At 37.9% G+C, this 72,089-nt stretch overlaps 1 protein-coding gene and 1 pseudogene across 1 annotated transcript; both read right to left on the minus strand.

Moving 5' to 3' along the window:
* Positions 1 to 9,722: 9,722 nt before the first annotated feature.
* On the minus strand, positions 9,723 to 43,632 carry LOC139360665 (olfactory receptor 13H1-like; annotated as a pseudogene).
* A 12,626-nt stretch (positions 43,633 to 56,258) lies between these two features.
* LOC105481437 (olfactory receptor 13H1) lies at positions 56,259 to 57,185 on the minus strand. The gene is given in 3 exon segments (XM_011741052.3): positions 56,259 to 56,560; positions 56,563 to 56,779; positions 56,781 to 57,185. Coding segments are annotated over 3 exon segments (924 nt in total).
* Positions 57,186 to 72,089: the final 14,904 nt, after the last annotated feature.

Here is a 72,089-nt window from a genome sequence, read left to right on the forward strand (position 1 = left end):
TAGTGGGAGGTGATTGGATCATGGAGGCAGTTTCCCCCATGTGTTCTTATGGTAGTGAGGGAGTTCTCACAAGATCTCATGGTTTATAAGTGGCAGTTTCCCCTGCACACTCTCTCTCTTCTGCCACCTTGTGAAGAAGGTGCTTGCTTCTCTACCTTCCACCATGATTGTAAGTTTCCTGAGGCTTCCTTAGCTATGCAGAACTGTGAGTCAATTACAACTCTTTTCTTTATAAATTACCCAGTCTCAGGTAGTTCCTTATAGCAGTGTGAAAACAGATGAATATATACCCAAAGGAAAATAAATTGTTCTATCAAAAGGACATATGCACCTGTATGCTTCTTGCAGCACTATTCACAATAACAAAGACAAAGAATCAACCCAGGTATTCATCAATGGTAGGTTGGATAAAGAAAAACACAATGGAATACTATGCAGCCATAAAAAACATGAAATCATGTTCTTTGCAGCAACATAGATGCAGCTGGAGGCCATTATCCTAAGTGAATTGACACAGGAAAAAAAAACAGATACTGCATGTTCTCACTTGTAAGTGGGAGCTAAACATTGGATACACATGGACATAAAGATGGGAACAATAGACACTGGGGGCTATTAGAGGTGGAAGAGAAGAATGGGGGCAAGGGCTGAAAAAAGTACCTGTTGGGTACTATGCTCACTACCTGGGTGATGGGTTCAGTCAAACCCCAAATATCAGCATCATGCAATATGCCTTTATAACAAATCTACACATGTACCCCCAAACCAAAATAAAAGTTGTAAAAGAAAAAATGTTGTTGATTAACAAAACGAAGAGGCATCCTACAGAATGGGAGAAGATATTAATAAGACATGTATCCGAAAGGGGTTAATATTGAAACTATATAAGGAACTCATACAACTCAATAGCAAGGAAACAACCCAATTTAAAAATGGACAAAAGATCTGAATAGAAAGTTTTCCAAAGAAGATATACAAATGGACAAGAAGTATATGAAAAGGTGCTCAAAATCACTAATTATCAAAGAAATACAATTCAAAATCACAATGAGATATCACCTGACATCTGCTAGGATAGCTATTACAAAAAAGCCAATAGATAGCAAGTATTGGCAAGGATGTGGAGAAAAGGGAACCCTTGTACACAGTTAATGAGAATGTAAATTGGCACAGCCATTATGGAAAATAGCATGGAGGTTCCTTAAAAAATTCAAAATAGAACTACTATATGATCCAGCAATTCCACTACTTAGTATATATCCAAAGGAAATAAAATAATTATCTGAAGAATTATCTACATTCCCAAGCATATTGCAGCACTATTCACAGTAGTCAAGATATAGAAATAACCTAAGTGTCCATAAACAGATGAACAGAAAAAGAAAATGTGGTGTTTGTGTGTATATGTATACATATATGTACACACACACACATACATACACAGAGATATATATGTCTGTACATACATGCATATATATACACATATATGTATATATATCTTTACACAAGGGACTATTATTCAACCTTCAAAAAGGAGGAAATCCTGCCATTTGTGACAATATGGATGGGCTTGAAGGACATTATGCTAAGTGAATTAAGCCAGACACAGAAAGACAAATACTGCATGATCTCACTTATATGCGCCATCTTGAAAATAGTGGAAGTGATAGAAACGGAGAGTAGAATGGTGGTTACCAGGAGCTAAGGGGTGGGGAAAAGGGGAGTTGTTGGTCAAAGGGTATAAACCTTCAGTTGTGAAATGAATAATTTTGGGGGATCTAATGTACACCATGGTAACTATAGTTAATAACACTGTATTGTATACTTAAAGTTTGCCAAGGGAGTAGATCTGAAGTGCTCTCACCACAAAAAAAGGTAACCATATAAGGTGATGGATATGTTAATTAGCTTGTTGTGGTAACCATTTCAGAGTATACACATATATCACAACATCACATTGTACACCCTAATATGTATATTTTTATTTGTCAGTTATACCTCAATAAACCTGGGTGGGAAAAGACATATAAAAAAAGAAAATCCTACTTCCTTAAAAATAAAAAGAAAGTAAACTATCTTAACTCAGGCTGTTATAAAAAATATCTTATACTATGTGTCTTAAACGACAGAAATTTATTTCTTGCAGTGCTGGAAGCTGGAAGTTCAAGATGTAAGTGCCAGCATGATTGTGTTCCGGTGAAGGCCTTATTCCTGGTTGTGTCTTCACTTGGCCTTCCTTGGTGGATGCACACACACAGAGGGAAATCTCATGTCTCTTTCTCTTTGCTTAAGGTCATTAATCCCATAATGGAGCCCTCACCCACATGACCTCATCTAAACCTAATTACCTTCCAAGGCTTCACCTCCAAATACCATCCTATTGGAGATTAGGGCTTTAACATGAATTTGGCAGGGACAGAATCTGTTCTTAGCATTCTACTTCAGGAAATGAATCAAGTTGTGTCCAGCAGGGAGGTCCAGCAGCAGGTAGAAGGGCCCCCATCACAGTTTCCCATTTCAGGGATAGGATGCTAATCCATGGGTGGTGGTGATGGCGAAGGACATTGAGTGACAAAAGTATAGCAAGGTCTGATTCTTTGAGGGAGTGGGCTACTAAGCAGGTGTGTAAAGCAGAGACACTGGTTCAGAACTGGGACACAAGGTCAGAGGGGAAGAGCAATGAGACAGACAGGTTGTTGAATTCCAGAGAAGGGACCTTAAAGCAGTGGTTCCAACATTTTGGATTTTACATATGTGTATCTATTTTTTTTAAGTGAGTTTGTCAATTGACATAGTTTGGCTGTGTTCCTACCCAAATCTCATCTTGAATTGCAGCTCTCATAATTTCCATGTGTTGTGGGAGGGACCCAGTGGGAGGCAACTGAGTAATGGGGGTGGGTTTTTCCCATGCTGTTCTCATGATAGTGAATAAGTCTCATGAGATCTAATGGTTTTATGAAGAGGAGTTCCCCTGTACATGCCCTCTTTGCCTGCCACCATGTAAGACATGTCTTTTCTCCTCCTTCGCCTTTTGCCATGATTGTGAGGTCTCCCCAGCCACATGGAATTTTGAGTCAATTAAATCTCTTTCTTTTATAAATTACCCTGTCTTGGGTATGTATTTATTAGCAGCATGAGAGCAGACTAATACACCAACTTTTCATTTTGCTACGTAAACATATACAGAAATAAAAATAAAATGACAAACTATCTACAATGTATTAACACTACGATTTCATTTAAAATACTATTTTAAGGCAAAAATTAGGCAACAAATTAGAAGCGAAGTACAATTCCTAATCAAAATTCAAAATGTACAAACCTAAAAAGAATAGTTAGAAGAGAGGACTTGAAATATTCCCAACACATAGTAATGATAAATATTCAAGGTGATGGATATCCTAAATACCTTGACTTGACCATTACATATTCTATGTATGTACAAAATATCACATGTACTCCATAAATAAGTGCAAATATTATGTATCAATAAAAACAAAAAAAGAATTGACAATAAAAAGGCTCCCTCTTACCCTGCCCCTTCAACACCCAGTTTCCCTTTCTGTAGGCAGCCACTGTTATTTGTTCCTTGGGCATTCTTCCAGAGATATTCTATGTATAAATAAGCAAAAAAGTATGTCTGTGTGGAGGGGTGTGTGCATGTGTGTAGCATTCTGTTCACATTTTTTCCAAAAAGGTTATCTTGGAAAGCATTTCATGTCAGTGCATGAAGAGCTTTTTAAATCTTTTTACAGCTGTATAGTAGTTTGTTGTACGGATATATCAAATTTGCTTAAACAGTCACTTATTAATAGGCATTTCCATTATTTCCAACCTTTTGATACTACAAATAGTGCTTTATTTAATTATCTTAGAATACTCTTTGTGATTGAATTAGACTATGAGCAGTTCATTACTTTACCTTCATTTCTCTTCATTTCAACATGAACTAGTAAAAACTTTACCAGCACCAGCTTATATAGTTGTCTTTGCAAAACTCTTTTTTACAGTTCTCCACATCCTGGAAGTCATTCAGGCTTATAAAATGGGCTATTTATTTTTGGTTGCCAGGTACTTCCTTGATAAAAAAGGGATATACATCCAAAAAGGTGGGTCTACCTCAGTATGCAGGGCCTGAGTTTCTTGTTCCAACTTGCTTTTTTTCATACTGCTTTTCCCCTCTGTTGAAATATTTTTCCATATGTTTTTTCTTATTGTCATTTGTAACCAGCCATCCCCATGACATATGGGCTCATTAAATATGTCAGATAGAAGCAATAAAAGGAAAAGACAGAATACCTAGACATTTGGGTGGATCTGGCACGAGGACTAAAGACCATCTTCAGGTGCTGGAATGTATTAGGTATCTGTTTGCACATCTCAGCTTTACCTATGTGCTAATTCAATGGTCATTACGGCAATTGGCTATGTGGGTTTCAACATACTTTGTGTAAGGATACCCTGATAATACCTCACCATATGCCCTAATTGTATGCCTCTCAGCTCCTGGGATGGGATTGCTGGTGAGCTTAACTGAAGGAGCACACTTAATACTGATACAATGCCTATAATGTAAAACCTGGAATCACGAATCACTGGGTGAACGCATGAAACTTTGTCCATTGGGAGATAAGCGATGGTGGCTGAATTCATCCTCCTTGTTTCCACTCACAAATGAAATTGAGCTGATCCAACTTCTTAAACAATTCAATGAGATTAAGCAATCAGTCTCAGCTGAGATCAGCTCAATAATGCATCCTCAAATTGTCTTTCCCTATTTCCTTGATTCATTACCCATGTCCCTCATTCTTATCCCTTGGAATTGTATTCTCAATACAACAACTGCATTTAATTGCTGTTCCTCAAATTCAGACTATGATATGAGATAAACCCTGGTAGAAAAGGCATAATTTGGGCAAACACAATCAAAACAAACAAATAAAGGATGCAGACCAGCAGTCAGAATTGGGGATTTAGTAAAACCGAAAGCTTATCCAGACATATTGATGGGGCATAGTGATAAAAAAATCCAGCGTGTATTGGATGCAGTACTCAGCAGTCCGGGCAGTCAGTCATAATTCAGGAGTTTTGACAGCAGAAAGCTGTACTACATGTCAGGTAGGATTCTAATCTCTGGAAAGATGGTGAGAATGCTGTTGGCAATACTAAGGTTGCTTCTGAGTACAAGAGGTCCTGGACTGGGCAGTTGACCAGGACCCAAAGAACTAATTGGAAAAAAGATAATGGAGGTCAGTTGGGACACAGGGTCAAATATGGGATAGAAGTTGAATGTGCCGATATTGGAATCACAGAGGTACATAGAGTTTTCTATATATCCCTTGCCCAAGTTCATGACTGGAATTGAGGTGGAGTTTAGTATGAAGACAGGTAGGCAAAGTAATTCCTGCCATGGAGAGAAAAGTGTTTCAAAGACCAAAGACTGGAAATGACACAGAAATTGACAACAAAGGCAGTATTCCCATACTTGATGACCACCTGGTAGATGGGGTGAAACAAGTAATACACTTCTCACGCAGCTCCTAGGTTTTATGGTATAGTATGAAACTCCTTGACCAATATAAATTTCTTCACTTGTTTGATGAGAATGCTTGAACACACCAGCAAAAGGAATGACAATCAAGAGTTTACCTTACAACAATTTACTTTAAGACAAAATCTTAGATGTATGATGGAAATGACACTGAATTTAATCATGACACCCAGCTGTAAGTTGTGCCCTTTAGTGAATGAGTCATTTGATGTCCCTGAGTCTTTTTATCTCTTCTGAAAATGAGGCTAATATTTGGCCTACCTACCTTATCGTTTGTTGTAAGTACGAAATGTGATAACGCACATGAAAACAATTTGTAAATTGCTATGTTTTATGCAAATATTAGTTATTACTATAAGAAAAAGTGTTTAGTTGAAGAAAACAGAGCTTCTTATATGATTCAAAAATAGTAATGTTGGCTTCAGGAGTGAACAAATTTTTCTAGATTTATGATATTAAGTTACTGGGCCACTGCTTTGTCCTTTCTAGCCTAATGCCAAAAATATGGCTTTTGAGTCCCTGTCTATGTAGCAAATGCCTCACTATCCTCTGGGAAAGTCCAGTGTAGATGTCATTTAGTAAATAACATCATTAAAGATTAAGAAAAGTAACGTTGAGTCATTGTCATATATGCTACAGTGTCTTGAATAATGTCCAGGGTGGAAATGCGTTCTCTGTGAAAAACTTTATTCTCAGTGTTATAGAAAAGTATTTGACTTATAAAATAAAATGTCTAAATGCGTACTTGTGTGTGATCTTATGTGTGTAAACTTTTCTCTCCCCTATCACCATTAAAGTATTCATTGAATAAAGTCTTGATGTCCACATTACCATATTAGTGTTTTCTAGATAGGATTGTCCATACTCTTGATACTTGAAAGCATGGCCCACATACTAGTGGCATTGGAGTCATCTGGGAACATGCTAGGAATGCAGAATCTCAGCTTCCCCACACAGCCTCTTTAATCAGATTCTGCATTTTATCAAGATTCTCTAAGTGATTTGTAAAGTTTGGAAACCAGGTGTCTCCAATAACCTGCCCTTTTAAGTCAACCCACTTCACACTTCTTAACTCCATAGCCTCTGTTCCTGTGCCCTGATCCACTATGCTTTGGAGACCCTTACATCAATCCCTATCTCTAGAACTTTGGACTTGCCATTTCCTTGTATGTATATGTATTCCCCCATATATTTGAAATTCCACCTTTCCTTGTGAATGTTGCTTTGACGCACCAACTTGGTGTCCTTGTTGCTTTTGATATATAAATATATACTGTATATATTATAGCTCTATCTTCTTAGAACCCAATGCCATACCCCTACTTATTTAATTCAGCTAGCAGTGGGTAGGTCAGGTCAACTTCCTAGGAAGGAGGGGAATTGAAGAAAGCTAATTTGGCAGTAGCATAGAAGCTGTCTAGATTAGGTGGCTTATGTGCATTTGAGTCTTACTAAATTTATTATTCTCTTCGTCTTAGTTTTTCAGGACTCATCCGGTCCTTTTCAGAGTATAAGCTCCTGAAAGACAAAAAGCTCTCCCTTTACTTTCTGGACTTTTATTTCTCTAAGCAGATAGGGAGGTACTAGCATAGGCAAAACAAAGCAATATCTGGTTCAAAAGTCATTCTGATCTGGCTCTAGGATATGAAATCAGAAACTTGTTGAGCAGATATAGCAAGAATAAATGGTATACTGGGGAAGATGTGGAGAGTATGCCTTCCTGCCATATCTTTCTTCTTCCTTTAGGCAAACACCATGGCTGCTTAGCTGCTTCAGAGCTAGTGTGTGACCCATCACCTAGGTAGTAAGCCTAGCATTAATTAGCTATTTTTCCTGATGCTCTCTCTCCCCTCACTCCCCCACCAACAGGCCCCAGTGTGTGTTACTCCCCTCCCTGTGTCCATGTGTTCTTATTGTTCAGCTCCTGCTTATAAGTGAGAATATGCAGTGTTTGTTTTTCTGTTTCTGTGTTAGTTGGCTGAAGATAATGGCTTCCAGCCTCATCCATGTCCCTGCAAAGGACATAATCTCATTCATTTTTATGGTTGCATGGTATTCCGTCGTGTTTATATACCATAGTTTCTTTATCCAGTCTATTTTTGATGGGCATTTGGGATGAACCTATACATAAAAGCCCCATAGTCTCAACCCAAAAGCTTCTTAAACTGATAAGCAACTTCAGCAAAGTCTCAGGATACAAAATCAATGTGCAAAAATCACAAGCCTTCCTATACACCAACAGACAAGCAGAAAGCCAAATCATGAATGAACTTCCATTCACAATTGCTACAAAGAGAATAAAATACCTAGGAATACAGCTAACGAGAGATATGAAGGACCTCTTCAAGGAAAACTACAAACCACTGCTCAAGGAAATCAGAGATGACACAAACAAATGGAAAAAAAAATTCCATGCTTCTGGATAGGAAGAATGAGTGTCACGAAAATGGCTATACTGTCCAAAGTAATTTATAGATTCAATGCTATTCCCATTAAACTTCTTGGAGAAGAGAAGTTTAAAGCAGAAGTTATAAGCAAGAGCTAGGCATGTTGAGGTATACTGTTTACTCTATGTATAAGAGACCAATTCTCTTTTTTATGTGGCACCAGAGAGGCTGGACTGTCTATTCCTCTAACACTCATCTCTGTTTCTCTTTTAGGACTATGCAGAGTATGAATACCTCAAAGGGTAATGGATTAAAGGCCTAGGGATATAAAATGTTTGTGTGTGTCTGTGTGTATGTGCCTCTGTCTCTGTGTGTATTTGTAGATCATTTTATTATCTGTAAGTTCTACCCCAAGATCTAGCACCTGCTTCTCCTCAGTTATTATTACAATCATTGAGGAATAAATTCATTTACTGGATAACTATTTTCCAGATCCATGCCTGGATGAAGCTGTCATGGAGAAATTCTTTTGAAGACAACTGACCCCTACTTGATGGGGTCTGAGATAGGTTCATCTTTTATTCAATTCTGCTTTGTAGAAAACTGTAAGAGATGAAAAGACTGGTGATTCATTGAAAAAGATGCTGGGCAAGCCACCTAAGCTCATCACACCTGTAGGCTTCCTTTGACCACCTTCATTAGGGCATCTTTCACATCCTTGTTCCTTGCAGTGTAAATAAGTGGGTTCAGCATGGATGATACTGCTCCATACAACACTGAAATGATCTTATCCTCATCTTGAAAAGATTGGGAGTGTGGATGCATGTACGTGAAGATTGCTGTCCCGTAGTAAATGATGACCACACTCAATTGGGAGCCACAGGTGGAAAAGGTCTTGAGTCTGGCCTCTGCAGAGTAGATCTTCAGAACAGTCACAGCCATATGGAAATAGGAGAGTACAATGAGCCTAAAAGGCAGGAATAGTACTAATACACCACTGGCAAGCATCAGGATCTCTTTGACCAGTACAGGAGAGCAAGTGAGTTTGAAAATTACTTGGAGCTCACATGTAAAAGGTTGACTACATTGTGGCCACAGAATTGGATTGGTGCTACCAGGAAGGACCCAAACTCCTGCCACCATCCAGATGCAAACATTGCTATTCATAATGAATGGGTAACACAAGGGTTTTGAGATGGCAACAAACATGTCATAGGCCATAACAGCAATAAGAAAACACTCGGCTGGGCATGGTGGCTCACACCTGTAATCCCAGCACTTTGGGAGGCTAAGGCAGGCAGATCATGAGGTCAGGAGATCGAGACCAGCGTGACCAATATGGTGAAATCCCATCTCTACTAAAAGTACAAAAATTAGGTGGCGGGCACCTGTAATCCCAGCTACTCGGGAGGCTGAGGTAGGTGAATTGTTTGAACCCGGGAGGTGGAGGTTGCAGGGAGCCAAGATTGTGCTATTACACTCCAGCCTGAGTGACAGAGTGAGACTCTGACTCAAAAAACAAAACAAAACAAAACACACTCCATCACCCCTAAGTAAAGAGAGATAGTCATTTAGAATAAGCAGCCACTATAGAATACACTTGCAAAGTCCTTCTAGCAGTTCACCAGAAACATGGGTGTGGAGCTTGTAGAGTAGCAGATATCTAAGAAGGATACTTGGATGAGAAAGAAGTATGTGGGGGTTTGAAGATGGGAATCAATCTGGATAATAACAATGATGAGAATATTACCAACTAGGGTGACAGAGTAGATGAACAATATTGCCTAAAAGAAGAGTAGCTGAGATGCAGGCTGTCTGGAGAGTTCCACCAGAATGAATTTCATCATATTTGTATCATTTTCTTCATCTGAGGCAATCGTCATCCTTTCTATAAAGAGAAAAGGAAAGGTATGACAAATGTGATGTAATCCTAAGATGGGACTGGAGAAAGTTCGGGGCTGAATGATAAGGGGGAACTTCACCAGGGCAGGAAAGGAAGATATGTTTTATGCTAGTCTAACTGTATTCCTTTGAATCTTCTCATAGTTGTGGTTAGGGAAAACTTTATTGTCAAAGAGACCTTATTTTTAGCTCCTTCTCTCACTCATAATAGTCATGCTTGAAAAGGTAGGACCATACTCTACTATAGACTCTTTGTATTAAAAAGGGCATTTTAAAATCGAGATTTGTTTGCGTGGCTATACCTGATTCCATATTGACAATAAGGGATTCAGGTGAGGTAGAGCTCTTCAAAGGAATTTCTACACTTGCCAAGGCATATACTTGGCCCAGAATGATGTTATAAGCTATTAGATACAAGGGCAAGTAACTCATATTCTAAAGAGATCATTTCCCTTGTCTTTGCCTAGGTAACATAATCAAAATTATGTTGCTTCCAGTTGGACTTCAGGTCTTGAGCATCTGCTGTTTTTAGAGAACAGTTTCTTTGGCACAAGAAGGTGAGAGATACAGCAGAAACTAAAGATCTATTCATAGAACTCAAGGAACTTCGAAAGGGATGTGACCATGAAGAGGAGTCAGGGATGTGCCAAGGGTAGCTCTGTGCCACCTAAGGGTCTTGCTCTCTGTGGAATCGCATGCAATCCTTGCCAAGCATAACTATACTATCATGTAACTGAATTATTATTCAAAGAACCAGTGTGAATCATACGCATGAGTACTGAGTAAGGACAATTTAGTTTTGGATTAATCATTTAGTTGTCATGTGGTCCAAGGAAGCATCAGTTTCGTAATCTACAGAATAAGGAAAACTACCTGCCTTTCTAACTTCTTAGGATTGTGAAATTCCAACAAGATAATGGTTGGGGAAATGCTGTGAAAATTATAAAGATATGCAAACAGAAGACTGTTGTTTCTGGAAGAAGGAATACAACCAAGATTTCACCGAAGTCAAGCTTGTTGCCTCTCTTTAAGGTGTAAGGGAGCCTAGGAATTCAGTAGTTGCATTTTTACACCTTTCCTTACTCTCTAAAGCTGGGTAAAATATTCAGTCAGAGTATTGCTTTATAAACAGTTGTTTTAAGCGTTGGAACTTATTTCCCACCATCTCTATGTTCTTGACAATAAGCCCTCATAAGAGCACCGGAATAGCCTATTCAAGCTAAGGATTCAGTGTTGGACAGAAATACAGAGGAGAGTTTAAGAGAGTGCACGGTTGAGTGATGTCCACCAAGCTCCTTTACTTTCTCAATTGAGCCATATGGATGTATCTTTCTAGAAATTATCTAAATTACGTATAAGAAGTTTATACTCCCACATATAAGTCAGTGGACGTATACAAGTAAAAAAATAACGTTAACAACTTTGTTTTGTTTGTGAAGAAAAGAACATGATGATTTTAAAATAATCAAACTCTTTCCTTGTAAACTTAAAAATTCTTCTTTTTTCAAAACAAGAAGGCTAGCACTTCTTTATATGACTCACTTGCACACACACACACACACAAAGAGAATAGTTTAAAATACACTTTAATGTAAGTTGTTTGCAATGTTACAAATTTAGTGTTCTGCATAAAGGTGCATCTATATATCTATATCTAAATTATGTATTTTTAAAGAAGTAAGCCCATTTATTCAACCACTTGATGAAACTGAGGCTATTAATAAGAAAATTAATATTTTCTTTACAGTTGAGGGTCATCACTGAGACAATGGAAAGATGAGGATAGGGAATGGGCAAAGAGAAAAGAGAGCATGAGTATCAAGTACAAGGTATAAAGGAGAGTAATATTTACATTTCTGGTGTGGTATAGGGAGGGTAGAATTAGGACTGGGAAAAAGTTAAAGGGAGGCAGAGTTCAGCTGAGTAGGAGACAAGTTTTCTGTCTAGATAGCACGATTTATCTGACAATTATGGGATAGGCAGTTCCATGAATTAGTGAGCTCACTCCTTCAGTGATGCAACATTTAATTTCAGTCTGATCAGCAGTAAAATAGAGGGGTCTCCTGTATTGGACCACAGGCTGAACTAGGCCCACTCTGTTCAGCTGTGAGAGTTATCATGCCATCATAGGGAAGAAGAGGCAGACAGACACAGGGGCATAGAGAAGGCAGGAGAGAGAACAGGCAGATCTAGAAGAAGAAGAGAACCAGGAGAACATGGAGGAAGCAGAGTAAGCAAAAAGAAAGAGAAAGAAGAAACCATGCTTATCCAAAGGAAGGCAGGACATTGCTTAAGGAATTTTCTCTCTTTATCAAGTTTCCAAAAATGATTATCTTCATTAATTAGCTCCATTTACACACTCCCTGTTAACTTCTCAACCACTTGCTTCTGTTTCTGTCACACAACTGAACTTATTAGAAAGTAACCCAATGTACTACTAATGACCAAATCCAATGTTCTTTTTCGGTCTTTGATTCATTTCACCTAACACTATTTACTACCTTCACTTCATGAATTTTTTTCTTCTTTTGTCTTCTAAGATTCATTTTCGTTTTATGTACTTCTCATCTCTGCTTATTCTTTTATTGTAAATTGTATACTTTACTGAACACCAAGGTTCAGTGACTTTTGCTACTGCGCTCTCTCTTCAGTATGGTTCTTCTGCTCCATTCCCATGAAAGAGTCCCTTGTCAGTTCCCTCTTTCTTCTAACTTCTAAATGTATGTATTTCTAAGTTTTTGGTGGCATTCAAGATAAGCTAGCTTACCGTATAGCAACAAATAGCCCCTAAACGTTGAGTGGCTTGAAACAACAAAGATTTAATTCTTGCTCATGCTACATATTAATCAGACATTCATCTCCGCTCATTGAAGTGATCTAAGGACCCAGACTGATTGGGGGATTCTTCTTGACACCTGCTTTAATGATTGCTGAAGCGGGATAAAAGAAGCACGGTGAATTCTGTATGGCTTCTTCAAGCTTTTGCCTGGATGTGAATAAGTCATTTTTACTGACATTTAGTTGACAATAGCAATCACATGGCAATGCTGTTATGTATCTGGAAGGAGGTGAGAACTGGAGTACCTGTAACAAGCTCTAGTGGCCACCATATATTTCTTACTAATTTCTGTTTTTTACTCTTTCCATAGACGGTCATATCTGACCTCTCATATATAATTAGACTTACATCTGAGTCTAATTCTTATACTTATGTCTCCCAAAGCTTATAACTAGAGGTCAGACATCTTCTTTAGCTCATGAGTCACATGTTTATTTGGCTTCCCAACCCCAGATTGTTGGAAACTAAATTAAAATAAACTTGTCACCATTCCATTTAAAACTATCATTATTACTCCCCTATTCCTGCTAATGGCACCTCAATTTTCCCAATAAACCATGTTGGAAAACATTGTCATCATCCCTCCTATCTATAGTTTCCCGTATCAGTCACTAAAGTTCAGTGATTTTTGCCACTGCACTGTCTCTTCAATATGGCTCCTCTGCTCCATTCCCATTATAATTTTCCTTGTCAAAGTCTTCTGTGTGTCTTTTCTTAGGATTTTCAAAATAGGCTCCAAACTAGTTTTTTACCCCTTTCATCTGCCCTGGAATTTTTGCCAGAGTAATCTTATGTTTTCATTATGCTACTCCCCTATCTAAAACCTCTGTTTCATTGTCAACTGCCTGTCAAAACAAGTCATGACTTTTTAACTTGACATTTGGTACTCATCATGTCCTCTCTTCAACCTAATTTTCTATCGGTTGCCTTCACTGACCCTTGGTTTTCCCTTCCTTTTTTTACTCCCTATATTGCATATGCCCAATGTCCCATGCATATTTAGGGTGACCAATCATCCCTGTTTGCACAGGACTGAGAAGTTTTCCAGGATGCAGCACTTTCAGTGCTAAAACCTGGGAAATCCCTGGCAAACTAGGATGCATTGTTCTCCCTACATATTCCATTCCCACCATTTCTCAAACATGCCACATTTTACGACTTTTCTCAAATCCCTCTGACAAGAATGACTGCCTATCTTTATTCTATAAAAATTCTAGCCATTCTTTGTCTTTGCTCAATCTCCTCAAGATGCCCTTCTCCTGAGTCAGAATTAATATCTTTCGCCAATGTTCTTTCACAGTATTTTGTTTTTCTTTTCCCCTCTGTTAGAGCACATGCCACTTTCATCATTTAATTGTAGTTAATTCCATATAAAAAGTACATATTTATCTGCCTCTCTGGATTGTTAGTTCTTTGAGGGCAGGAACCCTGTATCATTTATCTCCTTATATGGTACAATGTTCTGTTCATAGGAGGCACTAATAAATACTTGTTGGATGGAAATTATGATGCAAAGAGAAGGATCAGGGCAATAAAGGAAAGAAACATGAGCACAGAGCAGGTACAGCGGGAGGCAGAGAGCGGAGATAAAAAGATCACATGCATGTCCAGTTCTTTTTTCCTGCAGTGATTCCAGATCTTTTCTTTTCCCATTGGTACCTCTTCCAGACACTTTTTTCCTAATAACTATTCAAAACAACCCCTAATCTATTTCCTTAACTGGTATTCATCAACTGCTCACTGATGACTTATTCCTGTTTGCTGTTTACTTGTGCTGGCAACACCAGTTATTTACTTACTATTTCCAGCCAGCCAGCATTATACAACTGTCTATTCCCTGTTTTCAGAGGCTTTTAGCTGCATATATCTTCTAGCTTGTCAGTTTTCATCTACGCATGGTAAACATCCCCTACCCACACCCTCTCTAACTGAAACTTTAACCAGTATTAAACAGGAAAGTTTGGGTTCCATCACTTCTATCAGTGTTGTCAGTTCCAACCCACTTAAAACTTATTTCTGGGACATATGATAATACAATATTACACTCGCAGAGGGAAATCCTGGAGTAAGAACATTTAAGGATAGAAAATTGGGTTCTGCCTTTTAATAGCCAGAATACTCTGTGTATGCTGGTCTTAATTAGGGGAATTAAGTGTGAGACATAAAGGAATTTGAACTGAGAGATAGTTGGTTTTAGATACTTGTTGTGGCCTTGATCTATCACATAGGTCATAGTTCTCCTCTATTGAGCTAAGCTCTTCTTCTCTTTGAGTAAATTAAATTGGACAAATGGATATTAAGCACCTGCAATGTGCATGACATTGTGCTATTTGCTATGGTCTTACAACACTCTGTGCATACTTTTATTGGATATTAGAGCACTCTTTATTAAATTGCAGCTATTGGTTTAGAGATCTGTTTTGCCACCAGACTGAGTCAGAGACTGTGTTTTTTCATGTGTATCCAGTGCTCAGTACAGTATTAAGAACAATAAGGGTGCACAATAAATGTTGGAAAGAGAAATGTATAGATACTTGAAAGGAAACAGAGATAAATGAAAGACATACTTCCTGGCCTAGAAGAGGACACCATCTAACAAGCAGAAGGGGACACGAGCTCTGAAGACAAAGAACTTTAAACAAGCCAGACAAATAATTCTTGCTACTCTCTGTTACAGAATCCAGTGAACAATAGAGATGCATTTTGACCAGGGGATCTTCAGTCTATTTAAATTGAAACTCAGTGGAACTTTTGGGGCTAGCTTGTTTTATTTATTTAGTTATTTATTTTTAGAGACAGGGTGTCGCTCTGTTGCCCAGGCTGGAGTGCAGTGCTCAGAGCTCACTGCAGCCTGGAGCTCCTGGTCTCAAGAGATCTTCCCACCTCAGCCTCCCAAGTAGCTGATATTATAAATGCACGTCACCATACCCAGCTGCAGCTTACTTATTAAGGTTATTGCAGGTTTATCTTTCGTTCTTAATTTCCTGTTTTCTTTCAAGACAGGCTTTTATTTTGTCTCTGAATTTCGTGATTTGATGACCAGGTTTATGTTTCTGCTAACCAACATTTTTTTTTTTTCTCACCATGGAATACAGGGCTAGTATTAAAAATAAAAGTAGATTTGTTGCTATTGGTGGGAGAGGAAGGGGTTAAATAAGAAGGAAGAAGCATGGTAACTAAATTTTCTGAATCCAACACTGATATGGGTATTCTGACAAGTATGAGTCAACTTTTAGAAACAACACGATGGAACATTAGACAAAGTTTTCCCAGATATTTGAGTTATGAGGAACAATGTGGTGTTTAAAAGTGTGGGCTCTGCAGACAGACCTGGGTTTGAATCTTGGTCCTGCCACTTCCATGTAGACTTAGTCAAAATGTCTAACATTTCAGAGTTTTAGTTTTCTTATCTGCAAAATAATTTCTGCTTCAGATTGATATTATGAATACTAAATGAGTTTATGTATAAAATATCATCTCTGGCATCCAGTAAGCACTCAAGTTTATTTCTACTCTATCATTATTCCAGGAGCCTAAATGTGCTGTTCAAGTGACGCAGACACTGACTGGAAGTTGGACAAGATGACCTTTTAGGTTATTCTGGGCCTAATACTCTGAGTTTATAATTCTTTAGCTAGGGGAAAAAACAAACTTTACTCACCAATGCCTCTGCTGATCAGATAACCCCAAAACCCAGACACACTGCATACTTCTCTGACAGCAATAACTCAGCGGGCAGTTCCCAGGCAGAGATGTGGGAGAAAGTCCAATATCCGGGCAGTGCTAGGATCTACAACTTCCTGTGGTCTGTCTAGTGAAATTTGACCAGATAAGAACAGTTAATAAGAAGCGCTCCAGATAGAAAAGTTTCTTTTATCTCTGAATGTGAATATATTGATGTTAAATACCTGAATAGATGAGGTTAATTAGAATAGTCTTCTATTATTGCAACAAATATGGAAAAGTGCTCAGGAAAACTTGAAAAATTCTTCTTCACAAATGTCATACAAACCGAAAGAAGTATCTTATTCTGAGAAAACAATGGCTCCACTGTCTACTTGAGAACAGAAGCATCAGCTTTTAAGAGCTGGACCCAGAGGTACCTCAGTGTATTGCCTAAGAAGAAATAAAGTCTTGTATCCTGGTCCTGCTTTCTGTAACACTTTGTAAGGCATGCCACATTCCCATCAAGGCTTTACCTTGAGATCCCAAATATTTCCAACTGGAGTTAGTCACTTGAATAAGAAAGCAAACATTGGAATGAAAACATTTAATGGCTATAAATTCAATTGCCAAGGAGTTCTTGTCTTTTTGGATGCTCAAGGGATGGAGTCCCTGGGCAATAAATTATTTCCCTTGCCTGCTCTATAATGATTATGAGACTATTCAGGTAAATATTTTGATAACTAGATTCTCCTTGTGATTCTCTACTTTTTCTTTCCTTGAAACAACTTCCTAAGTGTGATCTTGTGCCACCCTTTTTCCTCCCGTCATAGTCAATAAAATGTCAAGGGTTGTATTCATGGCTCAAACTATTTTTGTAGGCAAAGTCAAGCTATGGGCATGATAAAGATTTAGCTAGAAAGCAGCATGGCTTAGTGTTTGAGTGAGAGTGCCGCTGTCAGGCAATCAGTTGAAATCTCAGCTCTGACACTTGTTAATTGTGTGACTTCTAACTTCTCTGTATCTCAGTTTTTTCATCTGGCAGTGGATATGATTATAGTAATGCTTATGTAATAAGTTTATTGTGGGAGGATCAAATAAAACGACACAGAGCAATGTTTGATTCAAGTGTTTAACAAATGGTAGCTGCTATTATTAAGAAGCAGATTTTTTCAGCAAGTTCACAAGCAGGGAGGATGTAGCTGAAGTGGTAATTGTGTTTGCAAGCACTTTATGACGTTTGAAGTAATACTGAGAATATACCATCAATCATTCTGTAGAGTTTGCATATTCTAGGATTTGAGGTATTTGTCGGGGGCTGCAGCTGTATTGCCTTAATTCCCTTAGGACCCCTTCAACTTCTTGGACTACAGCTATATCAGGGGATGCTTGGATAGTAGCAATTTAGGACACCAAAACCCTTGGTAATTAAAGCAAAGCAAGTGAAAACTAGCCTTTAGTTATGTTACAACATGACAGGCTAAGCACTGGGGTACAATATCTTGTGCCTGTCTTAGTGTTTTGGTTCTCCAGCCAAAGCTTGACAGTTCCCTATTTGGCCTTTCCTTCAAATGTTATAAACCCAATGCGGTGGTTGAAATGCATTTATAATTCTTGCCATTGGGAATATGGCCTGTATAAGTTAGAGAGCAAAGTCGAACTGTTTTATGAAGAACTCACATCCTATTCATACTTGAAAATACATTTGAGATCTACAGCTGAAGAAAGAAGAAGAGAAACTGGAAGATACAGTGAGTTGGTCTTTCATACATTTGATACTGAACTTGAAGTGCTAAGAGTTTGGAATTGTTCATTTTTATTTTTGGAGTATTAGTTATCTAGTATAAAGGTGTTCGTTGAGGCAGTGAAATCTAGGTCTCAAGGCACCTGCATGGATTTAAAATACAACTGTGAGGAATCCATTTTGCCTCCCTGAGATTATATTTTCTTTCGTTTTAATATTGAAGTGAAATTTATATATCGTAAAATATACACATCTTAAGTGTAAAATATATGAATTTTGAAAAATGTGTATAACTATATAACCACAACCTCAGTAAAGATATGGAACATGTATACTATTCTGAAAAGTTATCTTGTGTTTTCTCCCGGTCAATCTCTACACCCATCTGCAACCACTGTTCTGTTCGCTATTCCCCCAGATTAATTTTGCCAGTTCCTGCACTTCATATGCGTGGAAGCATACACCAAGCATTTTTGTGTCTATCTTTTTTTTTACTTAACATAAGATTTTTGAGATTTATCTGTGTCATTGTATATATTAGTTATTTATTGTTTCTTATTACTAACATTTCATTGTATGAATATGTCACAATTGGTTATTTTTGATTTGGGGCTATGTTGAATATTGTTGCTATGAACATTTATGTGCAAGTCATTTTTTGGACAAACGTTTTTAGTTCTTAGTGGGGAATATCTAGGAAACTAGCAGCTGGGTCAGATAGTAGGCATAGGCTTAATTTTTAAGAAGTTTTCAAAAGTTTTTTATTATTATTATACTTTAAGTTCTAAGGTACATGTGCACAACATGCAGGTTTGTTACATATGTATACATGTGCCATGTTGGTGTGCTGCACCCATTAACTCATCATTTACATTAGGTATATCACCTAATGCTATCCCTCCCCCGTGCCCCCTCCCCACAATAGGACCCGGTGTATGATGTTCCCCTTCCTGTGTCCAAGTGATCTCGTTGTTCAATTCCTACCTATGAGTGAGAACATGCGGTATTTGGTTTTCTGTTCTTGCGATACTTTGCTGAGAATGATGGCTTCCAGCTGCATCAATGTCCCTACAAAGGACACGAACTCATCCTTTTTTATGGCTGCATAGTATTTCATGGTGTATATGTGCCACATTTTCTTAATCCAGTCGGTCACTGATGGACATTTGGGTTGATTCCAAGTCTTTGCTATTGTGAATAGTGCTGCAATAAACATACGTGTGCATGTGTCTTTATAGCAGCACGACTTATAATCCTTTAGGTATATCCCAAGTAATGGGATGGCTGGGTCAAATGGTATTTCTAGTTTTAGATCCTTGAGGAATCACCACACTGTTTTCCATAATGGTTGAACTAGTTTACAGTCCCACCAACAGTGTAAAAGTGTTTGTATTTCTCCACATCCTCTCCAGCACCTGTTGTTTCCTGATTTTTTAATGACTGCCATTCTAACTGGTGTGAGATGGTATCTCATTGTGGTTTTGATTTGCATTTCTCTGATGGTGAGTGATGATGAGCATTTTTTCATGTGTCTGTTGGCTGTATGAATGTCTTCTTTTGAGAAGTGTCTGTTCATATCCTTTGCCCACTTTTTGATGGGATTTTTTTTTCCTTGTAAATTTGTTTGAGTTCTTTATAGGTTCTGGATATTAGCCCTTTGTCAGATGAGTAGATTGCAAAAATTTCCTCCCATTCTGTAGGTTACCTGTTCACTCTGATGGTAGTTTCTTTTGCTGTGCAGAAGCCCTTTAGTTTAATTAGATCCCATTTGTCCATCTCGGCTTTTGTTGCCATTGCTTTTGGTGTTTTAGACATGAAGTCCTTACCCATGCCTATGTCCTGAATGGTATTACCTAGGTTTTCTTCTAGGGTTTTGATGGTTTTAGGTCTAACATTTAAGTCTCTAATCCATCTTAAATTAATTTTCGTATAAGGAGTAAGGAAAGGATCCAGTTTCAGTTTTCTACTCATGGCTAGCCAATTTTCCCAGCACCATTTATTAAATAGGGAATCCTTTCCCCATTTCTTGTTTCTCTCAGGTTTGTCAAAGCTCAGATGGCTGTAGATGTGTGGTATTATTTCTGAGGGCTCTGTTCTGTTCCATTGGTCTATATCTCTGTTTTGGTACCAGTACCATGCTGTTTTGGTTACTGTAGCCTTGTAGTATAGTTTGAAGTCAGGTAGCGTGATGCCTCCAGCTTTGTTCTTTTGACTTAGGATTGTCTTGGAGATGCGGGCTCTTTTTTGGTTCCATATGAACTTTAAAGCAGTTTTTTCCAATTCTGTGAAGAAAATCATTGGTAGCTTAATGGGGATGGCATTGAATCTATAAATTATCTTGGGCAGTATGGCCATTTGCACAATATTGATTCTTCCTATCCATGAGCATGGTATGTTCTTCCATTTGTTTGTGTCCTCTTTTATTTCACTGAGCAGTGGTTTGTAGTTCTCCTTGAAGAGGTCCTTTACATCCCTTGTGAGTTGGATCCCTAGGTATTGTATTCTCTTTGAAGCTATTGTGAATGGGAGTTCATTCATGATTTGGCTCTCTGTTTGTCTGTTACTGGTGTATAAGAATGCTTGTGATTTTTGCACATAGATTTTGTGTTCTGAGACTTTACTGAAGTTTCTTATCAGCTTAAGGAGATTTTGGGCTGAGACAATGGGGTTTTCTAAATATACAATCATGTCCTCTGCAAACAGGGACAATTTGACTTCTTCTTTTCCTAACTGAATACCCTTGATTTCTTTCTCTTGCCTGATTGCCCTAGCCAGAACTTCCAACACTATGTTGAATAGGAGTGGTGAGAGAGGGCATCCCTGTCTTGTGCCAGTTTTCAAAGGGAATGCTTCCAGTTTTTGCCCATTCAGTATGATATTGGCTGTGGGTTTGTCATAAATTGCTCTTATTATTTTGAGATACGTTCCATCAATACTGAATTTATTGAGAGCTTTTAGCATGAAGGGCTGTTGAATTTTGTCAAAGGCCTTTTCTGCATCTATTGAGATAATCATGTGGTTTTTGTCTTTGGTTCTGTTTATATGCTGCATTACATTTATTGATTTGTGTATGTCGAACCAGCCTTGCCTCCCAGGGATGAAGCCCACTTGATCGTGGTGGATAAGCTTTTTGAAGTGCTGCTGGATTTGGTTTGCCAGTATTTTATTGAGGATTTTTGCATCGATGTTCATCAGGGATATTGGTCTAAAATTCTCTTTTTTTTTTGTATCTCCATCAGGCTTTGGTATCAGGATGATGTCGGCCTCATAAAATGAATTAGGGAGGATTCCCCTTTTTTCTATTGATTGGAATATTTTCAGAAGGAATGGTACCAACTCCTCCTTGTGCCTCTGGTAGAATTCGGCTGTGAATCCGTCTGGTCCTGGAGTTTTTTTGGTTGGTAGGATTAATTATTGCCTCAATGTCAGAGCCTGCTATCGGTCTATTCAGGGATTCAACTTCTTCCTGGTTTAGTCTTGGGAGAGTGTAAGTGTCCAGGAAATTATCCATTTCTTCTAGGTTTTCTAGTGTATTTGTGTAGAGGTGTTTATAGTATTCTCTGATGGTAGTTTGTATTTCTGTGGGGTCGGTGGTGATATCCCCTTTATCATTTTTTATTGCGTCTGTTTGATTCTTCTCTCTTTTCTTCTTTATTAGTCTTGCTAGCGGTTTATCAATTTTGTTGATCTTTTCAAAAAAGCAGCTCCTGGATTCACTGATTTTTTGGAGGGTTTTTTGTGTCTCTATCTCCTTCAGTTCTGCTCTGATCTTAGTTATTTCCTGCCTTCTGCTAGCTTTTGAATGTGTTTGCTCTTGCTTCTCTAGTTCTTTTAATTGTGATGTTAGGGTGTCAATTTTAAAACTTTCCCACTTTCTCTTGTGGGCATTTGGTGCTATAAATTTCCCTCTACACACTGCTTTAAATGTGTCCCAGAGATTCTGGTATGTTGTATCTTTGTTCTCATTGGTTTCAAAGAACATCTTGATTTCTGCCTTCATTTCATTATGTACCCAGTAGTCATTCAGGAGCCGTTTGTTCAGTTTCCATGTAGTTGAGCGGTTTTGATTGAGTTTCTTAGTCCTGACTTCTAGTTTGATTGCACTGTGGTCTGAGAGACAGTTTGCTATAATTTCTGTTCTTTTACATTTGCTGAGGAGTACTTTACTTCCGACTATGTGGTCAATTTTGGAATAAGTACGATGTCGTGCTGAGAAGAATGCATATTCTGTTGATTTGGGGTGGAGAGTTGTGTAGATGTCTATTAGTTCTGCCTGGTGCAGAGTTGAGTTCCATTCCTGGATATCCTTGTTAACTTTCTGTCTCGTTGATCTGTCTAATGTTGACAGTGGGGTGTTAAAATCTCCCATTATTATTGTATGGGAGTCTAAGTCTCTTTGTAAGTCTCTAAGGACTTGCTTTATGAATCTTGGTGCTCCTGTATTGGGTGCATATATATTTAGGATAGTTAGCTCTTCCTGATGAATTGATCCCTTTACCATTATGAAATGGCCTTCTTTGTCTCTTTTGATCTTTGATGGTTTAAAGTCTGTTTTATCAGAGGCTAGGATTGCAACCCATGCTTTTTATTTTGTTTTCCATTTGCTTGGTCGATCTTCCTCCATCCCTTTATTTTGAGCCTATGTGTGTCTCTGCATGTGAGATGGGTCTTCTGAATACAGCAAACTGATGGGTCTTGACTCTTTATCCAATTTGCCAGTCTGTGTCTTTTAATTGGACCATTTAGTCCATTTACATTTAACGTTAATATTGTTATGTGTGAACTTGATCCTGTCATTATGATATTAGCTGGTTATTTTGCTCGCTAGTTGATGTAGTTTCTTCCTAACATCGACAGACTTTACATTTTGACATGTTTTTGCAATGGCTGGTACCTGTTGTTCCTTTCCATGTTTAGTGCTTCCTTCAGGATCTCTTGTAGGGCAGGCCTGGTGGTGACAAAATCTCCAAGCATTTGTTGTCTGTAAAGGATTTTATTTCTCCTTCACTTATGAAACTTATTTTGGCTGGATATGAAATTCTGGGTTGAAGATTCTTTTCTTTGAGAATGTTGAGTATTGGTCCCCACTCTCTTCTGGCTAGGAGAGTTTCTGCCAAGAGATCTGCTGTTAGTCAAATGGGCTTCCCTTTGTGTGTAACCCGACCTTTCTCTCTGGCTGCCCTTAACACTTTTTCCTTCATTTCAACTTTGTTGAATCTGACAATTATGTGTCTTGGAGTTCCTCTTCTTGAGGAGTGTCTTTGTGGCATTTTCTGTATTTCCTGAATTTGGATGTTGGCCTGCCTTACTAGGTTGGGGAAGTTCTCCTGGATGACATCCTGTTGAGTGTTTTCCATCTTGGTTCCATTTTCCCTTGTCACTTGCAGGCACACCAATCAGACATAGATTTGGTCTTTTCACATAATCCCATACTTCCTGGAGTCTTTGTTCATTTCTTTTTATTCTTTTTTCTCCACACTTCTCTTCTCGCTTCATTTCATTCATTTGATCTTCTATCGCTGATACTCTTTTTTCCAGTTGATCAAATCGGTTACTGAAGCTTGTGCATTTGTCACGTAGTTCTCATGTTATGGTTTTCATCTTTATCAGTTCTTTTAAGGTTTTCTCTGCATTGATTATTCTAGTTATCCATTCATCCATTCTGTTTTCAAGGTTTTTAGTTTCTCTTCGCTGGTTACGTAGTTCCCCCTTTAGCTCTGAGAAGTTTGATCAACCAAAGCCTTCTTCTCTCAGCTCATCAAAGTCATTCTCCATCCAGCTTTGTTCCATTGCTGGTGATGAGCTGCGTTCCTTTGGAGGGGGAGATGCGCTCTGATTTTTTGAATTTCCAGCTTTTCTGCCCTGCTTTTTCCCCATCTTTGTGGTTTTATCTGCCTTTGGTCTTTGATGATGGTGACGTACTGATGGGGTTTTGGTGTGGGTGTCCTTTCTGTTTGTTAGTTTTCCTTCTAACAGTCAGGACCCTCAGCTGTAGGTCTGCTGGAGTTTGGTTGAGGTCCACTCCAGACCCTGTTTGCCTGGGTATCAGCAGCAGAGGCTGCAGAAGATAGAATATTGCTGAACAGTGAGTGTTGCTGTCTGATTTTTGCTCTGGAAGCTTTGTCTCAGGGGTGTACCCCACCATGTGAGGTGTGAGGTGTCAGTCTGCACCTAGTGGGGGATATCTCCCAGTTAGGCTACTCAGGGGTCAGGGACCCACTTGAGCAGGCAGTCTGTCCGTTCTCAGATCTCAGCCTCCATGCTGGGAGATCCACTGCTCTCTTCATAGCTGTCAGACAGGGGCATTTACCTCTGCCGAGGTTTCTGCTGCTTTTTGTTTAGCTATGCCCTGTACCCAGAGGAGGATTCTATAGAGGCAGGCCGGCCTCCTTGAGCTGCAGTGGGCTCCACCCAATTCAGGCTTCCTGGCGGCTTTTTTTACCCACTTAAGCCTCAGCAATGGCGGGCGCCCCTCCCCCAGCCTCGCTGCCGCCTTGCAGTTAGATCTCAGACTGCTGTGCTAGCAATGAGGTAGGCTCTGTGGGCATAGGACCCTCTGGGCCAGGTGTGGGATATAATCTCCTGGTGTGCCGTTTGCTAAGAGCCTTGGTAAAGTGAAGTATTAGGGTGGGATTTAACCGATTTTCCAAGTGTTGTGTGTCTCAGTTTCCCTTGGCTGGGAAAAGGGATTCCCTTCCCCCTTGAGCTTCCCAGGTGAGGCAATGCCTCACCCTGCTTCAGCTCTGTCTGGTCGGGCTGCACCAGCTGACCATCACTGATTGTCCGGCACTCCCCAGTGAGGTGAACCCGGTACCTCATTTGAAAATGCAGAAATCACCCGTCTTCTGTGTCACTCACGCTGGGAGCTGGAGGCTGGAGCTGTTCCTATTCGGCCATCTTGGGCACACCCCCTCAAGTTTTCAAATGTTTTCTGAAGTGGTTTTTACAATTTTACAAGCCCACCTGTGACATAGGAAAGTTGAGCTCCATTTGCTTCATGTCCTTGCCAATATTTGGTGTTGTTGGTATTTTTTCTTTCAGTATTCTGGTGAGTATATGGTAGAATCTAATTTTTAAGAACTATTTTGAAATAACTTTAGATTTAGCTAAATATTTTAAAGAGAGTTCCCATACACTTTTCATCTTAAGATCACCACGTTGCAGCCTGGGCCACAGAGAGAGAACTTGTTTCTATGAGAATTAAAAAAAAAAAAAAAATTAGGTGTTCATGGTGGGATGTGCCTGTAGGCCTAGCTACCCAGGAGGCTGAGGTGGGAGTATGGCTTGAGCCCAGGAGTTTGAGGTTACAGTTGGCTATGATCCCCTCACTGCACTCCAGCCTGGGTGACAGAGCAAGACCCTATCTCAAAACAAACAAACAAACAAACAACCCTCCTAATGTGGTTTTACTTTGCTCTTCCCTGATGACAAATAATGCTGAGTACAAGTGTATAGTGGCAATTCATATTTCTTCCTCTGTGGAGTATATGCTCATCTTTGCCTATTTTTATTGGATTGTGTTTTTTGTTATTGATTTTTAAGAGTTTTTATATATTCAAATATAATATTCTGTCAAATATAAAAATTGTGAATTTTTTTTTCCAGTCAGCCATTTGTCTTTTCATTTCCTGAATGGTGTTTTTGACGGGCATTTTTAAATTTCATAAAGTTTAGTTTATCCATATTTAAGTGGTTAGTGCATTTTGTGTTCCATCCAGGAAATCTTTGCCATTGCCAGTGTCATAAAGATTTTCTCCTATATTTTCTTCTAGAAGCTTTGTAGTTTTAGAGTATACTTTTGCTTTATGATCTATGTTAATTTAATTTTTGAGTATCATGTGAGGTAATGGTAAAGTGTTATTTTGGTTTTCCATATGGGTATCTGCCAGGGGTTAGCAAACTCTGGCCCATAGGCCAAATCTATCTTGCACCCAGTTTTGTAGAATTCTTGTTCATACATTTTTAAAGGATTATAAACACAAAAACAACGAACATGTGACAGGGATACCATGTGACTTGCAAAGCCTAAAATATTTATTATCTAGTCCCTTATACAATAAGTTTTCCTATCCCTGCTTTATACTATTATTGTTACATTTATTACACCTAAATGTGATATTAATCCCATTAGACAATGCTATACTTTTTACTTTAGCAATCGCATGAATTACAAAGAAATTACAGTGAAAAGAGCAAAAAATGTTTTGATATTTATTCAGATATGTATAATATTCAATACTTGTTATTCCATTCTGAAAATCTCAGTTTTCATCTGTCAAAATTTCCTTTCAGCATGAAGAACTAATTTGATCATTTCTTATAATGACGTTCTGCAAGTGACAAATTTTGTAGCTTCTATTTCATTTTACTTGAAATGTCATTATTTTTCTTTAATTCTTAAAGAATATTTTCACTGCATGTGGAAGTCTGGGTTAATGTTTTGCTTTATTCTTTCAGTACTTTAAAGATATTGTTCTACTCAATTTTTGCCCCTATATTTTCTGATGAGAATTAATATAATTATTTCACATACATATATATTCACAGACATATATATACACACACACACAGACATATACACACACACACACACACACACACACACACACACACATACATATAATGTTGCTTTTCTCTTACTGCTCTTGAGATTTGGTCTTTAGCCTTGGATGACAATAATTTGACTATGATTTGCCTTGGAATGGCCTTTTTCATGCTTATTTTACTTGGTGATTTGGATATCTTAAATTTGTAAAATTTATGCTTTTGTTTCAATTTGGGAAATTTCAGCCACTTTGTCTTCAGCTATTTTTCTCTCCCATTTTCTATCTTTTATTATTTTGGGATTACAGTTACACTTATGTTAGACTATTGTGTATTCTCTAACTGGTCACTGAGGCTTTGTATATTCTTTAACCAGTGATTTTTTTTTCTGTGTTGTTTCCATTGGTCAGTCATCAAGTTAAATTAACCTTTCCTCTGTTATCTCCATTCTGCTTTTAAGTAAGTCCAGTGTATTTAATTTCAGAGATTGTATTTTCAGTTATATAATTCCATTTTGGCTTTTTTTTTCTTTATTTCTTTTTTTTTTTTTCTTGGGTGAGATTTTCTGTGTTTACATTCATTTCAAGTATAGTCCTATGCCATTTTTGATGGAGATACATTCTGAGAAATGTGTTGTCAGGCCATTTCCTTGTTGTGCAAACATCATAGAGTGTACCTACACAAACCTAGATGGTATAGCCTACCCCATTATATAGCTCCATTATAATCTTATGGGACCACCATTATGTATGTAGTTTTTTTTGTTTTCTGAAACATCGTTATGTGATGCATGACAGTATTTTTTTTTTTTACTTCACTAAGAATAGCTAGAAAAATGCTTTAAAAAATACATGTCTGCCAATTCTGTCATTTGTGTCAGCTAGTGACGAGTCTTAGTTGATTTTCTTTTGTATTGAGAACGTATAATATTTTCCTGTTTTTTTATATGTTGAACGATTTTCGTTTGCATCACAGACGTTATAAATGTTAAAGAGTAGAAGATATAAATTCTGTTACTTTTTTCTGATGGATGTTTCTTTTGTTTTAACTGGCAATTAGATCAGTTATATTCAACTGCAAACTCTGCTTTTTGGGTGGAAGCTTCAATCTTATTTCATATCTTTTGTATTTAACTGAGCTTCTTTAAATCTGCTGGGAGGTTCAGGGGTCACCCAAACATATGGTCAGACAGAATTTAGGCATTCATTCCCTTGGTATTTTCCTTGTGGGATATTCCCTCTTTCTACAGCACTGTTGTTTCTCTAGATTCAGTTTTCTGTATCCCCAGAAGAGAAAGACTGCCTTCCCCCAACCACTACCACTCTGCCCACCGTGCTACCTACACATAGCCTTAAGCTAAAACCCATGAAAATGGGAACTCATTTTCTGCAACTCCTCTCTTCCAAGGATAGCCTCTTCATCAGATTCTGTCCTTTCCTATTTTCTCCCCAGTGTCTCCAAGTGGCTGTATTTTGTATTATGTCTGGAATTTGTAGCTGTTACTTGCAGGAGTGTTGGTCTAGTAAGATCTTACTCAGCTATTACCAAAAGTGAAAGTCATCTCTTTCTCTATTTTTCCCCTAACCAGATTTACTAGTGGTTTAACCATTTGGTAAATATATTAAAATAATACACTTTTAGCTTTACTCATTTTCTGTTTTCTTGTTTATATGTATCTGTTCTTATTTCTATTATTTTTTCCCTTCTCTTCACATTGGGTTTAATCTGCTTGTCTTTTCTTACTTTTCTACAGTTTAAATGTAGATAATTGATTTTAAACCTTTCTTCTTTTTAAAGATGAGCATTTAAAGCAATAAATTTTCTTTGAGGCACTGTTTTAGCTGTATCCTATGAATTTTTATATTGTATTTTCATTTTCATTGTTTGAAGTATACTCTAATCTTTCTTGTGATTTCTTCATGTGTTACTCATTAGTATGTGATTTAAATTCCAAATATGTGGGGTTTTTTTTAGGTGTTCTACTGCTGTTCATTTCTAAGTTTATTTCTTTTGTGGCCAGAAAACATATTATTTAGATTTCAATATTTGAAATTTTTAAAACATATTTTATGACCCAGTAGTGTTTTACAAATGTGAATTCAGTCAATGGGGTTGATTAGGTTGTAAAAAATCTTTACTTTTTTCCCATATAGGATAATTTGTATCACTCTATCTCCCAAGTTTGTTACCATTTTTTTTTCCGTTATCTGCCAGCCAGTAAATTTTCATGTTAAATGTCATAGGTTGTAGTCCTAGAATTTCCATTTGGTCTTTTTCTATAATTTTGATTTCTGTGTTGGTATACCCATTTGTCCACCTGTTTTGACCACCTTATCTTTTTAAAGTTCTTGAACATATTTATAATAGCTTTTAAAATGTCATCTGCTAATTTAACATCTGGATTATTACAGATTCATTGTATTAACTTTTTTCTTATGATTTTATGTTTTTAAAAATTCATCTCTTGTGATATTTGGTCGCATAGTGGAAACTACTGATAATATTTTGTAAAGATTATTGATTCTTATATTTTCTCCTAAGAGTATTTTGATTTTCACTCCAGCTGACTTTTAAATTGCAGGCTGATTATCTTGAACTTTTGGAGACTTCATTTTATACTTTGTTAGTCTGGATCTGACTAGTTTTGCTTAGAGTGGATCCTTAACCTTTGGGCATAGTGCTTATTCTTAAGGTATGGTCTTTACAGAATTTTAATAGAAAGCCTAAGATATTTATAGACTGGGTGCAGTGGCTTATGCCTGTAATCCCTGCACTTTGGGAGGCAAAGGCAGGACGATCCCTTTGGTCCAGGAGTTGGAGACCAACCTGGGTAACATGGCAAAATCCCATCTCTACAAAAAATACAAAAATTAGTCGGGCATGCTGGCACTTGCCTGTGGTCCCAGTTACTCAGGAGGCTGAGGTGGGAGGATCACTTGAGCCTGGAAGTTTGAGACTGCAGTGAGCTCTGACTACACCACTGCACTCCAGACTGGGTGACAGAGTGAGACCCTGTTTTTATCAAGGTCTCCTAAATTAATGGAATTCAGCCACTAAGCTCTGTCTGCCTATGATGAGCAAACACTGAAGTATCTGTTCCAGTTTTTTTTTTTTTTGCCTTATTTCTGTTGCTTTCTGTAAGCTTTCTTATTGTTTTTTTCTGTATATATTTGTGTGAGGGTATTTTACATAAAAATTAGAATTCACTTCTCTGTGACGCTCCCCTTTCTGGGATTTTCCTCTTCAATTTTTAGCTGCTCTGGCAAGCCCCAACCCCATTTTCTAATACCTCAAACCAATATGACTTGAGATTTCTCCTTGCATTCTAGCTACCTCACATCAAATTTCCTGGGTAGTGCCCTTAGGAGAAAACTACACAGATATGGACTTCACTCAGTGTGGTTTCTTTCTATTTGCAGTTGAATGCAGTCCAATTTCTGCCTGCTTTCAGGTACTCTCCAGTACCTTCAAATACAATCATAGGTTACTTAACATTGGAGGTATATTCTGAGAAATGCATCATTAGGTGATTTTTTTGTTGTGCCAACATCATAGAGTGTACTTACACAAACCTAGATGGTATAGCCTACTACACACCTAGGCTATGTGATGCTGCCTATTGTTCCTAAGCTACAAACCTGTATAGGATGTTACTGTACTGAATACTGTAGACAACTGTAACACAATGGTAATCATACGAACATATCTAAACATAGACGTGGTACAGTAAAATATGGCATAAAAGTTTAAAAATGGTATTTGTATTTGTACAGGGCACTTAATGGAACTTGTAGGACTGGAAATTGCTCTAGGTGAGTATGTGACTGAGTGTTGAGTGAATGTGAAGGCCTAGGATATTACTGTTTACTACTGTAGATTTTATAGACACTGCACACTTAGAGAATACTAAATTTATTTAAAATTTATTTCTTCAATAGTAAATCAAAGTTAATTTGGTGTAACTTTTTTACTTTATAAACCTTTCAAATGTTTTAGACTTTTTGACTCATAGCACAGTTTAAAATACAAACACTTTGAACAACTGTACAAAATATTTTCTTTATATTTTTATTTTATGAGACTTTTCTACTTAATTAAAAAAAACTCTTAAACTTTGTTGTTAAAAAATAAGATACAAACAAACACTCATTAGTTTAGGCCTATACAGGGTTAGGATAATCAATATCATCATCTTCACTTCCACATCTTGTCCCACTGGACCACTGGAAGATCTTCAGGGGCAATACCATGCATGGAGTTGTCATGTCTTATGAAAATAATGTCTTCTGGAATACCTCCTGAAAGATCTGCCTAAGGCTGTTTTACAGTTAACTTACAAAGATAAGTAGAAGGAGTACACTGTAAAATAATGATAAATATAGTATAGTAAGCACATAAATCAGTAACATAGTCATTTATTATTATTAACAAGTGTTATGTACTACACATAATTGTATGTGCTCGACTTTTATATGACTGGTAGTGCAGAAGGTTTGTTTATACATCACCATGACTATGTGAGTAATCTGTTGCACTACATCATGACAACTCTGATATCACTGACATTTTTCAGTGTCATTATAATCTTATAGGACAACGATTATATATTCAGTCAGGTTTACCGAAACATTGGTATGCAGCACTTGACTGTAGCTCATTTTTAATATTTTGTACAGAGTTTTGTAAATCTGTGAGATGATTGTACAAAACAAGCCACTCTGCCATTGCCAGACCTCAAATTGGTTCTCTTTTAAAAAAAAATCAAAAAAGAAAAAAAATAAACTTTTCATGACACATCTCACAGAATAAAATGTGCAGATGTATTTACAAGCAAAAATAGAAGATGTCAAAGTTATCCGTAGCTCCTCACATATTATATAACTCTATCTCAGGATGGAGGACAGCCATGTAATCTCACTTAGCTTCTCAGTAACCTGTTAAAAAAATGCAATATGATGTTTATGCCTATCTTGCTTCATAGGAAATGCTAGCTTATATGGTCAACTGTCTGTTCTTCCCTTACTTGGCCTAATGGCAGAATTTGAGAGATTTGATCACTCTTCTTTCATACCCTTTGTTTTGCAGAACAATACACTTTCCTGATTTACCTACTAGCTAACTAGCCCCTCCATTTCAGTATTCTTTGAACGTTGTTTTTTCTCCATACCTCCTAAGATTGGAATTCCTCAGGCCTCAGTTCTTGGACTTTTTGTCTTTTCTAGCTCCTTATCCCTTAATGATCTCATCCAGTCCTGTGGCTTTAAATATACTCTATATGTTGACAATTTTCATATTCATATTTCCGATTCACATCTCTCCCCTGAACTGAAGACTCAAATAATGAAATCTTAACTGACATTGCCTCTTTTTTGGTTTAATGAGTATCTCAAAATTAACATGAAAAATTTAACTCTCACTCTGTCTTCGTACCTCCTCTCTCCAAAATATTTTCTGATAGCCCCACCTTCATTATGTCCATTCTCTATTCCAGTTATTTAGAACACAAACATTTGAGTCATCTTTGATCCTTTTTTTCACAACCCTGATCCAATCCATCATTAAATCTAGTGATTCTTCCTTCACATTATTTTCAAAATCCTGTCACTTCCCACCACTTTTTATTACCACCTTGTTCTAGGCCACCATCAACTTTCATTTAAGTTGTTGCAATATTCTTCTAAGTAGTCTCTATGCTTCTGCTCTTGATCCATTAAAGTTGATTCTTCATACAGTCAGAGTAACCCTTTTAAAATGTAAGTTGAATCAGGATACTCCACTTCTCAAATACCTTTAAAGACCTACCATTTCCTTCAAAGCAAAAGTTAAAGTCCTTGAGAAGAACCTCCAAAATAGTGATGTAAGTAATTCCAAAACTCTCCTTCTCTATAAAAGTAATAGAAACACTGACAACAGTTGTCAAAGCAAACTTTTTTAGAACTCTGGAAATTAATAAAAAATTTACAATAATCTAGGAAGCATTTACTCAAGAAAGAAAACATCATCTTAATGAGAAGTGGCCTTCGTGGTGTTTTAATTCACCCGAATCCCATTTGTTCTGTCTAAATTCACGAGAGCTTTGAAAATCAACAGCCTCACAATGATAGCAGCCATGAAAACCAGAAGCTTAGCCACCATGGGAAAGGGTATAACAGGTTTGAATTTTCCCCCAAACCACATCCCCACAGAATTGCCACTATTTGACTTGTCTAATAGATTGTTGAAAAACACATTCTCTGGGGTTCTTTTTATTTGGGCTGACTAATAAGTCACTCGGTAAATAACCCTTTTCCCAGGACATTTGCCAAAAGAATCAGTGGAAGTTGTTTAGCAGTGCAGCTATTTGAGGTGGTGTTACCAGTTGTTACTAACAAAAGACTGACTAAAATACTTAAAAAGAAAAACAGGTGGATGAGATGGCCATAAGGAGCTTTGAAAAGTTTTAGCACACTCATAGGATCTAGAAGGCCACACATGGATACACGTAGACTATGTGAATGTCCAGGAAAGCCCTGAGAAGATCCTGTTTCTTGCCTGTGGTTCACTTGGAAGCTCTGTGCAAGCAGGGTGTAAGGGTTAAGCCCGAGTTGTAAACTGCCTGAGAGAGCATTGAATGTGTGTCACAATATACAAACAGAGCTCCTCTGTCACTGCTAGGAGACTTATTAGTTCAAGACATTTAATTAAATCTCTGTCCAATCATTAGCTGACTACCAAGCTAACCAGGCAGACAATTCAGTAGTTGAACAGCACAAAGAATACAGACTTTAAATAATCCATGAAAGTCACTAATAATAAAATAGCTACAACAACAAAAGCAATAGACAGCAGTAACAAATCCTGGTGAATGAGAGGAATTTGAATTCCAGAGTTTTACATTATATCACTTAAAATGTACATATTTCAACAAAAAATTATGAGCCCCCCAAAAAGAAAGTGTGTTCTGTACACACAGACAAAAGCAATCAACAGGAAGTGTTCCAAAGGAAGCCCGGATGTTAGACTCATCAGATAATACTACAAATTAACTATTGCAAATATGTTCAAAGAAATAAAAAAAAGTCTAAAGAATTAAGAAAAATGTAAGAACAATAATTAGTTATCTAGAATAACTAGAATAAAATGGAAAATTTATCAGAGAGACTCAATAGCACATCTGAGAAAGCAGGTGACAGAATAAGTGAACTTGAATATATGTTAATTGAGAGTATACTGTCCGGGAAACAGGAAGAAATAACAAGAAAAAAATTAACAGAAACTCAGAGACCTGTGAGACATCATCAGGCATACCAATATATGCATAATGGAAGTTCCAGAAGAAGAGATAAAAGAAAAAAATATATTTGAAGAAATAATGGCTGAAAACTCTCCAGATAAGACCAAACACATTAATCTATACATCTAACAAGCTCAACATTTCCTAAGTAGGATAAATTCAAAGAGATCCACACTTAGATAAATCATAATCAACATGTCAAAAGCCAAAGCAAAGAGAGAATTTTAATAGCAGCAAGAGGAAGAGTGACTCATCATGCACAAAAGTTTCTCAGTAAGATTAACAAGTGAATTCCCATCAGGAACCATGTAGCCCAGAAGGCAGTGGATTTACGTATTTAAAATATACAGAAGAGATGCTGTCAATGAAGAATTCTATATCTAGCAAAGCTATCCTTTGCTAGGTGGAAAATGAAGGAGAAAATAAAAAATTTTCCGGATAACCAGAAACTCACAGAATTTGTTGCCAGCAACCCTGACTTACAAGAAATATTAAAAGGAGTCTTTCATGCTGAAATAAAAGAACACTAGACAGTAACTTAAATCCATGGGAAGAAATAAAAAACACTGTTAAAATGACTACAAAAATAAATATAGAATAAAAAGGTATAAATGATTTTTTAACTCTTTTGTTCTCCTTCCTGATTTAAAAGACAATTTCCTAATGAAATCATTACAAATTTGTGTTAATGCGCTTATAAAATCCATCTGACAACATTATGACAAAGGAATGAGCAAGAAACTGAGTTATATAAAAGCTAAGTTTATATATAACTATTGGAATTTAAGTGTTACTTATTCAAAGTAGATTGTGATACGTTAGGATGTTAATTGTAATCTCTAATGCAACCACTGAGTATATAGCTCAAAAATATCATAAAATAAACAATAATGGAATTAAAATGAGATACTAGAAAATGTCTCTTTAACACAAAAGAAAATAGTAATGGAGAAATACAGGAAAAAGTGGAATATAAAGCATACAAAAAAAGAGGACAAAATGGCATATTTAAATCCTATCGTTAATAATTACATAAAAGGACAGAAATTGACCAAAGGTATTAAAAAATATTAAAACATGATCCAACTATATGCTATCTACAAGAAGCTCACTTTAGATTCACACACCTGAATAGATTGAAAATAAAAGTACAGACAAATATGTAGTATGTAGAAAGTGCCCATAATAGAGCTGGTGGACCTAAACTAATATTAGATGGAATAGACTTTAAGATAAACAATTTTATTATAGACAAACCCACAGCTAACATCAACTTAGTGGTGAAAGACTGAAAACTTTCCCTCTAGATCAAGAAGACTAGCATTTCTACTTTTGCCACGTTCTTTTGACATTGTACTACAATTTTTGCCAGAGCAATTAGGCAAGAAAAAGAAATAAAACATCCAGATTTGAAGGGAAGAAGTACAATTATGTCTACTCACAGATGTCATGATCCTGTATATAGAATATCCTAAAGAGTGCACAGAAGCTATTAGAATTAATAAATTCAACAAGGTTGTGGGACACAAGATCAATATACATAATCAATGTTATTTCTATACACTAGCAATAAACAACCAGAAAGTGAAACTAAGAAAACAATTTCATTTATAATCATGTCAAAAAGGATAAAATACTTAGGAATAAAATTAACACATAAAGTGAAAGATACATACAATGAAAACTACAAAAATTGTTGAAAGAAGGTGGAGACCTAAGTAAATGGAAAAACTTTCCATTTTCATGGCTTGGAAGACTTAATATTGTTAAGATAGCAATACTTACCAAATTGATCTCCAGACTCAACACAATCCCTGTCTATTTCCCTGCTGGAATTTTACAGAACCCATAAAATTCATATAGAAATGCAAGAAACCAAAAATTGATATAAAATGCAAGGGATCTAAAGCAGCCAAAACTATCTTGAAAAATAAGAATAAAGTTGGAGGAGTCACAGTCTCCCATTCCAAACTTAGTAAAAGAATATGATAATCAAAACTGTGTAATACCGGCCTAAAGACAGACACATTGGTGAGTGAAGTAGAGTTGAACTTCCAAAAATAAATATGCACATATGGTATGACAAGGTGCCAGAACAAGTAGATGGGGGAAATAATAGTTTTTTTCAACAGATGATACTGGGAGAACTGCATCATTCCCTCATGCAAAGGGATGAGGTTTGAACCTTACCTCACATTATATACAAAAGTGAATTCAAAATGGATCAAAGGCCTAACTCTAATAGCTAAAATTTTGTAATTCTTAAAAGAAAATATAGAGATAAATATTTGTGACATCAGACTAGGCAATGTTTTTTAGATATGACAACGTAATTATAAGCCACAAAAGGAAGTGGTAGACAAACTGGACATCATCAAATTTTAAAACTTTGTGCTTTAAAGGACATTACCAAAAAATTGGAAGGACAACCCATGAAGTGGAACCAAATGTTTGCAAATCATATATCCCATAAGGGATTTGTATTTGGAAGATGTAAATAGCTCTTACGACTCAATAATAAAAAGAAAAATAATCCAATTAAATATGGGCAAATGATATACAAAGACATTTCTCCAAAAAAGATGTACAAATGGCAAATAAGCACACGACAATATATGCAACACCACTAGTGTTTAGGAAAATGCTCATCGAAACTACAATGAGATACCACTTTTCACTCACTAAGATGGCTCTAATAAACTTGACAAACAATAATAAGCATTGGCTAGGATGTGAAGAAATTGGAAACTTCATATATTGCTGTGGCATGAATTCCTCTATTTTTCTAGTTTTGCAAACACTAGAAAAATAGAGGAATTCATGCCACAGCATGTGTGTTTGTGTTTAGTTGTTATTTTTGTTGAATGGATGAATGAAGGAATGGATGACATACAACCTACCCACTCCCTTGCTCACGTAACTTACACTTACTTGTCTTCTTCCTGTTCCTTAAACATGCTCAGTTCTTTCTTTCTTTCAGGCCTTTACATTTTTTTCCCCTTCATTCTGGTACACTCATCTCCTCACTCTTCAAAATTTGTACTAAGCATTTAATGTGAATCCTTCAGTCTCAGTTTAAATATAATTTATTTTGAGAGCTCTTACCTGAAAATTCTATCAAAAAGAAGTCTCACTCATTGCTCTTTGCTCTAGCTTTCTGTTTGTTTCCTTCAGAGTGCTTCTTATGCTCTTAAATTGTTTTGTTTATAAATGTGATAGCCTGCTTAATGTCTTTATTTTAAAACATTTAGTCCTTACTAACAAATAGCAAGAAATTTGTCTTTTTTTCCTGTAGATCCCCAGTGCTAGCAAATCACCTAACACATAGAATATATTCAATAAATATTGGTTGAATAAGTGAAGTAAGGTGCAAAAAGGGGCAAAGTGTGAAACATCCTTTAACACTTACATCCTGACACACACACACATGCCTGTGTATGCTCTCCATAATTCCCTGTATGAGCTTTAGTCAAGAAAAGTGTGATAACCTTGCTACACACAGAATAAATTAGGCCTTTCAATATAAGGGCATCTCTGGTACTAGAGTTATATAATACTAATGATGATCACCATAAGAACAGCTGTTATGGAAAAACAGCATAAAGTTTTCTTAGAAAACTAGAAATGGAATTACTGTATGAGCCAACAATCTCACTTCTGGGTATATACCTGAAGGGAATAAAATCACCACATCATAAAGATATCCACACTCCTATGGTTTTTCGAAGCAATATTTACAACAGCCAAAGTGTGGAATCAACCTAAGTGTCCATCAAAATATGAATGGATAAATAAAATGTGTCATAGATACACAATGGAATACTATTTAGCCATAAAAAGAACAAAATTCTGTAACTCACAACAACATGGATGAGTTTAGAGGGCATTATGCAAAAAGCACAGAAGAATAAATACCACATGTCCTCACTCATATGTGGATGCAAAAAAGTTGATCTCATAGGAGTAGAAACTAGAATTGTGGTTTACTAGAGATGGGGAAAGGTTTGAGGAACGGAGGATAGCCAAAGTTTGGTCAACAGGTACAAAGGTACAGCTAGATAAGAGGAATAAGTTCTAGTGTTCTGTAGCACTACAGAGGAACTGAAATCAACAATATTTATTGTATATTTTCAAATATCTGGAAGAGCAGATTTTGAATGTTTTCAACACAAAGAAATGATAAATGTTTGAAGTGATGAATGTGTAAATTAATCTTATTTGATTATCACATACTCACTGTATCCCATAAATATATATAATTATTATATGTCAATTAAAAGTAATAAAAATGGGAAGGGAATAGTAAAAATAATAAAGAATTTTAAGGTGCTTACTATTTGCCAAGTACTGTACTAAGTGTTTTACACTGTTTATCTTATTCTCATAAGCAACACTGTGAAGTAGAGGTTATTATATTCTATACTACATAGCTGATAACGAGAATTTCAGAGGGGTTAAAATATATTGTTCAAGTTCAGGTCTTTCTGACAATAAAGCCTGTGTGTATATGTCCATGTATATATGTGGACAAGCAGATATGGGCATACAGGACCGTGACTCAAATGCATTGGTGAAAAACTTTATTTGATGATTATTTTAATTGAGCCAACGACCACAAAAAACTGCAGGAACAAATGAGCACTTTTCTATGTACTCCTTTCTATATGATGAAAATGGTAGATTGACTAGTTCTGCTTTCATGACTTGTTAAAACCAAAGGACCATTCTGTAGGTAATTAATTTTATTTTCTTACTACTTAGTCCTGGCGTTGTTGACAAATTGACTAAAAGTTCAATGATTTCTTCTTAATCTTTTTCAAATTTTTAAATTTATTTCTGTGAAATACTTCCTGGAAAAGTTGTGGTTATGGTTCTCAAGTGCATTTTGTTTGCTCTGCTGCTGCCAGTACACAGCACGAAGCTCTTTTCTCAGCGATGTTGATTTTCTAAGGGGTCAGTTCAACCTTCTAAGATGTTGTTTTGTGATTTTGGCACACCTTATGAGGAGACGGTGTGCAGAGACACAGAGTTGCCCATTATCAGCTACGAGTCATAACTGCTGTTTGGCAGAGGTAAGAAATTTAAACAAATTTCCCAAGGCTTAGGGTGGTTCTAAAGTATTGCTTATTTATTATGACTCAGACTTGTTTATTTCGTAATACAAGGAAGATTTGAAGAAGGCAAATTTCACGGTAAACTTTTAATATAAAGGCACCTGACTCATGCAACTATAACTGAACAGTTGTTTTTTTAATTTCTTACACTTTCTACTCATCCAGAGTCTTGACTTCATGTTAGAAACCTTCCTGTAGCTTGTTCTCCACTTCCAGATGTAACACATTTCTCTCTAGAGAGAGTCTTGTCTAACTTCTCCCTGAAGTAATCAAAAGGAAAGAAATTAGTTTACCTGTCTACTTTTCTCTCACAGCTAAAAAGGTCCCTGCCTCTCCCCAATAAATTTCTCTCTGTCAGCACAAGGCACATCTCATTTCTTGTTCTTCTCTACCTCCTCTTAGTTCCTAATGAAAATGATCAAACTCTAATAAGTATTAGGCTTGCAGTTTTCCTCCCATTTTTCCCCTTCCATCTGAGGAATCATATTTGTTTCTATCCTCTAGTGTTTGACTTCATCTGCTCACTGTGTCTTCTTGTTAGTTAATAGTACCTTCCTTCTAGTTTCAGGGTTGCCTTAGGTTAAATGAGAAGGATTAGAAAATATCAGAAATTAAACTTACATGATAATTTTTTCAGGATTAAATTGATAATGTTACAACAAAATTTGTGTAACACCCTAGATTCCTTTTCCAAAGAGTTCTTTATTGGGGTTCCCATGCTTTTCTCATTTTCATTTGCACTTAAAATAGTCTTCAGTCAGCTTCTGTTGCTGACCAATAAAGTGTTAATTCCAGGAGTGCTTACCAGAGTGAAATAGAATAGATCCAACTAGCGGTGTACCTACCAGGATGTATCCAGAAGCAATGGTGGAGTCAATTAGATTGAAACAAGTTTGGAAGCTTTTATTAGTCATATGTTAATGAGTTCAGTATTTTCTTTTTTCCAAAGTTGGGCTGACTCATTGACATTTTGACCCAACCTCAAAGATAATAAGATAATAAACACAAATTTTCAGTCTGTCATATTGTCATGGAATATTTTTATATGATACAGTCATTATTGGTATAGACATAGGCAAATGACCACTCATACAATGGGTGTGGATTTTAAAAAGCAAATTGACAGGTATTTTTTTGGCTGACACATATTCAATGTCCACCATATGCTAGACATTGTGATAGAAATGTGACTTGTATTATCATATTTAATTTTCAAAACCACTTTTGTGAGGTAGGCACTCTTATAATCCCCATTTTATAGATGAGAAAACTGAGGTGTATAGATGGAAAGTGATGAGCTAAATCTGAAATAATTGTGCATAGCAGACTTAAATACATGCGTACCTGAACCCCAAACTGATGCAAGCCTCATTGAGTGTTGGGATTATAGGTGATTTTTAAATTTATTCTCTACCCTTTTGTCTACTTTTAAATAATTAACATTATAATTTTAAAATACTGTATATATTTGCTTTTTAAAAGACATTCCTCCTGAGTTAAATTTGCTGTGTTTGTAAGGTCAACACCTTTAGATCATCTTTGGAAGTTGGAAGGAATAGTGCACACTGTAGCCCTATCTACTGATCAAAACATGTAATTGCATTTTCCATAGTGTCTATTAGTTCCAGTTCTTAGTAGGATCACAGTCTTGTAGGCCTCCTTGCTTTAGCAGAGGACCTTCTATGCAGACTCTTTTTTTTTTTTTTTTTTTTTTTGAGGCAGAGTCTCGCTCTGTCGCCCAGGCTGGAGTGCAGTGGCCGGATCTCAGCTCACTGCAAGCTCCGCCTCCCGGGTTTACGCCATTCTCCTGCCTCGGCCTCCGGAGTAGCTGGGACTACAGGCGCCCGCCACCTCGCCCGGCTAGTTTTTTGTATTTTTTAGTAGAGACGGGGTTTCACTGTGTTAGCCAGGATGGTCTCGATCTCCTGACCTCGTGATCCGCCCGTCTCGGCCTCCCAAAGTGCTGGGATTACAGGCTTGAGCCACCGCGCCCGGCTCTATGCAGACTCTTATATAATAGTTAAGTAATTTTTTTCTCTCTACTCACCTCCATCACTTCAAAGTGTGGGTTATGACACATTTTACACCAAGAGCATTGAGATAAGAATTGTAGATTTTGCAACTTTGCTCTTTTTCACCTAAAAAAGGGGATCTCAGCATATTACTATTATAATAGAATATTTCCAATTTAGTAAAATAAAATCAAACTGTTCAGGATTAAAATGTGCTAATTATTATTTTATTTTAAAACTTTCCTTCAAGGCTGCCCTGTGTACTACTTAAATGGGTGGTACTATAAAAGTTTAACATTTTTTTTTTTCTGAGTGGAAACATTTTACATGCCTGTTGGAAATAGAGAAAACACTTTAATTATCTTATAAAATGTTGTTTAGTATTTCTACCTTGTTAGTTTTACAAGTCAATATCAAACTGTTGGTTAGATGAGCCTCCATGCGATATTCACACTCTTTTAGGGCTGTTTCTTCCTAATTATTTTTCTTACAACATTTTTCACATCTTGTCCCTCAAGGTGTAAATGAGGGGGTTCAACATAGGGGTCACAACACCATAAAATACAGATATGCTATCATTTTGATGCTGCTCCTCTGGCATGTATATACCTACGTAACAAAACTACACGTTCTGCACAAGTACCCCAGAACTTAAAGTATAATGAAAAAACGCTTTCAAAAAAATACAGAGATGACTTTACCCTTGTCTTGGGATTCCCTTGACTGAGGTTTCAAGTGCATGTAGGTGACTGTCCCATAAAATATGATGATCACAGTCAGATGGGATCCACAGGTGGAGAAAGCTTTGAGTCTGGCCTCTGCAGAGTTGATCCTCAGCACAGCAACCACAATGTGAGCATAGGAGAAGAGGATGAAGGTAAAGGGCAGGGGCAAGGTGAATATGCCGATGACTAGACCGAGGATGAGTCTGCCTGGGGTGTCCGAACAGACAAGCTTCAACAATTCCTGCACCTCACAGGTAAAATGGTTGATGACACTGTGTCCACAAAAGGGCAGGAATTGCAATGATTGGTATCAATGACATAAGGAAGGCACTGGCCCAGGTCAGCATGGCCAACTGTATGCAGACTTTATTGTTCATAATGATGATGTAGCACAGGGGATTGGAGATTGCAACAAATCTATCATAGCCATGACAGCAAGGAGAAGACACCCTGTCATCCCCAGAAAAATAGCACTGGTCATCTGGACATAACAGCTATTATAGGAAATGGTGGGGTGGTCTCTTAAACCATTGAACAACAAAAAAGGTACTGAATTGCTGGAGTAGCAGATATCAAGGAAGGACAGGTTGCTTAGGAAAAACTACATAGGAGTGTGAAGCCGCCCATCAACTTTAACCACAACAATAATGAGACTGTTACTAACCAATGTGATCAGGTAGACCACTACCATGGTGCAACAAAAGACAATCTGATATTTTGGATGGTTGGACAAAACCACCAGGATGAACTCTGTCACTTCACTGCCATTATCAATAACCAGAATATCCATTTTGTTCTATCTGCCAAAAAAGAAGAAGGAATTCAATTCATTTTAATTTGAGAGGCAATTATTGAGTATTTGCTATATCCTCAGTCTCTATATTGGGTGCTATTATGAAGAGATGTCTACAAAACAAGTAATGTCATTTGGATCTTTATGTTTTAATTTGGGAGATAAAACATTCATGTACAGCATAAGATTAATTTGCTAAGTTGCACAATCCATTGTGAGTCTTAATTTCTTCATCTTTAAAATGAGGGAAGTTGGACTTCACTTTTGAACATTCCTCTTAAAGAAAATGTGCTATCTTATTGTTCAAATGTAATCAGATTCCTGAATCACAGAATTGCTAATTATCCTTTCCCCACTACGGATATTTGTCTCTAGCTGTTTCACATCCATGACATAAAATGTGTGCCCAGTTCACTCTCACTTCTTCCTTACCCTGAATACCCAATCAATCACCAAGTCCTATCGGCTCTTCCTCCTACATATATTTCAAATCTACCTATAATGCTTATGTAGTCAGAGCCACCATTGTCTCTCATCTGTACTAATACATGAGTTGCCTAATAGGTCTCCCTACTTCCATTCGTGCCTCTCTATAGTCTATTTTCCACAGAGCAGCCAGAATCAACTTTAACAAATATACACAATTATGACCATATCCTGTCTATGCTTAAAACCCACTTGAGGGCTTCTAATTGTACTTAGAATAAAATCTAACTTATTACCAAAACCTACAAGACTCTAAACGATCTGACCCCAACCTTATCTTGCACTGTCTTTTCTTGGGCTCATCGTGTTCCAGCCATATTGTCTTCATGAGGTACTCCAAGCTTGTTCACATTTCAGGACTTTTGCACATTGTGTTCTCTGTGCTGGAAATATTCTTCCTACTATTTTCTTGCTTTGTGAACTCTTAATAATCCTTGATATTATATCTCAGCTTAAAAGGAGCTTTTTTTTTTTTTTTTTTTTTTTTTAAACTTTAAGTTCCGGGATACATGTGCAGAACGCGCAGGTTTGTTACATAGGTATACGTCTGCACTTACCAATCCGTCATGGTTTGATAGGATTTTAAGCCCCACACTCATTAGCTGTTTGTCCTGATGCTCTCCCTCCCCTCACTCCCCACACCCCGACAGGCCCCAGTGTGTGTTATTCCCCTCCCTGTGTCCATGTGTTCTCATTGTTCAACTCCCACTTATGAGTGAGAACATGCAGCGTGTGGTTTTCTGTTGAAAATGAACTTTTTCTTTTGCTGTGCAGAAGCTCTTTAGTTTAATGAGATCCCATTTGTCAATTTTGGCTTTTGCTGCCGTTGCTTTTGGTGTTTTAGACTTGAAGTCTTTGCCCATGCCTATGTCCTGAATGGTACTACCTGGGTTTTCCTCTAGGGTTTTTATGGTATTAGGTCTAACATTTAAGTCTCTAATCCATCTTGAATTAATTTTCGTATAAGGAGTAAGGAAAGGATCCAGTTTCAGCTTTCTACTTATGGCTAGCCAATTTTCCCAGCACCATTTATTAAATAGGGAATCCTTTCCCCATTTCTTGTTTCTCTCAGGTTTGTGAAAGATCAGATGGCTGTAGATGTGTGGTATTATTTCTGAGGACTCTGTTCTGTTCCATTGGTCTATATCTCTGTTTTGGTACCAGTACCATGCTGTTTTGGTTACTGTAGGCTCGTAGTATAGTTTGAAGTCAGGTAGCGTGATGCCTCCAGCTTTGTTCTTTTGACTTAGGATTGTCTTGGAGATGCAGGCTCTTTTTTGGTTCCATATGAACTTTAAAGCAGTTTTTTCCAATTCTGTGAAGAAACTCATTGGTAGCTTGATGGGGATGGCATTGAATCTATAACAGGCAACCTACAGAATGGGAGAAAATTTTTGCAATCTACTCATCTGACAAAGGGCTAATATCCAGAACCTACAAAGAACTCAAACAAATTTACAAGAAAAAAACAAACAACCCCATCAAAAAGTGGGCAAAGGATATGAACAGACATTTCTCAAAAGAAGACATTCATACAGCCAACAGACACATGAAAAAATGCTCATCATCACTCGCCATCAGAGAAATGCAAATCAAAACCACTATTATACCATCTCACACCAGTTAGAATGGCAATCATTAAAAAATCAGGAAACAACAGGTGCTGGAGAGGGTGTGGAGAAATAGGAACACGTTTACACTGTTGGTGGGATTGTAAACTAGTTCAACCATTATGGAAAACAGTGTGGCGATTCCTCAAGGATCTAGAACTAGATGTACCATATGACCCAGCCATCCCATTACTGGGTATATACCCAAAGGATTCTAAATCATGCTGCTATAAAGACACATGCACACGTATGTTTATTGCGGCACTATTCACAATAGCAAAGACTTGGAATCAACCCAAATGTCCATCAGTGACAGACTGGATTAAGAAAGCGTGGCACATATATACCATGGAATACTATGCAGCCATAAAAAAGGATGAGTTTGTGTCCTTTGTGGGGACATGGATGCAGCTGGAAACCATCATTCTTAGCAAACTATCACAAGAACAGAAAACCAAACACCGCATGTTCTCACTCATAGGTGGGAACTGAACAATGAGATCACTTGGACTCGGGAAGGGGTACATCACACACCGGGGCCTATCATGGGGAGGGGGGAGGGGGGAGGGATTGCATTGGGAGTTATACCTGATGTAAATGACGAGTTGATGGGTGCTGACGAGTTGATGGGTGCAGCACAGCAACATGGCACAAGTATACATATGTAACAAACCTGCACGTTATGCACATGTACCCTAGAACTTAAAGTATAATAATAATAATAAAAAAAAAGAAAATGAACTTTTTAAGAAAAGTCTGCTTTAACACCACCCCTTCTTCCAAATCAAAATCAGATCTTTTTGTTACAATTGTTCATCGCACCTTGAACTTTTCCTGCATGGCTCTTATCACTGTTTGTATTTATGTATTGGTGTGACATTTAATTTCTGTCTTCTTACTAAATTATAAACTTTGGGACAGAAGAGGCCCTGACTGTCCTGTGCACTGGCTTATTTTCATCACCTCACACAGTGCCTGGCACAAAATATGGGCTTAATACACATTTGTTGAATGAATCAGTGCCAGTTATTTGGCTCTTCTATCTTACCTAATGTCAAGAAATTGATTTGACTGAAAGTGCATTAAATTGGCTGGAGAAAATAAATGTTTGAGGGGGAAAAGCCTATGATAAGCAACAGGATCTCATGTTTTTCAGTCTTATGAATGCCTTGTAGCTCAGAAATAAATTTCAATGCTTTGCCTTTTTAAAATCCTACAATTTGCCCTTTGCATGGAGGGAAGGTGGTATAGTGAAGTGAGAAAATGAAGATCATTTTAGAAACAGAAACAAAGTGGTTTTGTTTGTTTGTTTGTTTGGCTTTTTTTTTTGAAACGGAGTCTCACTTTGTCACCCAGGCTGGAGTGCAGTGGCATGATCTCAGCTCACTGTAACCTCTGCCTGCCAGGTTCAAGTGATTCTCTTGCCTTAGCCTCCCACGTAGCTGGGATTACAGGCATGCCCTACCACACATGGCTAATTTTTGTATTTTTAGTAGAGACTAGAATTACATGTTGGGGTTTCGCCATGTTGGGCAGGCTAGTCTTGAACTCCTGACCTCAGGTGATCCTCTCCCCTCAACCTTCCAAAGTGCTGCGATTACAGGTGTGATCCACTGTGCCTGGCCAGAAACAACGTATCTTTACACCTTTTCATCCATCCAAATTTTTATTTACTTTGTTTGGTCTGGTTTTATTAAGTAAAAATCCTATCACAGACCAGCTCATTATTAAAGTCAACATTTTTTTCCTAGATACTCTGTAATATCCAGCCATCAAGTTCTAGTCACAAATCAGAATATTGAGTCTTTATAGTATACAATTACAGAGACTCATGAGGCAAGTATCAGGTTTTGGTGAGAGCAGGCTGTGGATGGAAAGGTTTGTCTTAGGAGCTGGGCAGCAGGAAGTATCATCCAGGTTAATGGCATAGATAATCTTTTTAGATTCTCTACTCAAGACATATGCCATGTCTCAGAAGGCAAAAGACCTTTATGGACAAGTAATTCAGGAAGTAAAGTAATAGATTATATCAGGATCCTCAATAAAATTTGATGCAGAACAAGGAGAGTCTGAATAGGAATCAGAACCAAGGGCAGACAATCTAAAAAAAAAAAAAAAAAAAAACTTAACTGCTGTGCAACTTCTAACTAAAGTTGTTTCTACTCATTACAGAGTCATCCTACAAGGAGATCCTTGGCTTCCTTTAATGAGAAGTAGAATGCTCCTTTTTGTTCTGTAGATATTCCCAGATTCGGAATCAGAAAACAGAATAAATATGAAGAGAAAATGGTTCTTGAAATAGAGTTATTAGACTGAAACTGAGTCAGAAGTCAGCTAATCTGGCCTTTATGCATTGGTGACACCACAACCCTGGTTTCCAAATAATGTTACAAGAATGGGACTTTCAGGGTACATACTTTTTCAAAGGGTAATAAAGTTTTCTACTAGAATGACGACATGTTTTATCATAAAGCCTTAGTTTGGCTTACAGTCCTCACCATCGTATAGTCCTAAAGACTGCAAAACAAACTAAACAAATGCCAGCATAAATAGTGGGAAAACAACACATTTTTGTGTTTATGTGATTTAAATGCATCTCACCAGACTAACCATATATTTTTTATTGAATAATTCAGTGTTTTAGCACTGTGAGAGCCAGAATCTTTCTAAACTAACTAGACATATGTAGAGATACCCACACAGAAATTCACAGCTTTTTGATTTTTAGAAATATTTTGGATACACTTCATGGCTTTTCTTCACACAAGTTTCTCAAAACAGGCTTTCCTGGTCCCACCTACCATGCAAGACAAGAGTGTGCTTCCCAGGAGGATTCATTTCATTTTCAATATTAAAATTAAGGGACATGTGGAGTATCATCCTTTTTCCCTGAGCGCCTCAGAAAGCTCCCATAAGCACAAAATATACTTTATGAAAGGGATAGTGCTTACAGGCAGGAATTTCTATTATCCGTATCATGCAGTATAGAGTGGTGGTTAAGAAAATGGATTCTGCAGCCATGTTTGAATCCTGGATCCATCACTGACGCACTATGCGACATTGGTAGCTTGTTCCACTTGCTTATACCTTAGTTTCCTCAGTTGTAAAATTGGGATAACTGCAGTATATATATCATAGAATTCTAGTGCTATATATGTATTATCTACTATTATATTAAAATGAGGCCTCACTTAGGAAGTATCACTCATGACAAAGTGAACACGTTGGTTGTCTTTCTTTTCTGGAGGGCAGAAAGAAGAATAAATGAAGATACAAACAAGGCACTATGGTCAGATTATACTATAAGCCCTCTGAAAGCAGAACCTATATTTTATTTATTTCTATAACTCTAGTACGTGGCTCACTTCCTGACACATAGCAGGAAGTCACCAAATATTTTTGGAATTGAATGTATTGTACTCACCTGAATAGCAAAAAGCAAAATAAATAAATAAATAAATATGACAAAATTGACTAAGCTCTCTGAGTTGGGTTAATATAGCCCTTTGTATATTGCAACTTCATCAGCTCACTGAGGTGTTAGACTCTTTCAAGGGGAGTGAATTGCAGTTGCATCATGGGAGATCCATGTCAAGACTGACCATTCCACATATTCATGCTGATTTGTTCCAAGAGAAAAATATGGCTTCTTTCCTTCTTGCCAGGATATACGATTCTTAACTTGCTTTTACAGTGGATTGTGTCTTGATTTTGTTCAGCATTTTAGGAACCAATGGGTCCAAAATATGAACAGTAGAAGGAGAGGACAATCTTAAACGTTTTCTGATGTTACCTTCCGAGTTTATTCATTGTGGCTTCAATGAAGCAGTTTCACTGAAGAGACTTCAAGGACCAGGTCCCTAAAAGGCAACTAATTCTCACTACTGAGTTGAAGGTGTGTATTCATTTGGGAGTGTTATTTTTATGTCATTAAATTACATGTGGCTTTTGCTCACTAATTCCAAGGCTTCATTAGTGACTATATGATGAAACTTTTGACTAACATTGTAAACTCCATTTCTGCTCTTGAGTTACCAAGGAGTATGGCCATTCCTAGGATAATTACTGAGTTCCCTGTTTCTTGAGAGGGTTCTCAACATGGCTCAAGAAAGTAATGAGTGTTCTCAGCAAACTAACACAGGAACAGAAAACCAAACACTGCATGTTCTCACTCATAAGTGGAAGTTGAACAATGAGAACACATGGACACAGGGAAGGAAACAACATACACCGGGGCCTCTCAGGGGTCGGGGGCAAGGGGAGGGAGAGCATTAGGACAAATACCTAATGCATGTGGGGCTTAAAACCTAGATGACCGGTTGATAGGTGCAGCAAACCACCATGACACATATATACCTATGTAACAAACCTGCACATTCTGCACATGTATCCTAGAACATAAAGTAAAATAATAATTAAAAAGAAGGTAATAAATGAGTGGGGTGGGTAATGGCCACTATCTAGTGAGACTTTATGAAAACTTTCAATTAAGCATTTAGGTAAATAAAATTCTGCAAACAGTGTTTATTGGAGATCTCCTATTTCTCTTCACTTTTCCCCAACTTCCCCTGCTCCATCTCAGCCATCTTTGATTTGAGTAGTTTCTGGAAATCCCAATTTTTCCTAAAGCTTTCCCAGATTAGTTTTGCGGTACCATGCAAACTGTCGCTGTCTAAATATAATCCTGCACCCTTTCATTCACTGCCCCTTTAATTTATTACATCTATACACATATCTAATTACAATAGTTTTATTTATTGATTTCTTGCCCAGTTTGTGCTCTGAATACATGATACACTTGTTTATTATTTTTATGTGTATGCTTGTTTAAATTCCCAAATTAGTTATCCAGATTTTAGGAGGCAGGAGCAAGGCATCTTTGCAAAAAGTCTACCTGAGTGCTACTCAAAATGTTTGCAGTGAGATAAGGACAGAATTGAAAGTAAACATTTAGTAACTATGAAAGTGATTTGATATTGCTGTGACTTTTTTTTATCGTATTTTATCAAATATCAGCCTGCAACAGCTTGGAAATTTTTTAAAAAACTGTCCTTTACCACAAATAGTTTGAGCAACATTTGTGGGCACTTACATTTAATTAATTCTTTTTATGCATGCACTCTGTGCCAGGAACTATGCTAAGGAGACAGAGATGAACAAAACAAAATTTCTGCTCTCAGTGAGCTTATGATCTAATTAAGGATAAACACTCCAAAAACAAGCATTATTATAAAACAGCACGAAATGTATCAAATTGTGAGTCAAGCAAAATGCTATTCAGCAAAGGAAATGGAATTACATAATTCACCTAGGCTTAAACAAGTTAGAATGAGCTCCGAGGAGGGCTTCACTGAGGAAATAGCATTTGATTTGGTTCTTGAAGGGGGACTGAGATTTTACCAGGCATAGAAAGTGGAGAGGGTTCTGCAGGCAGAGAGAACAGTGTGTATAGCAGCACTGTTACATAAAAGGTTCAGGGAAAGAAAGTATTGTCTTCCTGGAGCGTGGGGTCTGTGGAGATGAGGTGGATAATGAGGATGGAGAGACTAGCAGGGGCTTCAATTAATGTCACATATCCTGTAAGTAATAGGGAGTCACTGGAAATTTCTAATCTGGGAGTGGGATTATTCAGGGGGTGAAATCACATGATGAGACTGATGAGATTCTCCTTTTAGAAAAATCACTCTGGAGACAGTGATTGGATGGCTAGCTTAGAAGGAAGTAACACTGGACTAGTGTTAGGAGTGTGTTAGGCGTGTGTTAGGAGTGTGTTACAGTCATCCTGGTAAGCATTGATAAAGCAGTGAACTAGGACAGATGCACTGAGGACAGAGAAGATGGGGTGGGTTGAGGAGATATTTCAGAACAAGACTCAATAAAATTCAGTGAGTGGTTGTCAAGGGTAAGTGAGAAGGAGACGGAGAGATTAACTCTGAGGATAATGATAATACCATCATGTAGCATTTGTTATGTGCTTTTAACTTTTTAACATTTAACATATATGATCTCATTTGACCTTTCAACCATTCTGTGAGGTAGGTTAAGGAATATATTTTTCCCCTGTATGACAGATGCAGTCCAGAGAGGTTAAGTGATTCACTCAGAGTTCCATAGCTCATTAATGGCAGAACCCAGACTAGAATCCAGACTTCCTGACGCCTGAGCACGTTTTTTTCCCAGTCGCTCATGATGTTGCACTGTAAAGTGTTTGACCTGCTGTTCACACTTAACTAGAAACAGTTACTATGCTCATTACTAGTGGAGAAAAAGAGGAGAGGGAGAAGGTGCTCAGTGAGATGGGGGTCAACTACTTTTGCGTCAATTGGGAATTCAATAATAATAACAACTTCAATAACAATGATAAACATAGTTAACGTTTATTGAGGGCTTACTATGTCTCAGCCACAGTTCTCAGCATTTTAGATAAATTAACGGATTTAATCTTCTTAACAACCCTACAAGGGTCAGTCCTATAATTGTCTTCCTTTTATAGATGAGGAAACTGAGGTGGAAAGTTGCCCAAGGTCGTATAGCTAGTAAGTGTCAGAACCTAGCTATTTGGAACCTAGACAATCTGAACCTGCTGTGTCTTCCTTTCTCTGCTCATCAACAATCTTATCTTCTTCCTACCCTTCTTCCAAGGACTCCATGAATGCATCAGGTTCTCATTAGAAAGATCATTAATCTAGGTATCAGGAGAATTGTATTCCAACCCCAATCCTGTTACTAACTGTTGACCTTGATAACATTATTGCCTCTCTAAATATTTTGTCATCTGTAAATGACAGTTAATAATATTTATAGCAATTTTTGCTCTGCTTATCTCATTAAATTATTTTGAGGATGATAGGAGGTAATATGTGTTCAAGAATAAAATAAACTGTAAAGTTTGTAAAGCTCTTTACCAACATAAGAATTAGGAAGATATAGCTTTACAAAATAGTGTTGCCTGTGTACATGTCTGCCTCTCTACTTTTGAGGTGAACTCCTTGAGGGAAGGGAACAAGTATGTTTCCTTCACCACTGCATCCCTAGTGATGAGCATGGTACCCACTATCTGGTAGGCAGTTGATAAAGATGTGTTCAATGGATGCTATATGTATGAATGCTTGAATGGACAATTGAAGGAGCAGCCTCAGGATGCACTATTTAGAAAGCAAGTAGGCACTTCAATTCCTGGCATCTTAGGTGCAGATAATCTGGACACCATCGTGATAGCTAACATTTATTGAACTCTAGCTATAGGCAGACATTGTTCTAAGTGCTTCATTTTACATAAATTGAATCATATATATTCTTATAACCAACCTATGAAGTCACATTCAACACTATCCCTGCTTTTTCCAGCTCTCACCTGTATTGTTAAGTTTGGAAGTACATTTCCCACACTTGTTTGTCAGTAAAGTTCAGTTTTGGATTCTGCCCATGAGAGGCACCTGCAGGAAACTTGGCAAGCAGAAAGGAAGTAGACACCATCGTTGCTCTTCCTGACATCTTGTTTAGGTGTGTGTGCTTGATCAGAAAAGATTTAAGTGACTTCTGAGCATTCTCCTGTGAAACATCTGCTTCAGTGACGTCATTAGCAGCAGTTTCCTAACAATCTCTAAAATTTCCCATGATTCCTGCAATTCCAACAACTGTCTCATTTTGCTGGCAGTTCCCTTACCTTTTCTCTCATAGCCCTTCCAAAGGCTTTGTAGGCCCTTAATTCTCTGTGTTAAATGCCTTCCTGAAATAACTATAGAGTAGTTTCTGTTTGCCTGATCAAAATCTGAGTGCGACACTTTACAGGAGAAGAGACCAAAGCAGAGGGTAACTTGAGTGAAGAAGTGGCAGAAGGAAGGACTGAATCTAACCAGCTTGGTCCCAGGGCCTGTGCTCTAAATAGTTATACTCCACTGCCTCTCTTCGACTGAAAACCCAAATCCTATGAATGGGGCACTGTATCTTTTTCTGAAATCTCCATGAGTATTTCAATGGAAATGATCGTTTGGAGCCTGCTTTTCAGTTTGTAAACTTTCTTCTCAACTTTTGACAGAACCACCTTAGTTTCAACACAGTCTTTCCATCTTACTTTCCAGGGTGAAGCAAGGTAAGCTTCACTACTCAGCCATTGGGGATGGGGAGTAAGGAGGAGTCCAGTGGAAGGGTTCATGGGATCCTTGTGATTGATCAGGCAGAGAAGCACTACTCAATCTCAGGAGTTTTCAAAAGCCCAGCATCGATTTCATTTCACAACACCCTCACAGAGTTCATTTTTATCTTTAAAATAAATTAATATCAGTGTAAAATTAGATAGCCTCTAGAGTTAGTGCTTAGAAACTGAATGTTAATGCTGGAAGGGCCAGAGCTGTGTTAACTAGCTGCCGTGTTTGCCTTCTTTTTCTTTTTCTTTTTTTTTTTTTTTGAGACGGAGTCTTGCTCTGTCGCCCAGGCTGGAGTGCGGTGACCGGATCTCAGCTCACTGCAAGCTCCGCCTCCCGGGTTCACGCCATTCTCCTGCCTCAGCCTCCCTAGTAGCTGGGACTACAGGCGCCCACCACCTCGCCCGGCTAGTTTTTTGTATTTTTTTTAGTAGAGACGGGGTTTCACCGTGTTAGCCAGGATGGTCTCGATCTTCTGACCTCGTGATCCGCCCGTCTCGGCCTCCCAAAGTGCTGGGATTACAGGCTTGAGCCACCGCGCCCGGCGCCTTCTTTTTCAGTCAAAGCTAACATTTAAAGTCAGAGAGGTAGATCTATATATATTGATCTGGATGAATGTTCATGATATATTGTCAAGTGGAGAAGGCAAGTTGCAGAGTAAATTGATGATATGCTTGCATTTTTTTAAGAAAACAAGAGAAAGCCCTATATAAAATAACACCTGGATGCAGAATGTTAGAACTAGAGAGGTCCTTAGGTAGCTAAACACAATCTTCCTGTTATATTGATGTGCAAGTTTGAAGGCCAGAGAGAGATATAACTAAGGTTACACAGCTAGTTAGTAGCAGAATCAATTCCATAGCCTTCATCTCCAGACTCTACTATGTCACTCTGTCTGTAGGCTGTGCCCATACCAACAAGTCAATAAAGGGAGAAAGAACCTTGTGACGTAGCTATACTCTTTTGTAGTAGAGAGACCATTACTGAAAATGAGCATCTCATTTTAAGCTGTAAACCAACATATACTAAAGAGTGGAATATTTTTCCCTCCAAAGGCAGAATCATTAAAACCTATACTTTTAATATTCCACCTGATTTCTGAATTTTCCTCTATGCAAAGGCACTCTTTGATTCTTTTAATATTTCATTGATTGTGCCAGTTTATGTTTATTTCACAATGTTTGCTTGAAAGGTTTATCTTGATAGTAAGGAACATTTTGCACAAAGCATGAGACTTACCCTAATACCTACCACAGTGCCTGCCTTAAAGTAGAAACCTAATGTTTGTTAAATGGATAATTAAAGATAGAATTCATTTGCCTTTTTCTGAATTTTTTTCTTTCTTGATATTAAAACATATTCCAGAGATGAAGAGTACCGTGTACCTTTAAAAATGTATGCAATTTGAATAAATCTTGCATTTGTTTTGAAATTAAGCTGTTTTGAAATTAAGCTGTTTTGATAAGTGGCTTATTCATCCTCAATTATTTTTCATTTAGTTAGTAAACATGTGAGACAGTCTCCTTGTATCCATGGTACTCCCTTTGCAACACCATACAATGTCACATCAGCCCCCAGCAGTCACGGTAAGAGGAACACACTGAGTATCTGTTTGCTCAGCAGTGCTAGGTACTGTGTATTTTATTTTTTGCTACCTGTTTGTGTCTGGTTCCTCACAAACAGGTAGAAAAGGCTGCTTGGGAGATGACTTCATCATGTGTGGTAGAGCCCCAAAATAAAGTGAGACCAGAAGACAGGATATCTGGGTCTTCGTTCTAGATCTGCTTCCAAACAGTTTCATGATCTTGGGAAATTTACTCCACATTCAGTGAGGCTCAGATTTCTCATCTAAAATCAGTTATCTGTAATAGATCATTGTTTATCAAAACCTTTCCTTTTAGTTTTAGAATTCCCTTTTCAAATGAAAGAGCTCACAGGAAACGACCCCCCATGAGCAGGCTCCAGGCACCACAATTAAGTCCCTAAAAACGATATAAATCAAGATTTGAAAAACGTTGCATTATGTCCATCAATAGAAAATGGGTTTTTAAGATGTGGTTAATGTGTACAAATAAGTATTATTCAGCAATAAAAAGGAACAAATTACTGATACATGCAACAATACAGATGAATCTCAAAAGCAGGCTGAGTGAGAGAACCCAGACACAAAGGAGTACAGACTGCATGATTTCATTTATAGTCAATATTTAAAAAAACAAAAACTAACGTATAGTGAAAGAAATCAGATCACTGGTTGCCAGGAATTAGGGGTAGAGGGAGGAAGGGATGGGTTACAAAAGGGCAAAAGGAAACTTCTGTAGGTAATGAAATTGTTAGGTAGCTTGATTGTTGTGGTGATTCTGTGAGCATCTGTCAAAACTCATAGAATTGCACACTGTAATTGGACAAAGTTTATTGTATACAAATTATGTCATGATAAAGTGGATTAAAATATCACTACATTAATCATCTCTAGGGTTTCTTATGCCTTTAGATATAGTAAGTGGGATCTGGAATCAACCAGACCTAGATTTAAGTACTGGTTCTGTGGCCATGGGCAAATCACTCAGTTTCCCCACTTCTAAATATGGATGGATAATAGTGCCATGGCATTGAACCACTGTGCGAACTCTATGTGATAATAGATATAGAGAGCTTCGCTCAACACCTAGCATATCATAAGTTCTCAATAAATGGTAGCTGCATTTAGAATTCTATGATTCCAAATAATTTTACAGACTTAGTTTTACAAGTTCAGAGGTGGCATATATATGATCTAAATTCTAATTTTGACTCCACTATCAATTATGTATGACTTTAGATGAGTCTCAATGTCTACTCTGTTTCCTCATTGTTAATACAGGGGGAAATTGTGGTGGTGTTCTTACCAACTCCATAGGAAAATTAGGAATATAAAATAGACTAATAGATTAGAAAGATGTTTTGAAAAACAAAAAGCAAAGATAAAACACTCTACACAGATGTAGGAAATAGTTATGATCATTTTTCTCATGATTCCAAGATTAAGTGGAACAAGGAGATTGTGCTTACGTAACAGGGCTTACCTTCAGTAAAGTTGTAAAGTTTCTGACATTTGTCTTCTGGCCTTTTATTATACCATTCTTTGCCTTATTTTCTAATTTCAGTTATGCCTCACTCGCTGTCAACAGTTATAGAAGGTTCTCTTGCTGTATAGGTCTCTTCTGTCAGTGATAAATTTACTCTGATAAGTTCATTTACCTGAAGGTGAGTAACCTAATGGGTAGCCACTAACAATATTCTACGTAAAGAAAGAGCAAAAATAATACCTCTAATGGCAATTCGACTCTCAGTAGGAATAATATTTGGGGTGGGAGCACTTCCTGAAGCTTCTTATATGTCAATCACTTCCAAAGATAAAGTTACATCCTTTAAACCATTTTCTCCATCGGGGATGATGTGTTATTTTAGACATTTAGAAGCAAAGAAGGCTTATGTCCTTTTCAACATAACTTTCCTTATTGCCCCTTTAACATCTTTGTTTCTCAGGCTATATATCAGGGGGTTCAGCATGGGTGTCAAAGCTCCATAAAACACTGAGATAAACTTGTCCTGGTCAGGGGAGGAGTTGGACTGAGGTTTCATATACATGGAGATGGCTGCCCCATAGAAGATTGTCACCATGGTCAGGTGAGAGCCACACGTGGTAAAGGCCTTGAGCCTGCCCTGGGCTAAGTGAATCTTTATGACAGCCATAGCAATTCGTACATAGGAGAGGAGAACAAACCCAATAGTAGCAGCAGGGTGAAGACACTGGTGATGAGGATCATACGTTCATTGAAGCTGGTATCAGAACAGACCAGCTTAATGAGGGAGAGAATCTCACAGACAAAATGGTTGATGACATTAGCCCCACAGAAGTGAAGCCTCAGGGATAGGATGAGCATGGCAGTGAGCACAAGTGATGTCCCCCATGAGGTAGCAGCCAAGCAGACACACACTGGGCCATTCATAAACCACTGAATAACGCAGGGGATTGTTGATAGCAACCACACGGTCATAGGCCATGGCAGCCAGTAGGAGGCACTCTGCTGTCGCCAAAGCCAAGGAGACACTCATTTGAGTCAGACACCGGGGATAAGAGAGGTAGGGATGGGTAGAGAAACAATGCACCAAAGCCTGGGGCATGGAAGCTGTTCCATAGCAAAGGTCTAAGAAAGACAGGTTACTAAGGAAGAAGTACATTGGAGTGTGGAGGTTGGGGTCAAAGTGAATAAGAAAGATCATAAATCTGTTCCCCAACAATGTGTTGAGGTAAATTATCAGCACCAATGTGAAAAACATGTCTCTCCATTGAGGATAGTTAGAAATGTCAATAAGGAGAAACTGAAACACTGCTGTGACATTGTCCATGTCCATCTTTCCTTCTTGCCACTATTCATTAAATGGATGCCAATTGGCTACTTAATGTTACCTGAAAGAATGAGAATAAAGATGGAGGATGTGAGAAAGGTGGAAAGATTTAGGGTGTGCAGGATCATTATCTTTGTCCTTTTCAGAAGAATGGGACACCAATGGAATAGATATCTATAATGGCGACAGAGGCAAGGCCAGATATCCCCCCCTCAATCCTAAGAAAATGGAAAGTTCCTTACCTTTTTGAAAATAGTTATATGAAAAGTTCTCCAGCCCTCCTCCACCAGAGGTCTTCTTGAATAATGTTTCCTAACTAAGAAAACAGGAAAGGTAGGCCATCTTCCTGACTTTCTCACTTTATTTTCCAAGATAAATCTGATATATAGACATGGTTGAATCTCAGTTAGCTTGAGTTACTAATCTCAACCAACAGGGTGCCTTCTGACACATGTCTTAGCTAAAATATTGTCTATGTTTGGGATGTCTCTCACTCCTAGATTGTGCATGCCTTCATTTTTCCATACTTCCAGAATTTACCATGGTGCCTGACATAGAGAAGGTGCAAGGTAGCTCTTTGACCTGAGCTGATACTATGTGGATGGAGTAGTAAGGTCTGGGAGGACCCTCTACTAATATCCCCTGCTGAAGTTACATTTCTAGCTTCTCCTACATTTTCTACTCTGTTGTTGTTGAGCCCCAGGCAGGAGTATGAAAATTGAACATGATGTTTCTAAAAGTGTGGGTGGTAAGGAGAGGGTCTGAGTATGCAACCTCACTGAAAAGGCTCTCTTATCCCATCCTCACCGATCTCTTTCCCCTAGCCCTGCTTCATTTATTATAACACATTCTAATATCTGAAATTATATTAATAATTTGATTCCTTGCTTATTATTTGTCTTTCACTCAAACGTGAATTTAATAACAGAGCCCTTGTCTGCTGTTTACTGGTGTATTCCTAGAATATAGAACAGTACCTGGGGGATCACAAGAACCCAACAGATAGTAAATGAATATATAAAGTCCTAAGCATTCAGAGCTATTATCCAGAATCTACCTACTCCTCTTGCCACTTGCACTGCCATTCGTTATTCCAAGGCATCATCATCACTCACCTGGATTTTTCCAGTAACCTCCTCATTGGTTTTCCTGTTTCTGGTCTTCTTCCCATTCAGTTCAAATGATTCAGTTGAACAGTAAGTGAAATCAGGTCACTTTTCAATTAAAAAATTTATTCTATTTTTATTGAAATATGACTGATATACGAAAAGGTACACATATTTTATGTATACATCTTGAGTTTGAAGGTAAGTATATACTCATGAAACGGCCACCATAAATAATGCCGTAAATATAACAAACATCCCTAAAAGTTTCCTCCTTCTCTCTTTTATCTTTGTAATAAGAACACTTAACATAAGACCTGCTCTTTTAATAAAATATAAGTATACAGTATCATATTGTTAACCATAGATTCTCATTTCAACCTCACTAAACACCAGTCTCTTTACTATGACCTATGAGGCCCTATATGGTTTGCCTCCCAATCACCTCCTCTCTGAACGCACTTCCTACCACTCTTTCCCTTGCTCACTTTGCTCCAGTCACACTGGCCTCCTCACCATTCCTCAAATACTCAAAGCCCATCCCTTTCACAGAGCCTTTGATCCTGCTGTTCTGCATTTGTGAAAAACTTGCTACTCCATATTTATGAAACCCAGATCCTTGCACAGCCCACCTTCTCAATTCCCTCAGGTTTTTACTCACAAGGCATCTTTTCAGCGTATCCTTCCTGGGTCACCTCGTCTAGGAATTCATCTCCAGCCCCTGAAATTGTATAACATCCTTTCTGGGTCACCTCCTCTGGTAGTTCATTTCTAGCCATTGAAATTTTATATCCCCCTTTCCTGCATTATTTTCTCCTTAGAACTACATCTAGCGTACTGTATGGCTTATCTATTAATTATGTTTATTGCTTGTCTCTATCAACTAGAATGTATGCTCAATGAGATCAGGGTTTTTCTATTTTCTTCATTGCTGTGTGCCCAAAATGTAGATGAGTACTTAGATAGGAGCTCAATGATTATTTGCTGAAGGAATGTGTGAATGGAGTTCTTTCGCTGTTCCTTATTGAAAGGTAACCTCTCTTTTTCCATCTGCCTCTTCCCTTGACATTACTGTTTGTATGCTAAGCACCCCTTGATGTATATGTGTTTCTCCATGAGACTAACTCACATTTTCTTTCTAATCCCCTCCTTGAAGCTTCTGCTACTCACTTGCTATGTCTCTAGACAAGTTTCTTCCCCTTACTTATCTGAATTTTTATTTCTAATCTTGTTAAACTAAATTATCTCTAAGGTCCCTTCTAGTTTTAACAAGCTAGGATTCTCGACTTCCCACAGATAAAGAAAAAAAGAACTTACTCCTCAGAGTATTAAAATGTGTTACATTTTTCTCCTTTGTTGGAGACACATGTAGGCTAGAGAAGGGGTTTCCTAAGAAATGAAGTATCCCTAATCATCTCTGAAATGGGAAACTCACTTGTCCTTAAAAGTGTCTTTTTTTTTTTAAGACAGAGTCTCAGTCTGTCACTCAGGCTGGAGTGCAGTGGCGCCGTCTCAGCTCACTGCAACCTCCATCTCCTGGGTTCCAGTGATTCTCCTGCCTCAGCCTCCCAAGTAGCTGGGATTACAGGTGCCCACCACCATGCCCGGCTAAGTTTTGTATTTTTAGTAGAGACGGGATTTCACCATGTTGGCCAGGCTGATCTCAAACTCCCGATATAGGTGATCCGCTCGCCTCAGCCTCCCAAAGTGCTGGGATTACAGGCGTAAGACACCGCTCCTGGCCCTTAAAAGTCTTTAAGAAAGAAAATTTCCTAACGTTTCCCTTCCATGTCGTGGCCTTCTAGTAAGCTATCCCTGTGTCACACTGTCTACTTTTTTCAGCCTATCAGATAGGCTAGGTGCACAACGAAGGTAAATCCACATATCCAGGAAAGTGTTTGCTATTTGTGAAGAGGGAAACAAATGTAAGGGATGGAGAGGGTGGTGACCTGGCTTCACAGGAGTGCCCTCAGAGCTTGAGAAACCTAACACTGCCGCTGTCTTCATTTATCATGGCACCCCAAGATAGAGATTTTGCCTTGGCCTGCCTCTACCTTTCCAGGTGAAAATTGAGAAAATCATCTCTACAGAGTGAGAACATACACGTATATGAGTCAAATGGCTGCATGAAACAATGCCCCGAAGCCTGTTCTATTTTAAGTTAGTATAGTCACATCTTACATTTTTTTGGAATATTTTGGAGTATATTTATCTCCCAATTATCTACATATGGGTCATTTGCAGTGGAATATTTAATGAGATAATGGGCCGGCCACAGATGGGACGGTGAACTGGTTTTGCATTGAAGTGGAGGACTGATTATTATGCCATTTAAAACTACCTGTTGCTCCTAGAACTCTATAAAACACACTGCTTTTGCTGTCGAATATTAAATATTGATAAAATAGATGTTTTTCCTCCTTATATGAATCTGTCATTCCCAGTGAGCCACAGGATGTATTTCGTTTTTCCAGTATTGAAGGAGGGTTTATAAAGTGTCTATCCCTCAGTCCCTCATGAGCCCAGTAGAATAAATTGAAGAGCCATTTGCCTAAAAATTGGTGATCAGTCTCTGGCTGTAAGATCGACTTATTTTTTAAATGGGGTTAAACTTGCTGGTAGAGATTGGGGTTGAACACATGACCTTGCCCCCATTAGTACCATGTTTGGACCCATAGAACTAAAATTGATGACAATTTTCGTCTCAGACTTAAAGGCTACTCAGCATCTAAATTGAGGGGACTATTTTTCGTTTAGTCTAGGCCCTGCCCTCCAAAGACAGTGCTGATTGCCTCATTCTAGAATTACCATTAAAAAATTCCTGGCAAACTGAACCCAGCATGTTTCCCATCTTAGTCCTGTTACCTGCAATTATTTATTTATATAGCATAACTTTCCTTTTAACTAATAGTTGGCTCTTGTCTTCTTGGAGATTGACCATCCCAGATAGATGGTTAAAGACGCAAGAAAAGGAGGAAAGGAGAAAAGAAAATAAATGAAAACCTTGTTCTGTTACCTACTCACCAATGGAAGTCCCTCTCAAGTATCAGTAGATGGAACAGAATGGGCTGCCCAAAAGAACAATTCTCCAAGAGTTGCCAGGTTTAGCACTGTGATGATCTCCCTGCAAATTTCCTGGCAACATTTCAAAAGCCTTCCCAGCTTCTCAAACTCACAAATGCCTAGAAACCCCTGAAGAAGGAATATTCTTTTAGATTAGGTCAAATCTCAATCGACAAACCCTTTGATCTGCAGCCCTTGCTAATGATATCTAATTAAATTATTTAATGTCTTAGACTAACATTTCTTTCAATGGCATTTGACCCACATACAACCTTATTCAATCTTCCCTAGAAAAGTTATAACATATAGAGGATTGAGGTCATTTGAATGCTCTGCATCAAGACCCTTAGGTTATTTCAATTTGCAACCTTCTAGTTTAGACATCCATTGCCTCTTGGCAATATTTATCTATGTATTATCTTATCTCTGTGAAATGGAATCCAACTAAACCAACTTGTCACTTTCTTAAAAAAAGAAAAACAATAACAAAACATTCTGTACCCAGGGCTTTAAACTAAATTAGATGATGCCTAGGAAAGGTCCTGGGCTCTGTACATATCCTACCCAGTTTCCTTCTCTTTCTCCACAACCTCTTCTTAGTACTCAGTAGTAAAAATATATAATTTCATACCCACAAGATCCTGTGCATCCCTCAATCGGCAAAAAGATCTAATATCAGTCACTCTACCTGCCCACTAAGGCTGAAGAATAGACTCAAGCATTTCAAAAGCATTATACTGGAGTTGAAACAAAAAAATGTCTGGATACCCCTCATTTACCTAGAAAATATAACTGACCAGAACTTGCCTTTCATTGAGCAGTTTGGTTTGTAGAAACTACACCATATTTCCTCTTCTCTCTATTTAGGCTCAATTCCATCAATCTATATATTTATCTGGAAGCTGTCAGCAGGACTCTATCTCTGGGAGCATGTTTGGCTCTGAACGAAATCTATAAATTGTACCTACTTGGCCTACTCAAGATGTCTGGGGTCCGATTCTCTTTCAGATTCAATTCCAAATGCAGGAAGTAAGTTGATGAGCTGCTCAGTAACTTAAATAAGCTGAAGTTTCAAAGTGCTACCAGACTATTTATCTCACAAGTAGAGTTCAAAGTTTCTGATCTTTACCAGAAAGAAATAATTATCTTCTGAGAGCTTTAGGGACCTCATCCCAAACAGGCAATTAAGTTTTGCCAAACCAGAGCTGTTTGAAAAACAAAACAAAACACAAAGTGGCATTTTGTGTAGGGAAAACAAGTAAAGAAAAGAGAAAGGAGACCTTTGAGACTGTGGGACTTTTGTATAACACTACTGGGCTTTCCAGATAACTAAGAAATAATTCTTTTTTTATTTTGGCCTACGGTTTCTTCACATTCTTTCTGTATGAAACTGGTGTTGTGACAGAACCTGCAACTGGTAGAGAAATGTCTATCAGGGGACAGCTGGTATAGAGAGTGTACAACAGAGAGCACCTGTGTTATTGATCCCCATGTAAAAACAACATTTATGTTTGGCTTTTCAGTTCCACTTCCACCACCCCAGCCTAATCAGGGCACCTGCGTTATTGATCCCCATGTGAAAACAGCCTTTATGTTTGGCTTTTCAGTTCTACTTCCACCACCTCAGCCTAATCAAACGGTCTCTGTCAATGCTATATTTCCTCATCTGACACGTAAGGTCAACCATGACAATTCCTCATCTATTATTTAAAATTCATTCATTCACACATGAATACATTTATTCAACAAGTATTTAATGAGCACCTACAATGTGTCTGGCAATGTGTTTGGCACTGAGGATACAATGGTGGAAAAAAAAACACCATTTGTCTTCCCTTCAAATTTGAATGCCCTTTATTTCTTTCTCTTGTCTGATTGCTCTAGCTAGGACTTTCAGTGTTATGCTAAATAAAGTGGTTCTTACTTTCAGGAAGCTTACTGTTTTTTGGGGAAATTTATATTAACTAACAATCAAGAATATATCCTATGCCATTCTCTATGATGTGATTATTAATACCTAGTATTTGCTAGCACACTATAATCAAAATAATTTAATTGTACATTTAAAAATAACTGAAATAATATATTGGATTGTTTGTAATACAAAAGATAAATGATTGAGGATATGGATACCCCATTTCCCATGATGTGATTATTATGCATTTCATGCCTATATCAAAGTATTTCATATACCCCATAAATATATGCATCTACTATGTACTAACATAAAAATTAAAAAATTAAGAATATAAATATGCACCTGTGATAAGTGCTATGTAAGCAAACCATATGGTGATAAAGGATTTTATTGATTCCCATGTTCACCCCTGTCTCCATGGCTCCTCAATACAATCTCTCTACTTGAGTCAGGTTAGTTTCTTCACTGCTCCATGAGTACCCCCATGCTCACTCCCGTTTCTTTTGCACCAATGCTTCTAATGTTCTACTAATTTGTAAAGCTAAAGCTCACCCAATCTGTCTTTCAAGGCTCAGCTTAATTCTTTTGTTCTCTTGTGTTTCAATATTACCTGACTCTTAAACTATACCATAAGTCATCTGCACACAAATAATTGTTTTTATACTTCTTCAACTATTGTTTTTGAAATATTTCAGTTTAATTATCTTATTTTTCATTTAATTCACATAAAATTATAATTCTAAAATGATTTTAATTTGATGATCAGTTATATTTAACCATCTGTAGTATGTTTTAATTCATATTGGATAAATCATGTAACCTTAATTTTATTTATCTTATAACATTTTCATTAAAAATAACACTCACTAATTGTAGAAAATTTGGAAATAAAGGATACTGGGAAAAATAGATAAAAGGTTGATAACATTTAAAAGTGATTAATAAAGTGAACATTTATTTTAAAGAAAAACCTTTATGCAATGGATGATAGATGGATACAGATCTAGGCTTTTTAAGATAAATGGACATGACCGAGTTAAGAACACAGGTGACCTTTTTGATTTTCCATTTTTCTAATGTGTCTTTTTTTTTTAATTTATTATTATTATACTTTAAGTTGTAGTGTACATGTGCATAACGTGCAGGTTTGTTACATATGTATACTTGTGCCATGTTGGTGTGCTGCACCCATCAACTCATCATTTACATCAGGTATAACTCCCAATGGAATCCCTCCCCCCTCCCCCCTCCCCATGATAGGCCCCTGTGTGTGATGTTCCCCTTCCTGAGTCCAAGTGATCTCATTGTTCAGTTCCCACCTATGAGTGAGAACATGCGGTGTTTGGTTTTCTGTTCTTGTGATAGTTTGCTAAGAATGATGGTTTCCAGCTGCATACATGTCCCTACAAAGGACACAAACTCATCCTTTTTGATGGCTGCATAGTATTCCATGGTGTATATGTGCCACATTTTCTTAATCCAATCTGTCACTGATGGACATTTGGGTTGATTCCAAGTCTTTGCTATTGTGAATAGTGCCGCAATAAACATACGTGTGCATGTGTCTTTATAGCAGCATAATTTATAATCCTTTGGGTATAAACCCAGTAATGGGATGGCTGGGTCATATGGTACATCTAGTTCTAGATCCTTGAGGAATCGCCATACTGTTTTCCATAATGGTTGAACTAGTTTACAATCCCACCAACAGTGTAAAAGTGTTCCTATTTCTCCACATCCTCTCCAGCACCTGTTGTTTCCTGACATTTTAATGATCGCCATTCTAACTGGTGTGAGATGGTATCTCATTGTGGTTTTGATTTGCATTTCTCTGATGGCCAGTGATGATGAGCATTTTTTCATGTGTCTGTTGGCTGTATGAATGTCTTCTTTTGAGAAATGTCTGTTCATATCCTTTGCCCACTGTTTGATGGGGTTGTTTGTTTTTTTCTTGTAAATTTGTTTGAGTTCTTTGTAGGTTCTGGATATTAGCCCTTTGTCAGATGAGTAGATTGCAAAAATTTTCTCCCATTCTGTAGGTTGCCTGTTCACTCTGATGGTAGTTTCTTTTGCTGTGCAGAAGCTCTTTAGTTTAATGAGATCCCATTTGTCAATTTTGGCTTTTGCTGCCGTTGCTTTTGGTGTTTTAGACTTGAAGTCTTTGCCCATGCCTATGTCCTGAATGGTACTACCTGGGTTTTCCTCTAGGATTTTTATGGTATTAGGTCTAACATTTAAGTCTCTAATCCATCTTGAATTAATTTTCGTATAAGGAGTAAGGAAAGGATCCAGTTTCAGCTTTCTACTTATGGCTAGCCAATTTTCCCAGCACCATTTATTAAATAGGGAATCCTTTCCCCATTTCTTGTTTCTCTCAGGTTTGTGAAAGATCAGATGGCTGTAGATGTGTGGTATTATTTCTGAGGACTCTGTTCTGTTCCATTGGTCTATATCTCTGTTTTGGTACCAGTACCATGCTGTTTTGGTTACTGTAGCCTTGTAGTATAGTTTGAAGTCAGGTAGCGTGATGCCTCCAGCTTTGTTCTTTTGACTTAGGATTGTCTTGGAGATGCGGGCTCTTTTTTGGTTCCATATGAACTTTAAAGCAGTTTTTTCCAGTTCTGTGAAGAAACTCATTGGTAGCTTGATGGGGATGGCATTGAATCTATAAATTACCTTGGGCAGTATGGCCATTTTCACGATATTGATTCTTCCTATCCATGAGCATGGTATGTTCTTCCATTTGTTTGTGTCCTCTTTTATTTCACTGAGCAGTGGTTTGTAGTTCTCCTTGAAGAGGTCCTTTACATCCCTCGTAAGTTGGATTCCTAGGTATTTTATTGTCTTTGAAGCAATTGTGAATGGAAGTTCATTCCTGATTTGGCTCTCTGTTTGTCTGTTACTGGTGTATAAGAATGCTTGTGATTTTTGCACATTAATTTTGTATCCTGAGACTTTGCTGAAGTTGCTTATCAGCTTAAGGAGATTTTGGGCTGAGACAATGGGGTTTTCTAAATATACAATCATGTCATCTGCAAACAGGGACAGTTTGACTTCTTCTTTTCCTAACTGAATACCCTTGATTTCTTTCTCTTGCCTAATTGCCCTAGCCAGAACTTCCAACACTATGTTGAATAGGAGTGGTGAGAGAGGGCATCCCTGTCTTGTGCCAGTTTTCAAAGGGAATTTTTCCAGTTTTTGCCCATTCAGTATGATATTGGCTGTGGGTTTGTCATAAATAGCTCTTATTATTTTGAGGTATGTTCCATCAATACCGAATTTATTGAGCGTTTTTAGCATGAAGGGCTGTTGAATTTTGTCAAAAGCCTTTTCTGCATCTATTGAGATAATCATGTGGTTCTTGTCTTTGGTTCTGTTTATATGCTGGATTATGTTTATTGATTTGCGAATGTTGAACCAGCCTTGCATCCCAGGGATGAAGCCCACTTGATCATGGTGGATAAGCTTTTTGATGTGTTGCTGAATCCAGCTTGCCAGTGTTTTATTGAGGATTTTTGCATCGATGTTCATCAGGGATATTGGTCTAAAATTCTCTTTTTTTGTTGTGTCTCTGCCAGGCTTTGGTATCAGGATGATGTTGGCCTCATAAAATGAGTTAGGGAGGATTCCCTCTTTTTCTATTGATTGGAATAGTTTCAGAAGGAATGGTACCAACTCCTCCTTGTACCTCTGGTAGAATTCAGCTGTGAATCCATCTGGTCCTGGACTCTTTTTGGTTGGTAGGCTATTAATTATTGCCTCAGTTTCAGAGCCTGCTATTGGTCTATTCAGGGATTCAACTTCTTCCTGGTTTAGTCTTGGAAGAGTGTAAGTGTCCAGGAAATTATCCATTTCTTCTAGATTTTCCAGTTTATTTGAGTAGAGGTGTTTATAGTATTCTCTGATGGTAGTTTGTATTTCTGTGGGGTCGGTGGTGATATCCCCTTTATCATTTTTAATTGCATCGATTTGATTCTTCTCTCTTTTCTTCTTTATTAGTCTGGCTAGTGGTCTGTCAATTTTGTTGATCTTTTCAAAAAACCAACTCCTGGATTCATTGATTTTTTGGAGAGTTTTTGGTGCCTCTATCTCCTTCAGTTCTGCTCTGATCTTAGTTATTTCTAGCCTTCTGCTAGCTTTTGAATGTGTTTGCTCTTGCTTCTCTAGTTCTTTTAATTGTGATGTTAGAGTGTCAATTTTAGATCTTTCCTGCTTTCTCTTGTGGGCATTTAGTGCTATAAATTTCCCTCTACACACTGCTTTAAATGTGTCCCAGAGATTCTGGTATGTTGTATCTTTGTTCTCATTGGTTTCAAAGAACATCTTTATTTCTGCCTTCATTTCGTTATGTACCCAGTAGTCATTCAGGAGCAGGTTGTTCAGTTTCCATGTAGTTGAGCGGTTTTGATTGAGTTTCTTAGTCCTGAGTTCTAGTTTGATTGCACTGTGGTCTGAGAGACAGTTTGTTATAATTTCTGTTCTTGTACATTTGCTGAGGAGTGCTTTACTTCCAATTACATGGTCAATTTTGGAGTAAGTACGATGTGGTGCTGAGAAGAATGTATATTTTGTTGATTTGGGGTGGAGAGTTCTATAGATATCTATTAGGTCTGCTTGCTGCAGAGATGAGTTCAATTCCTGGATATCCTTGTTAACTTTCTGTCTCGTTGATCTGTCTAATGTTGACAGTGGAGTGTTGAAGTCTCCCATTATTATTGTATGGGAGTCTAAGTCTCTTTGTAAGTCTCTAAGGACTTGCTTTATGAATCTGGGTGCTCCTGTATTGGGTGCATATATATTTAGGATAGTTAGCTCTTCCTGTTGAATTGATCTCTTTACCATTATGTAATGGCCTTCTTTGTCTCTTTTGATCTTTGATGGTTTAAAGTCTGTTTTATCAGAGACTAGTATTGCAACCCCCGCTTTTTTTTGTTCTCCATTTGCTTGGTAAATCTTCCTCCATCCCTTTATTTTGAGCCTATGTATGTCTCTGCGTGTGAGATGGGTCTCCTGAATACAGCAGACTGATGGGTCTTGACTCTTTATCCAGTTTGCCAGTCTGTGTCTTTTAATTGGAGCATTTAGTCCATTTACATTTAAGGTTAAGATTGTTATGTGTGAACTTGAAACTGCCATTATGATATTAACTGGTTATTTTGCTCGTTAGTTGATGCAGTTTCTTCCTAGCCTCGATGGTCTTTACATTTTGGCATGTTTTTGCAATGGCTGGTACCGGTTGTTCCTTTCCATGTTTAGTGCTTCCTTCAGGGTCTCTTGTAAGGCAGGCCTAGTGGTGACAAAATCTCTAAGCATTTGCTTATCTGTAAAGGATTTTATTTCTCCTTCACTTATGAAACTTAGTTTGGCTGGATATGAAATTCTGGGTTGAAAATTCTTTTCTTTAAGAATGTTGAATATTGGCCCCCACTCTCTTCTGGCTTGTAGAGTTTCTGCTGAGAGATCTGCTGTTAGTCTGATGGGCTTCCCTTTGTGGGTAACCCGACCTTTCTCTCTGGCTGCCCTTAAGATTTTTTCCTTCATTTCAACTTTGGTGAATCTAGCAATTATGTGTCTTGGAGTTGCTCTTCTCGAGGAGTATCTTTGTGGCGTTCTCTGTATTTCCTGGATTTGAATGTTGGCCTGCCCTACTAGGTTGGGGAAGTTCTCCTGGATGATATCCTGAAGAGTGTTTTCCAACTTGGTTCCATTTTCCCCCTCACTTTCAGGCACCCCAATCAGACGTAGATTTGGTCTTTTTACATAATCCCATACTTCTTGCAGGCTTTGTTCATTTCTTTTTCTTCTTTTTTCTTTTGGTTTCTCTTCTTGCTTCATTTCATTCATTTGATCCTCAATCGCTGATACTCTTTCTTCCAGTTGATCGAGTCGGTTACTGAAGCTTGTGCATTTGTCACGTATTTCTCGTGTCATGGTTTTCATCTCTTTCATTTCGTTTATGACCTTCTCTGCATTAATTACTCTAGCCATCAATTCTTCCACTTTTTTTTCAAGATTTTTAGTTTCTTTGTGCTGGGTACGTAATTCCTCCTTTAGCTCTGAGAAATTTGATGGACTGAAGCCTTCTTCTCTCATCTCGTCAAAGTCATTCTCCGTCCAGCTTTGATCCGTTGCTGGCGATGAGCTGCGCTCCTTTGCCGGGGGAGATGCGCTCTTATTTTTGGAATTTCCAGCTTTTCTGCCCTGCTTTTTCCCCATCTTTGTGGTTTTATCTGCCTCTGGTCTTTGATGATGGTGATGTACTGATGGGGTTTTGGTGTAGGTGTCCTTCCTGTTTGATAGTTTTCCTTCTAACAGTCAGGACCCTCAGCTGTAGGTCTGTTGGAGATTGCTTGAGGTCCACTCCAGACCCTGTTTGCCTGGGTATCAGCAGCAGAGGCTGCAGAAGATAGAATATTTCTGAACAGCGAGTGTACCTGTCTGATTCTTGCTTTGGAAGCTTCCTCTCAGGGGTGTACTCCTCTCTGTGAGGTGTGGGGTGTCAGACTGCCCCTAGTGGGGGATGTCTCCCAGTTAGGCTACTCAGGGGTCAGGGACCCACTTGAGCAGGGAGTCTGTCCCTTCTCAGATCTCAACCTCCGTGTTGGGAGATCCACTGCTCTCTTCAAAGCTGTCAGACAGAGTCGTTTGCGTCTGCAGAGGTTTCAGTGTGTTTGTTATTGCCCTGTACCCAGAGGTGGAGTCTACAGAGACAGGCAGGTTTCCTTGAGCTGCTGTGAGCTCCACCCAGTTCGAGCTTCCCAGCAGCTTTGTTTACCTACTTAAGCCTCAGCAATGGCGGGCGCCCCTCCCCCAGCCTCGCTGCTGCCTTGCCGGTAGATCACAGACTGTTGTGCTAGCAATGAGGGAGGCTCCGTGGGTGTGGGACCCTCCCGGCCAGGTGTGGGATATGATCTCCTGGTGTGCCTGTTTGCTTAAAGCGCAGTATTGGGGTGGGAGTTACCCGATTTTCCAGGTGTTGTGTGTCTCAGTTCCCCTGGCTAGGAAAAGGGATTCCCTTCCCCCTTGCGCTTCCCAGGTGAGGCAATGCCTCGCCCTGCTTCAGCTCTCGCTGGTCGGGCTGCAGCAGCTGACCAGCACCGATCGTCCGGCACTCCCCAGTGAGATGAACCCAGTACCTCAGTTGAAAATGCAGAAATCACCGGTCTTCTGTGTCGCTCGCGCTGGGAGTTGGAGACTGGAGCTGTTCCTATTCGGCCATCTTGCTCCGCCCTCGACCTCTAATGTCAACTATTTTTTTTTTTTTAATTTTAGAGATAGTGTCTTGCTCTGTTGCTCAGGCTGGTGTGCAGTGGCATGATCATAGCTCACTACAACTTCAAACTCCTTGGCTCAAGGGATCCTCCTGCCTTAGCCTCCCAAGTAGCTAGGACTACAGACAGTCACCACCACACCTGGCTAATTAATTTTTTTTTTTTTTTTTGTAGAGACAGGGTCTCGCTGTGTTACCCAGGCTGGTCTTGAACTCCTGGTCTCAAGTGATCCTCCTGCTTTAGCCTCCTAAAGCACTGAGATTGTAAGTGTGAGCCACCATGCTTGGCCTTTTTAACACTTTTAGTGGTAGTGGCAGTAGACACAATATAGGGTAAGGAGAGGCAGTCTGGGGTAGTGGCTAAGGTTGTGTATTCAGGGACTTAGTAGTTTGTGGACTTTTTTTTAAAGGTAATCTGAATAATCTGGGCCTAATTTTCCTTGTTTATGAAATGAGCAAATACATATAAAACGCCCAGGACAGTGCCTGGCACATGGTAAATCTCAATAAATATTAGCATGTTAGCTATTTTTATTTTTCCCAATGCATTCATATAAATTAATACCTACTTTTTTATAGATGAGAAAACTGAAGCCTAAAGCAATCAAGTGAATTGGGCAAATGTCACATAATTAATTAGAAACAGAGATGGATAGAGAACTCATTTTCTTACTTCCAGACCAGTGCATTTTGGGAAATTATACATATGGTCTTTTGCTTGATACTTGCTTTGAGGACAAATTTCTCAGATTTTGTACTCAGCAAGAGTTTGTTCAGGTCCTAGGATAACTCGATGTGACATGATATGGATACCACATTAAGACATCTGTCTTTAGCTAAGAATTGTTTCACTGCCAATCATAGCACAGTAATATTTAAGATATAGGATTGGTTCCTATGAGAATAGTTTAGCTTCAGTCAGCCTCATGGTCACTAAATGCATCTCTAATATGTCATTTCTCATATTTGTCAGAAGAGAGGATGTAAGGAGAGCATGAACTCTTCACAAACTGTCTGGTTTTGGGAAAGTCACTTCAAATTTTTGGGCTTCAGTTTCTTTTGCTGTGTAGACTATCTCTGAGGCCCATTCCAATTATTGCATTCGTACTTCTAGAGAAATTGTTTTTATTGAAAGTAGATCATAAATATCTTTTTTGTATATGAAAGACAACTAAGGAAGTTGTGTTAAGACCTAGCTAAAAGGTGCTAGAGCAGATTTGAGTAAAAGGAAAAGGGAAACACTAATGAATTCTTCAGCTTAGTGCAGGGATGTATTCTAACAGTCAAATTAAGGCCTTAGGATGCTGAATAGGCGGAAGTACTGTGGGCAAAGGGAAAGTGGCAGGAGTTGGGGACCCAGCTGTTGGGAATCTATTTCATTGACTTGGAAAGACTGTGACTAGTAGAAGATCTCCTTCAATAAATGTGCCTTTGGTGCACTCTTGAAAAATTATTAGACGGTGAGCAAAACAGAGAGTGTGCAATTTATTCCAAAAGTCTAACTGTGGTCTAAACAATTCCTTGTCATAGCCTTTGAGTGCTTGTCTGGAGTT

Source organism: Macaca nemestrina, chromosome X, assembly GCF_043159975.1.
Source record: "Macaca nemestrina isolate mMacNem1 chromosome X, mMacNem.hap1, whole genome shotgun sequence".
In the NCBI taxonomy this organism is placed as follows: Eukaryota; Metazoa; Chordata; class Mammalia; order Primates; family Cercopithecidae; genus Macaca; species Macaca nemestrina.